The sequence below is a fragment of the Prorops nasuta genome, unplaced genomic scaffold, assembly GCF_024137725.1.
Source record: "Prorops nasuta isolate Cenicafe-Biocafe unplaced genomic scaffold, Cenicafe_Pnas_1.2 PNAS00001, whole genome shotgun sequence".
NCBI classification, from domain to species: domain Eukaryota; kingdom Metazoa; phylum Arthropoda; class Insecta; order Hymenoptera; family Bethylidae; genus Prorops; species Prorops nasuta.
In genome coordinates, this window is record NW_027116798.1 from 3396238 (window position 1) to 3468326 (window position 72089).

Genomic DNA, 72089 nt, shown 5'->3' on the forward strand with positions numbered 1-72089 from the left:
AAGTACTCCCAAACACCAAGTGAGTTACCCTTGCCCCTTTATATGCACTCTCTGACCCTAAGTGTGTTACCCTAGCCCCTATATAAGTACTCCCTGACCCCAAATGAGTTATTCTAGCCTCTTTATATGTACTCTCTGACCGCAAGTGAGTTACCCTAGTCCCATAGATGAACTCCCTGACCCCAAGTGAGTTACCATATCACTTTTATAAGTACTCCCTGACACCAAGTGAGTTACCCTAGTTCCATATAAGTACTCCCAAACCCCAAGTGAGTTACCCTTGCCCCTTTATATGTACTCTCTGACCCTAAGTGAGTTACCCTAGCCCCTTTATAAGTACTCCCTGACCCCAAATGTGTTACCTAATTCCCATAAATGTACTCCCTGACCCCAAGTGAGTCATCCTAGCCCCTTTATATGTACTCTCTTTCCGCAAGTGAGTGTTTCTAACCCCTTTATAAGTACTCCCTGACCCCAAGTGTGTTACCCTAGTCTCAAATAAGTACTCCCTGAACCCAATTGAGTTACCCTAGTCCCATAGAGGTACTCCCTGACCCCAAATTAGTCACCATAGCCCCATTATATGTACTCTCTGACCGCAAGTGTGTTATCCTAGCCCCTTATAAGTACTCCCTGACCCCAAGTCAGTTACCCTAGCCATTTAATAAGTACACCCTGGCCCCAAGTGAGTTACCCTGGTCCCACATTGGTACTCACAGACACCAAGTGAGTTACCCTAGCCCCTATATAAGTACTCCCTGACCCCAAGTGAGTTATTCTAGCCCCTTTATATGTACTATCTGACCGCAAGTGAGTTACCCTAGTCCCATAGATGAACACCCTGACCCCAAGTGAGTTATCCTATCCCCTTTATATGTACTGTCTGACCGCAAGTGAGTTACCCTGGTCCCATATTAGTACTCACAGACACCAAGTGAGTTACGCTAGCCCCTTTATAAGTACTCCCCGACCCCAAGTGAGTTATCCTAGCCCCTTTATATGTACTCTCTGACCGCACGTGAGTTACCCTGGTCCCATATTAGTACTCACAGATACCAAGTGAGTTACCATAGTCCCTTTATAAGTACTCCCTGACCCCAAGTGAGTTATCCTAGCCCTTTATATGTACTCTATGACAGCAAGTGAGATACCATAGTCCCATATAAGTACTCCCTGACTCTAGAGTGAGTTACCCTAGTTCCATATAAGTACTCCCAAACCCCAAGTGAGTTACCCTTGCCCCTTTATATGCACTCTCTGACCCTAAGTGTGTTACCCTAGCCCCTATATAAGTACTCCCTGACCCCAAATGAGTTATTCTAGCCTCTTTATATGTACTCTCTGACCGCAAGTGAGTTACCCTAGTCCCATAGATGAACTCCCTGACCCCAAGTGAGTTACCATATCACTTTTATAAGTACTCCCTGACACCAAGTGAGTTACCATAGACCCTTTATAAGTACTCCCTGACCCCAAGTGAGTTATCCTAGCCCCTTTTAAAGTACTCCCTGACCCCAAGTGAGTTACCCTAGCCCCTTTATAAGTACTCCCCGACCCCAAGTGAGTTATCATAGCCCCTTTATATGTACACTCTGACCGCAAGTGAGTTATTCTAACCCCTTTATAAGTACTCCCTGAACCCAAGTGAGTTTCCCTGGTCCCAAATACGTACTCCCAGAACCCAAGTGAGTTACCCTAGCACCATATCAGTACTCCTTGACACAAAGTGTGTTACCCTAGCATCATATCAGTACTCCTTGACTCAAAGTGTGTTACCCTAGTCCCATATAAGTACTCCCTGACCCCAAGTGAGTATCCTAGCCCTTTATATGTACTCTCTGACAGCAAGTGAGATACCCTAGTCCCATATAAGTACTCTCTGACTCTAGAGTGAGTTACCCTATTTCGATATAAGTACTCCCAAACCCCAAGTGAGTTACCATAGTCCCTTTATAAGTACTCCCTGACCCCATGTGAGTTATCCTAGCCCTTTATATGTACTCTCTGACAGCAAGTGAGATACCATACTCCCATATAAGTACTCCCTGACTCTAGAGTGAGTTACCCTAGTTCCATATAAGTACTCCCAAACCCCAAGTGAGTTACCCTTGCCCCTTTATATGTACTCTCTGACCCTAAGTGAGTTACCCTAGCCCCTTTATAAGTACTCCCTGACCCCAAATGTGTTACCTAATTCCCATAAATGTACTCCCTGACCCCAAGTGAGTCATCCTAGCCCCTTTATATGTACTCTCTTTCCGCAAGTGAGTGTTTCTAACCCCTTTATAAGTACTCCCTGACCCCAAGTGTGTTACCCTAGTCTCAAATAAGTACTCCCTGAACCCAATTGAGTTACCCTAGTCCCATAGAGGTACTCCCTGACCCCAAATTAGTCACCATAGCCCCATTATATGTACTCTCTGACCGCAAGTGTGTTATCCTAGACCCTTATAAGTACTCCCTCACCCCAAGTCAGTTACCCTAGCCATTTAATAAGTACACCCTGGCCCCAAGTGAGTTACCCTGGTCCCACATTGGTACTCACAGACACCAAGTGAGTTACCCTAGCCCCTATATAAGTACTCCCTGACCCCAAGTGAGTTATTCTAGCCCCTTTATATGTACTATCTGACCGCAAGTGAGTTACCCTAGTCCCATAGATGAACACCCTGACCCCAAGTGAGTTATCCTATCCCCTTTATATGTACTGTCTGACCGCAAGTGAGTTACCCTGGTCCCATATTAGTACTCACAGACACCAAGTGAGTTACGCTAGCCCCTTTATAAGTACTCCCCGACCCCAAGTGAGTTATCCTTGCCCCTTTATATGTACTCTCTGACCGCACGTGAGTTACCCTGGTCCCATATTAGTACTCACAGATACCAAGTGAGTTACCATAGTCCCTTTATAAGTACTCCCTGACCCCAAGTGAGTTATCCTAGCCCTTTATATGTACTCTATGACAGCAAGTGAGATACCATAGTCCCATATAAGTACTCCCTGACTCTAGAGTGAGTTACCCTAGTTCCATATAAGTACTCCCAAACCCCAAGTGAGTTACCCTTGCCCATTTATATGCACTCTCTGACCCTAAGTGTGTTACCCTAGCCCCTATACAAGTACTCCGTGACCCCAAATGAGTTATTCTAGCCTCTTTATATGTACTCTCTGACCGCAAGTGAGTTACCCTAGTCCCATAGATGAACACTCTGACCCCCAAGTGAGTTACCATATCACTTTTATAAGTACTCCCTGACACCAAGTGAGTTACCCTAGCCCCATTATAACTACTCCCTGACCCCAAGTGAGTTACCATAGACCCTTTATAAGTACTCCCTGACCCCAAGTGAGTTATCCTAGCCCCTTTTAAAGTACTCCCTGACCCCAAGTGAGTTATCGTAGCCCTTTTATATGTACTCTCTGACCGCAAGTAAGTTATTCTAACCCCTTTATAAGTACTCCCTGATCCCAAGTGAGTTTCCCTGGTCCCATATACGTACTCCCAGAAATCAAGTGTGTTACCCTAGTACCATATCAGTACTCCCTGACCCTAAGTGTGTTACCCTAGTCCCATATAGAATACTCCCTGACCCCAAGTGAGTTACCATAGCCCCTATATAAGTACTCCATGACCCCAAGTGAGTTATCCTAGCCCCTTTATATGTACTCTCTGACCGCAAGTGAGTTACCCTAGTCCCATAGAAGTACTCCCTGACCCCAAGTGAGTTACCATAGCCCCTTTATAAGTACTCCCTGACCCCAAGTGAGTTATCCTAGCCCCTTTATAAGTACTCCCTGACCCCAAGTGATTTATCCTAGAACCTTTATATGTACTCTCTGACCGCAAGTGAGTTACCCTAGTCCCATAGAAGTACTCCCTGACCCCAAGTGAGTTACCATATCACCTTTAATAGTACTCCCTGACCCCAAGTGAGTTATCCTAGCCCCTTTATATGTACTCTCTGACCTCAAGTGTGTTACCTTAGTCTCATAGAAGTACTCCCTGACCCCAAGTGAGTTACCATTACCCCTTTTATAAGTACTCCCCGACCCCAAGTGAGTTATCCTAGCCCCTTTATATGTACTCTCTGACCGTAAGTGAGTTATTCTAACCCCTTTATAAGTACTCCCTGACGGCAAGTGTTTTACCCTAGTCTCATATAAGTACTCCCTGAACCCAAGTGTGTTACCTTAGCCCCTTCATAAGTACTCCCCGACCCCAAGTGAGTTATCCTAGCCCCTTTAAATGTACTCTCTGACCGCAAGTTTGTTACCCTAGTCCCATATATGTACTCCCCGACCCCATGTGAGTTATCCTAGCCCCTTTATATGTACTCTCTGACCGCAAGTGAGTTATTCTAACCCCTTTATAAGTACTCCCTGAACCCAAGTGAGTCACACTTGCCCCTTTATATGTACTCTCTGACCCTAAGTGTGTTACCCTAGCCCCTATATAAGTACTCCCTGACCCCAAATGAGTTATTCTAGCCTCTTTATATGTACTAACTGACAGCAAGTGAGTTACCCTAGTCCTATATATGTACTCCCTGACCCTAAGTGAGTTACCCTAGCCCCTTTATAAGTACTCCCTGACCCCAAATGTGTTACCTAATTCCCATAAATGTACTCCCTGACCCCAAGTGATTTACCCTAGTCCCATATAAGTACTCCCTGACCCCAAGTGTGATACCTTAGTCACATAAATGTACTCCCTGACCCCAAGTGAGTTATCCCCTCCCCTATATATGTACTGTCTGACCGCAAGTGATTTACCCTAGTCCCATATAAGTACTCCCTGACCTTAAGTGAGTTACCCTAGTCCCATATAAGTACTCCCTGACCCCAAGTGACTTACCATATCACCTTTATAAGTACTCCCTGACCCCAATTGAGTTATCCTAGCCCCTTTATATGTACTCTCTGACCGCAAGTGAGTTACCATAGCCCCTTTATAAGTACTCCCTGACCCCAAATGAGTTATCCTAACCCCTTTATATGTAGTTTCTGACCGCAAGTGAGTTACCCTAGTCCCATATATGTACTTCCTGACCCCAAGTGTGTTACCTTAGTCACATAAATGTACTCCCTGACCCCAAGTGAGTTACCATAGCCCCTATATAAGTATTCCCTGACCCCAAGTGAGTTATCCTAGCCCCTCTATATGTAGTTTCTGACCGCAAGTGAGTTACCCTAGTCCCATAGAAGTACTCCCTGACCCCAAGTGATTTACCAAAGCCCCTATTTAAGTACTCCTTGAGCCCAAGTGAGTTATCCTAGCCCCTTTATATGTACTCTCTGACCGCAAGTGAGTTACCCTAGTCCCATAGATGAACTCCCTGACCCCAAGTGAGTTACCATATCACTTTTATAAGTACTCCCTGACACCAAGTGAGTTACCCTAGCCCCATTATAACTACTCCCTGACCCCAAGTGAGTTACCATAGTCCCTTTATAAGTACTCCCTGACCCCAAGTGAGTTATCCTAGCCCCTTTATATGTACTCCCTGATCCCAAGTGAGTTTCCCTGGTCCCATATACGTACTCCCAGAAATCAAGTGTGTTACCCTAGTACCATATCAGTACTCCCTGACCCTAAGTGTGTTACCCTAGTCCCATATAGAATACTCCCTGACCCCAAGTGAGTTACCATAGCCCCTATATAAGTACTCCATGACCCCAAGTGAGTTATCCTAGCCCCTTTATATGTACTCTCTGACCGCAAGTGAGTTACCCTAGTCCCATAGAAGTACTCCCTGACCCCAAGTGAGTTACCATAGCCCCTTTATAAGTACTCCCTGACCCCAAGTGAGTTATCCTAGCCCCTTTATAAGTACTCCCTGACCCCAAGTGATTTATCCTAGAACCTTTATATGTACTCTCTGACCGCAAGTGAGTTACCCTAGTCCCATAGAAGTACTCCCTGACCCCAAGTGAGTTACCATATCACCTTTAATAGTACTCCCTGACCCCAAGTGAGTTATCCTAGCCCCTTTATATGTACTCTCTGACCTCAAGTGTGTTACCTTAGTCTCATAGAAGTACTCCCTGACCCCAAGTGAGTTACCATTACCCCTTTTATAAGTACTCCCCGACCCCAAGTGAGTTATCCTAGCCCCTTTATATGTACTCTCTGACCGTAAGTGAGTTATTCTAACCCCTTTATAAGTACTCCCTGACGGCAAGTGTTTTACCCTAGTCTCATATAAGTACTCCCTGAACCCAAGTGTGTTACCTTAGCCCCTTCATAAGTACTCCCCGACCCCAAGTGAGTTATCCTAGCCCCTTTAAATGTACTCTCTGACCGCAAGTTTGTTACCCTAGTCCCATATATGTACTCCCCGACCCCATGTGAGTTATCCTAGCCCCTTTATATGTACTCTCTGACCGCAAGTGAGTTATTCTAACCCCTTTATAAGTACTCCCTGAACCCAAGTGAGTCACCCTTGCCCCTTTATATGTACTCTCTGACCCTAAGTGTGTTACTCTAGCCCCTATATAAGTACTCCCTGACCCCAAATGAGTTATTCTAGCCTCTTTATATGTACTATCTGACAGCAAGTGAGTTACCCTAGTCCTATATATGTACTCCCTGACCCTAAGTGAGTTACCCTAGCCCCTTTATAAGTACTCCATGACCCCAAATGTGTTACCTAATTCCCATAAATGTACTCCCTGACCCCAAGTGATTTACCCTAGTCCCATATAAGTACTCCCTGACCCCAAGTGTGATACCTTAGTCACATAAATGTACTCCCTGACCCCAAGTGAGTTATCCCCTCCCCTATATATGTACTGTCTGACCGCAAGTGATTTACCCTAGTCCCATATAAGTACTCCCTGACCTTAAGTGAGTTACCCTAGTCCCATATAAGTACTCCCTGACCCCAAGTGACTTACCATATCACCTTTATAAGTACTCCCTGACCCCAATTGAGTTATCCTAGCCCCTTTATATGTACTCTCTGACCGCAAGTGAGTTACCATAGCCCCTTTATAAGTACTCCCTGACCCCAAATGAGTTATCCTAACCCCTTTATATGTAGTTTCTGACCGCAAGTGAGTTACCCTAGTCCCATATATGTACTTCCTGACCCCAAGTGTGTTACCTTAGTCACATAAATGTACTCCCTGACCCCAAGTGAGTTACCATAGCCCCTATATAAGTATTCCCTGACCCCAAGTGAGTTATCCTAGCCCCTTTATATGTAGTTTCTGACCGCAAGTGAGTTACCCTAGTCCCATAGAAGTACTCCCTGACCCCAAGTGATTTACCAAAGCCCCTATTTAAGTACTCCTTGAGCCCAAGTGAGTTATCCTAGCCCCTTTATATGTACTCTCTGACCGCAAGTGAGTTACCCTAGTCCCATAGATGAACTCCCTGACCCCAAGTGAGTTACCATATCACTTTTATAAGTACTCCCTGACACCAAGTGAGTTACCCTAGCCCCATTATAACTACTCCCTGACCCCAAGTGAGTTACCATAGTCCCTTTATAAGTACTCCCTGACCCCAAGTGAGTTATCCTAGCCCCTTTATATGTACTCTCTTTCCGCAAGTGAGTGTTTCTAACCCCTTTATAAGTACTCCCTGACCCCAAGTGTGTTACCCTAGTCTCATATAAGTACTCCCTGACCACAAGTGGGTTATCCTAGCCCTTTATATGTACCCTCTGACAGCAAGTGAGATACCCTAGTCCCATATAAGTACTCTCTGACTCTAGAGTGAGTTACCCTAGTTCCATATAAGTACTCCCAAACCCCAAGTGAGTTACCATAGTCCCTTTATAAGTACTCCCTGACCCCAAGTGAGTTATCCTAGCCCTTTATATGTACTCTCTGACAGCAAGTGAGATACCCTAGTCCCATATAAGTACTCCCTGACTCTAGAGTGAGTTACCCTAGTTCCATATAAGTACTCCCAAACCCCAAGTGAGTTACCCTTGCCCCTTTATATGTTCTCTCTGACCCTAAGTGTGTTACCCTAGCCCCTATATAAGTACTCCCTGACCCCAAATGAGTTATTCTAGCCTCTTTATATGTACTCTCTGACCGCAAGTGAGTTACCCTAGTCCCATAGATGAACTCCCTGACCCCAAGTGAGTTACCATATCACTTTTATAAGTACTCCCTGACACCAAGTGAGTTACCCTAGCCCCATTATAACTACTCCCTGACCCCAAGTGAGTTACCATAGTCCCTTTATAAGTACTCCCTGACCCCAAGTGAGTTATCCTAGCCCCTTTATATGTACTCTCTGACAGCAAGTGAGATACCTTAGTCCCATATAAGTACTCTCTGACTCTAGAGTGAGTTACCCTATTTCGATATAAGTACTCCCAAACCCCAAGTGAGTTACCATAGTCCCTTTATAAGTACTCCCTGACCCCAAGTGAGTTATCCTAGCCCTTTATATGTACTCTCTGACAGCAAGTGAGATACCATACTCCCATATAAGTACTCCCTGACTCTAGAGTGAGTTACCCTAGTTCCATATAAGTACTCCCAAACCCCAAGTGAGTTACCCTTGCCCCTTTATATGTACTCTCTGACCCTAAGTGAGTTACCCTAGCCCCTTTATAAGTACTCCCTGACCCGAAATGTGTTACCTAATTCCCATAAATGTACTCCCTGACCCCAAGTGAGTTATCCTAGCCCCTTTATAAGTACTCCATTACCCAAAGTGTGTTACCCTAGTCTCAAATAAGTACTCCCTGAACCCATTTGAGTTACCCTAGTTCCATATAAGTACTCCCAAACCCCAAGTGAGTTACCCTTGCCCCTTTATATGTTCTCTCTGACCCTAAGTGTGTTACCCTAGCCCCTATATAAGTACTCCCTGACCCCAAATGAGTTATTCTAGCCCCATTATATGTACTCTCTGACCGCAAGTGTGTTATCCTAGCCCCTTATAAGTACTCCCTGACCCCAAGTCAGTTACCCTAGCCATTTAATAAGTACACCCTGGCCCCAAGTGAGTTACCCTGGTCCCACATTGGTACTCACAGACACCAAGTGAGTTACCCTAGCCCCTTTATAAGTACTCCCTGACCCTAAGTGAGTTATCCTAGCCCCTTTATATGTACTTTCTAACCGGAAGTGAGTTACCATAGCCCCTTTATAAGTACTCCCTGACCCCAGGTGAGTTATCCTAGCCCCTTTATATGTACTCTCTGACCGCAAGTGAGTTACCCTAGTCCCAAATATGTACTCCCTGACCCTAAGTGAGTTATCCTAGCCCGTTTATAAGAACTCCCCGACCCCAAGTGAGTTATCCTAGCCCCTTTATATGTACTCTCTGACGGTAAGTGAGTTATTCTAACCCCTTTATAAGTACTCCCTGACGGCAAGTGTGTTACCCTAGACTCATATAAGTACTCCCTGAACCCAAGTGTGTTACCTTAGCCCCTTCATAAGTACTCCCCGACCCCAAGTGAGTTATTCTAACCCCTTTATAAGTACTCCCTGACGGCAAGTGTGTTACCCTAGTCTCATATAAGTACTCCCTGACCCCAAGTGAGTTACCATAGCCCCTATATAAGTACTCCATGACCCCAAGTGAGTTATCCTAGCCCCTTTATATGTACTCTCTGACCGCAAGTGAGTTACGCTAGTCCCATAGAATTACTCCCTGACCCCAAGTGAGTTACCATATCACCTTTATAAGTACTCCCTGACCCCAAGTGAGTTATCCTAGCCCCTTTATAAGTACTCCCCGACCCCAAGTGAGTTACCATATCACTTTTATAAGTACTCCCTGACACCAAGTGAGTTACCCTAGCCCCATTATAACTACTCCCTGACGCCAAGTGAGTTACCATAGTCCCTTTATAAGTACTCCCTGACCCCAAGTGAGTTATCCTAGCCCCTTTATAAGTACTCCCTGACCCCAAGTGAGTTATCGTAGCCCCTTTATATGTACTCTCTGACCGCAAGTGAGTTACGCTAGTCCCATAGAATTACTCCCTGACCCCAAGTGAGTTACCATATCACCTTTATAAGTACTCCCTGACCCCAAGTGAGTTATCCTAGCCCCTTTATAAGTACTCCCCGACCCCAAGTGAGTTATCCTAGCCCCTTTATATGTACTCTCTGACCGCAAGTGAGTTACCCTAGTCCAAAATATGTACTCCCTGACCCTAAGTGAGTTATCCTAGCCCGTTTATAAGTACTCCCCGACCCCAAGTGAGTTATTCTAACTCCTTTATAAGTACTCCCTGACGGCAAGTATGTTACCCTAGTCTCATATAAGTACTCCCTGACCCCAAGTGAGTTACCATAGCCCCTATATAAGTACTCCATGACCCCAAGTGAGTTATCCTAGCCCCTTTATATGTACTCTCTGACCGCAAGTGAGTTACCCTAGTCCCATAGAAGTACTCCCTGACCCCAAGTGAGTTACCATAGCCCCTATATAAGTACTCCATGACGCCAAGTGAGTTATCCTAGCCCCTTTATATGTACTTTCTGACCGCAAGTGAGTTACCATAGCCCCTTTATACGTACTCCCTGACCCCAAGTGAGTTATCCTAGCCCCTTTATAAGTACTCCCTGACCCAAGTGAGTTACCATATCACCTTTAATAGTACTCCCTGACCCCATGTGAGTTATCCTAGCCCGTTTATATGTACTCCCTGACCCCAAGTGAGTTACCATTACCCCTTTATACGTACTCCCTGACCCCAAGTGAGTTATCCTAGCCCCTTTATAAGTACTCCCCGACCCCAAGTGAGTTATCCTAGCCCCTTTATATGTACTCTCTGACCGCAAGTGAGTTACCCTAGTCCTATAGAAGTACTCCCTGACCCCAAGTGAGTTACCATTACCCCTTTATAAGTACTCCCTGACCCCAAGGTAGTTACCATAGCCCCTATTTAAGTACTCCTTGACCCCAAGTGAGTTATCCTAGCCCCTTTATATGTACTCTCTAACCGCAAGTTAGTTACCCTAGTCCCATAGAAGTACTCCTTGACTCCAAGTGAGTTACCATATAACCTTTATAAGTACTCCCTGACCCTAAGTGAGTTATCCTAGCCCCTTTATATGTACTCTCTGACCGCAAGTGAGTTACCCTAGTCCTATAGAAGTACTCCCTGACCCCAAGTGAGTTACCATTACCCCTTTATAAGTACTCCCTGACCCCAAGGTAGTTACCATAGCCCCTATTTAAGTACTCCTTGACCCCAAGTGAGTTATCCTAGCCCCTTTATATGTACTCTCTAACCGCAAGTTAGTTACCCTAGTCCCATAGAAGTACTCCTTGACTCCAAGTGAGTTACCATATAACCTTTATAAGTACTCCCTGACCCTAAGTGAGTTATCCTAGCCCCTTTATATGTACTTTCTGACCGCAAGTGAGTTACCATAGCCCCTTTATAAGTACTCCCTGACCCCAAGTGAGTTATCCTAACCCCTTTATATGTACTTTCTGACCGCAAGTGAGTTACCCTAGTCCCATATAAGTATTCCGTGACCCCAAGTGTGTTACCTTAGTCACATAAATGTACTCCCTGACCCCAAGTGAGTTTTCCCCTCCCCTATATATGTACTGTCTGACCGCAAGTGAGTTACCCTAGTCCCATATAAGTACTCTCTGACCCTAAGTGAGTTACCCTAGTCCCATATAAGTACTCAATGACCCAAAGTGAGTTACTATAGCCCCTATATAAGTACTGCCTGACCCCAAGTGAGTTATCCTAGCCCCTTTATATGTACTTTCTAACCGCAAGTGAGTTACCATAGCCCCTTTATAAGTACTCCCTGACCCCAAGTGAGTTATCCTAACCCCTTTATATGTACTTTCTGACCGCAAGTGAGTTACCCTAGTCCCATATAAGTATTCCCTGACCCCAAGTGTGTTACCTTAGTCACATAAATGTACTCCCTGACCCCAAGTGAGTTTTCCCCTCCCCTATATATGTACTGTCTGACCGCAAGTGAGATACCCTAGTCCCATATAAGTACTCCCTGACTCTAGAGTGAGTTACCCTAGTTCCATATAAGTACTCCCCGACCCCAGGTGAGTTATCCTAGCCCCTTTATATGTACTCTCTGACCGCAAGTGAGTTACCCTAGTCCCAAATATGTACTCCCTGACCCTAAGTGAGTTATCCTAGCCCGTTTATAAGTACTCCCCGACCCCAAGTGAGTTATCATAGCCCCTTTATATGTACTCTCTGACGGTAAGTGAGTTATTCTAACCCCTTTATAAGTACTCCCTGACGGCAAGTGTGTTAACCTAGACTCATATAAGTACTCCCTGAACCCAAGTGTGTTACCTTAGCCCCTTCATAAGTACTCCCCGACCCCAAGTGAGTTATCCTAGCCCCTTTAAATGTACTCTCTGACCGCAAGTGAGTTACCCTAGTCCCATATATGTACTCCCCGACCCCATGTGAGTTTCCCTGGTCCCAAATACGTACTCCCAGAACCCAAGTGAGTTACCCTAGCACCATATCAGTACTCCTTGACTCAAAGTGTGTTACCCTAGCACCATATCAGTACTCTCTGACCCTAAGTGAGTTACCCTAGTCCCATATAGAGTATTCCCTGACCCCAAGTGAGTTACCATAGCCCCTATATAAGTACTCCATGACCCCAAGTGAGTTATCCTAGCCACTTTATATGTACTATCTGACCGCAAGCGAGTTACCCTAGTCCCATAGAAGTACTCCCCGACCCCATGTGAGTTATCCTAGCCCCTTTATATGTACACTCTGACCGAAAGTGAGTTATTTCAACCCCTTTATAAGTACTCCCTGACCCCAAGTGAGTTATCCTAGCCCCTTTATATGTACTCTCTGTACGCAAGTGAGTTACCCTAGTACCATATAAGTACTCCCTGACCCCAAGTGAGTTACCCTAGTCCCTTATAACTACTCCCTTACACCAAGTGAGTAACCCTAGCCCCTGTATAAGTACACCCTGGCCCCAAGTGAGTTACCCTGGTCCCATATATGTACTCCCCGACCCCAAGTGAGTTATCCTAGCCCCTTTATATGTACTCTCTGACCGCAAGTAAGTTATTCTAACCCCTTTATAAGTACTCCCTGACCCCAAGTGAGTTACCATAGCCCCTTTATATGTACTCTCTGACCGCAAGTGAGTTACCCTAGTCCCATAGAAGTACTCCCTGACCCCAAGTGAGTTATCCTAGCCTTTATATAAGTACTCCCCGACCCCAAGTGAGTTATCCTAGCCCCTATATATACTCTCTGACCGTAAGTGAGTTATTCTAACCCCTTTATAAGTACTCCCTGACGGCAAGTGTTTTACCCTAGTCTCATATAAGTACTCCCTGAACCCAAGTGTGTTACATTAGCCCCTTCATAAGTACTCCCCGACCCCAAGTGAGTTATCCTAGCCCCTTTAAATGTACTCTCTGACCGCAAGGGAGTTACCCTAGTCCTTTATATGTACTCCCCGACCCCATGTGAGTTATCCTAGCCCCTTTATATGTACACTCTGACCGCAAGTGAGTTATTCTAACCCCTTTATAAGTACTCCCTGAACCCAAGTGAGTTTCCCTGGTCCCAAATACGTACTCCCAGAACCCAAGTGAGTTACCCTACCACCATATCCGTACACCTTGACACAAAGTGTGTTACCCTAGCACCATATCAGTACTCCTTGACACAAAGTGTGTTACCCTAGTCCCATATAAGTACTCCCTGACCCCAAGTGAGTTACCCTAGTCCCATAGAAGTACTCCCTGACCCCAAGTGAGTTACCATAGCCCCTTTATAAGTACTCCCTGACCCCAAGTGAGTTACCATATCACCTTTAATAGTAATCCCTGACCCCATGTGAGTTATCCTAGCCCCTTTGTATGTACTCCCTGACCCCAAGTGAGTTACCATTACCCCTTTATACGTACTCCCTGACCCCAAGTGAGTTATCCTAGCCCCTATATAAGTACTCCCTGACCCCAAATGAGTTATTCTAGCCTCTTTATATGTACTCTCTGACCGCAAGTGAGTTACCCTAGTCCCATTGATGAACTCCCTGACCCCAAGTGAGTTACCATATCACTTTTATAAGTACTCCCTGACACCAAGTGAGTTACCCTAGCCCCATTATAACTACTCCCTGACGCCAAGTGAGTTACCATAGTCCCTTTATAAGTACTCCCTGACCCCAAGTGAGTTATCCTAGCCCCTTTATAAGTACTCCCTGACCCCAAGTGAGTTATCCTAGCCCCTTTATATGTACTCTCTGACCGCAAGTGAGTTACGCTAGTCCCATAGAAGTACTCCCTGACCCCAAGTGAGTTACCATATCACCTTTATAAGTACTCCCTGACCCCAAGTGAGTTATCCTAGCCCCTCTATAAGTACTCCCCGACCCCAAGTGAGTTATCCTAGCCCCTTTATATGTACTTTCTGACCGCAAGTGAGTTACCCTAGTCCCAAATATGTACTCCCTGACCCTAAGTGAGTTATCCTAGCCCGTTTATAAGTACTCCCCGACCCCCAGTGAGTTATCCTAGCCCCTTTATATGTACTCTCTGACGGTAAGTGAGTTATTCTAACTCCTTTATAAGTACTCCCTGACGGCAAGTGTGTTACCCTAGTCTCATATAAGTACTCCCTGAATCCAAGTGTGTTACCTTAGCCCCTTCATAAGTACTCCCCGACCCCAAGTGAGTTATCCTAGCCCCTTTAAATGTACTCTCTGACCGCAAGTGAGTTACCCTAGTCCCATATATGTACTCCCCGACCCCATGTGAGTTTCCCTGGTCCCAAATACGTACTCCCAGAACCCAAGTGAGTTACCATAGCACCATATCAGTACTCCTTGACTCAAAGTGTGTTACCCTAGCACCATATCAGTACTCTCTGACCCTAAGTGAGTTACCCTAGTCCCATATAGAGTACTACCTGACCCCAAGTGAGTTACCATAGCCCCTTTATAAGTACTTCCTGACCCCAAGTGAGTTATCCTAGCCCCTTTATAAGTACTCCCTGACCCCAAGTGAGTTATCCTAGCCCCTTTATATGTACTCTCTGACCCCACGTGAGTTATCATAACCCCTATATAAGTACTCCATGACCCCAAGTGAGTTACCATAGCCCCTATATAAGTACTCCATGACCCCAAGTGAGTTATCCTAGCCCCTTTATATGTACTCTCTGACCGCAAGTGAGTTACCCTAGTCCCATAGAAGTACTCCCTAACCCCAAGTGAGTTACCATAGCCCCTTTATAAGTACTCCCTGACCCCAAGTGAGTTATCCTAGCCCCTTTATAAGTACTCCATGACCCCAAGTGAGTTATCCTAGCCCCTTTATATGCACTCTCTGACCGCAAATGAGTTACCCTAGTCCCATAGAAGTACTCCCTGACCCCAAGTGAGTTACCATAGCCCCTTTATAAGTACTCCCTGACCCAAGTGAGTTACCATATCACCTTTATTAGTACTCCCTGACCCCATGTGAGTTATCCTAGCCCCTTTATAAGTACTCCCCGACCCCAAGTGAGTTATCCTAGCCCCTTTATATGTACTCTGTGACCGCAAGTGAGTTACCCTAGTCCCATAGAAGTACTCCCTGACCCCAAGTGAGTTACCATAGCCCCTTTATAAGTACTCCCTGACCCCAAGTGAGTTATCCTAGCCCCTTTATAAGTACTCCCTGACCCCAAGTGAGTTATCCTAGCCCCTTTATATGGACTCTCTGACCGCAAGTGAGTTACCCTAGTCCCATATATGTACTCCCCGACCCCAAGTGAGTTATCCCAGCCCCTATATATACTCTCTGACCGTAAGTGAGTTATTCTAACCCCTTTATAAGTACTACCTGACGGCAAGTGTTTTACCCTAGTCTCATATAAGTACTCCCTGAACCCAAGTGTGTTACCTTAGCCCCTTCATAAGTACTCCCCGACCCCAAGTGAGTTATCCTAGCCCCTTTAAATGTACTCTCTGACCGCAAGTGAGTTACCCTAGTCCTTTATATGTACTCCCCGACCCCATGTGAGTTATCCTAGCCCCTTTATATGTACACTCTGACCGCAAGTGAGTTATTCTAACCCCTTTATAAGTACTCCCTGAACCCAAGTGAGTTTCCCTGGTCCCAAATACGTATTCCCAGAACCCAAGTGAGTATCCTAGCCCCAATATAACTACTCCCTGACCCCAAGTGAGTATCCTAGCCCCTTTATAACTACTCCCTGACCCCAAGTGAGTTACCATAGTTCCTTTATAAGTACTCCCTGACCCCAAGTGAGTTATCCTAGCCCCTTTATATGTACTCTCTTTCCGCAAGTGAGTGTTTCTAACCCCTTTATAAGTACTCCCTGACCCCAAGTGTGTTACCCTAGTCTCATATAAGTACTCCCTGACCCTAAGTGAGTTATCCTAGCCCTTTATATGTACTCTCTGACATCAAGTGAGATACCCTAGTCCCATATAAGTACTCTCTGACTCTAGAGTGAGTTACCCTAGTTCCATATAAGTACTCCCAAACCCTAAGTGAGTTACCCTTGCCCCTTTATATGTTCTCTCTGACCCTAAGTGTGTTACCCTAGCCCCTGTATAAGTACTCCCTGACCCCAAATGAGTTATTCTAGCCTCTTTATATGTACTCTCTGACCGCAAGTGAGTTACCCTAGTCCCATAGATGAACTCCCTGACCCCAAGTGAGTTACCATATCACTTTTATAAGTACTCCTTGACACCAAGTGAGTTACCATAGCCCCATTATAAATACTCCCTGACCCCAAGTGAGTTACCATAGTCCCTTTATAAGTACTCCCTGACCCCAAGTGAGTTATCCTAGCCCTTTATATGTACTCTCTGACAGCAAGTGATATACCCTAGTCCCATATAAGTACTCCCTGACTCTAGAGTGAGTTACCCTAGTTCCATATAAGTACTCCCAAACCCCAAGTGAGTTACACTTGCCCCTTTATATGTTCTCTCTGACCCTAAGTGTGTTACCCTAGCCCCTATATAAGTACTCCCTGACCCCAAATGAGTTATTCTAGCCTCTTTATATGTACTCTCTGACCGCAAGTAAGTTACCCTAGTCCCATAGATGAACTCCCTGACCCCAAGTGAGTTACCATATCACTTTTATAAGTACTCCCTGACACCAAGTGAGTTACCCTAGCCCCATTATAACTACTCCCTGACCCCAAGTGAGTTACCATAGTCCCTTTATAAGTACTCCCTGACCCCAAGTGAGTTATCCTAGCCCCTTTATATGTACTCTCTGACAGCAAGTGAGATACCCTAGTCCCATATAAGTACTCTCTGACTCTAGAGTGAGTTACCCTATTTCGATATAAGTACTCCCAAACCCCAAGTGAGTTACCATAGTCCCTTTATAAGTACTCCCTGACCCCAAGTGAGTTATCCTAGCCCTTTATATGTACTCTCTGACAGCAAGTGAGATACCATACTCCCATATAAGTACTCCCTGACTCTAGAGTGAGTTACCCTACTTCCATATAAGTACTCCCAAACCCCAAGTGAGTTACCCTTGCCCCTTTATATGTACTCTCTGACCCTAAGTGAGTTACCCTAGCCCCTTTATAAGTACTCCCTGACCCCAAATGTGTTACCTAATTCCCATAAATGTACTCCCTGACCCCAAGTGAGTTATCCTAGCCCCTTTATAAGTACTCCATTACCCAAAGTGTGTTACCCTAGTCTCAAATAAGTACTCCCTGAACCCATTTGAGTTACCCTAGTCCCATAGAGGTACTACCTGACCCCAAATTAGTCACCCTAGCCCCATTATATGTACTATCTGACCGCAAGTGAGTTACCCTAGTCCCATAGATGAACACCCTGACCCCAAGTGAGTTATCCTATCCCCTTTATATGTACTGTCTGACCGCAAGTGAGTTACCCTGGTCCCATATTAGTACTCACAGACACCAAGTGAGTTACCCTAGCCCCTTTATAAGTACTCCCCGACCCCAAGTGAGTTATCCTAGCCCCTTTATATGTACTCTCTGACCGCAAGTGAGTTACCCTAGTCCCATATTAGTACTCACAGACACCAAGTGAGTTACCCTAGCCCCTTTATAAGTACTCCCCGACCCCAAGTGAGTTATCATAGCCCCTTTATATGTACACTCTGACCGCAAGTGAGTTATTCTAACCCCTTTATAAGTACTCCCTGAACCCAAGTGAGTTTCCCTGGTCCCAAATACGTACTCCCAGAACCCAAGTGAGTTACCCTAGCACCATATCAGTACTCCATGACACAAAGTGAGTTACCATAGTCCCTTTATAAGTACTCCCTGACCCCAAGTGTGTTACCCTAGTCTCAAATAAGTACTCCCTGAACCCAATTGAGTTACCCTAGTCCCATAGAGGTACTCCCTGACCCCAAATTAGTCACCATAGCCCCATTATATGTACTCTCTGACCGCAAGTGTGTTATCCTAGCCCCTTATAAGTACTATCTGACCGCAAGTGAGTTACCCTAGTCCCATAGATGAACACCCTGACCCCAAGTCAGTTACCCTAGCCATTTAATAAGTACACCCTGGCCCCAAGTGAGTTACCCTGGTCCCACATTGGTACTCACAGACACCAAGTGAGTTACCCTAGCCCCTATATAAGTACTCCCTGACCCCAAGTGAGTTATTCTAGCCCCTTTATATGTACTATCTGACCGCAAGTGAGTTACCCTAGTCCCATAGATGAACACCCTGACCCCAAGTGAGTTATCCTATCCCCTTTATATGTACTGTCTGACCGCAAGTGAGTTACCCTGGTCCCATATTAGTACTCACAGACACCAAGTTAGTTACGCTAGCCCCTTTATAAGTACTCCCCGACCCCAAGTGAGTTATCCTAGCCCCTTTATATGTACTCTCTGACCGCACGTGAGTTACCCTGGTCCCAAATTAGTACTCACAGACACCAAGTGAGTAACCCTAGCCCCATTATAACTACTCCCTGACCCCAAGTGAGTTACCATAGTCCCTTTATAAGTACTCCCTTACCCCAAGTGAGTCATCCTAGCCCCTTTATATGTACTCTCTTTCCGCAAGTGAGTGTTTCTAACCCCTTTATAAGTACTCCCTGACCCCAAGTGTGTTACCCTAGTCTCAAATAAGTACTCCCTGAACCCAAGTGAGTTATCCTATCCCCTTTATATGTACTGTCTGACCGCAAGTGAGTTACCCTGGTCCCATATTAGTACTCACAGATACCAAGTGAGTTACCCTAGCCCCTTTATAAGTACTCCCCGACCCCAAGTGAGTTATTCTAGCCCCTTTATATGTACCCTCTGACCGCAAGTGAGTTACCCTAGTCCCAAATATGTACTCCCTGACACCAAGTGAGGTACCCTAGCCCCATTATAACTACTCCCTGACCCCAAGTGAGTTACCATAGTCCCTTTATAAGTACTCCCTGACCCCAAGTGAGTTATCCTAGCCCTTTATATGTACTCTATGACAGCAAGTGAGATACCATAGTCCCATATAAGTACTCCCTGACTCTAGAGTGAGTTACCCTAGTTCCATATAAGTACTCCCAAACCCCAAGTGAGTTACCCTTGCCCCTTTATATGCACTCTCTGACCCTAAGTGTGTTACCCTAGCCCCTATATAAGTACTCCCTGACCCCAAATGAGTTATTCTAGCCTCTTTATATGTACTCTCTGACCGCAAGTGAGTTACCCTAGTCCCATAGATGAACTCCCTGACCCCAAGTGAGTTACCATATCACTTTTATAAGTACTCCCTGACACCAAGTGAGTTACCATAGACCCTTTATAAGTACTCCCTGACCCCAAGTGAGTTATCCTAGCCCCTTTTAAAGTACTCCCTGACCCCAAGTGAGTTACCCTAGCCCCTTTATAAGTACTCCCCGACCCCAAGTGAGTTATCATAGCCCCTTTATATGTACACTCTGACCGCAAGTGAGTTATTCTAACCCCTTTATAAGTACTCCCTGAACGCAAGTGAGTTTCCCTGGTCCCAAATACGTACTCCCAGAACCCAAGTGAGTTACCCTAGCACCATATCAGTACTCCTTGACACAAAGTGTGTTACCCTAGCATCATATCAGTACTCCTTGACTCAAAGTGTGTTATCCTAGCCCGTTTATAAGTACTCCCCGACCCCCAGTGAGTTATCCTAGCCCCTTTATATGTACTCTCTGACGGTAAGTGAGTTATTCTAACTCCTTTATAAGTACTCCCTGACCCCAAGTGAGTTACCCTAGTCCCGTAGAAGTACTCCCTGACCCCAAGTGAGTTACCATAGCCCCTTTATAAGTACTCCCTGACCCCAAGTGAGTTACCATATCACCTTTAATAGTAATCCCTGACCCCATGTGAGTTATCCTAGCCCCTTTGTATGTACTCCCTGACCCCAAGTGAGTTACCATTACCCCTTTATACGTACTCCCTGACCCTAAGTGAGTTATCCTAGCCCCTATATAAGTACTCCCTGACCCCAAATGAGTTATTCTAGCCTCTTTATATGTACTCTCTGACCGCAAGTGAGTTACCCTAGTCCCATTGATGAACTCCCTGACCCCAAGTGAGTTACCATATCACTTTTATAAGTACTCCCTGACACCAAGTGAGTTACCCTAGCCCCATTATAACTACTCCCTGACGCCAAGTGAGTTACCATAGTCCCTTTATAAGTACTCCCTGACCCCAAGTGAGTTATCCTAGCCCCTTTATAAGTACTCCCTGACCCCAAGTCAGTTATCCTAGCCCCTTTATATGTACTCTCTGACCGCAAGTGAGTTACGCTAGTCCCATAGAAGTACTCCCTGACCCCAAGTGAGTTACCATATCACCTTTATAAGTACTCCCTGACCCCAAGTGAGTTATCCTAGCCCCTCTATAAGTACTCCCCGACACCAAGTGAGTTATCCTAGCCCCTTTATATGTACTTTCTGACCGCAAGTGAGTTACCCTAGTCCCAAATATGTACTCCCCGACCCCATGTGAGTTTCCCTGGTCCCAAATACGTACTCCCAGAACCCAAGTGAGTTACCATAGCACCATATCAGTACTCCTTGACTCAAAGTGTGTTACCCTAGCACCATATCAGTACTCTCTGACCCTAAGTGAGTTACCCTAGTCCCATATAGAGTACTCCCTGACCCCAAGTGAGTTACCATAGCCCCTTTATAAGTACTCCCTGACCCCAAGTGAGTTATCCTAGCCCCTTTATAAGTACTCCCTGACCCCAAGTGAGTTATCCTAGCCCCTTTATATGGACTCTCTGACCGCAAGTGAGTTACCCTAGTCCCATATATGTACTCCCCGACCCCATGTGAGTTATCCTAGCCCCTTTATATGTACACTCTGACCGAAAGTGAGTTATTCTAACCCCTTTATAAGTACTCCCTGAACCCAAGTGAGTTTCCCTGGTCCCAAATACGTACTCCCTGAACCCAAGTGATTTACCCTAGTCCCATATAAGTACTCCCTGACCCTAAGTGAGTTACCCTAGTCCCATATAAGTACTCCCTGACCCCAAGTGAGTTACCATAGCCCCTATATAAGTACTCCCTGACCCCAAGTGAGTTATCCTAGCCCCTTTATATGTACTCTCTGTACGCAAGTGAGTTACCCTAGTACCATATAAGTACTCCCTGACCCCAAGTGAGTTATCCTAGTCCCTTATAACTACTCCCTTACACCAAGTGAGTAACCCTAGCCCCTGTATAAGTACACCCTGGCCCCAAGTGAGTTACCATAGCCCCTTTATAAGTACTCCCTGACCCCAAGTGAGTTATCCTAGCCTTTATATAAGTACTCCCCGACCCCAAGTGAGTTATCCTAGCCCCTATATATACTCTCTGACCGTAAGTGAGTTATTCTAACCCCTTTATAAGTACTACCTGACGGCAAGTGTTTTACCCTAGTCTCATATAAGTACTCCCTGAACCCAAGTGTGTTACCTTAGCCCCTTCATAAGTACTCCCCGACCCCAAGTGAGTTATCCTAGCCCCTTTAAATGTACTCTCTGACCGCAAGTGAGTTACCCTAGTCCTTTATATGTACTCCCCGACCCCATGTGAGTTATCCTAGCCCCTTTATATGTACACTCTGACCGCAAGTGAGTTATTCTAACCCCTTTATAAGTACTCCCTGAACCCAAGTGAGTTTCCCTGGTCCCAAATACGTATTCCCAGAACCCAAGTGTGTTACCCTACCACCATATCCGTACACCTTGACACAAAGTATGTTACCCTAGCACCATATCAGTACTCCTTGACTCAAAGTGTGTTACCCTAGTCCCATATAAGTACTCCCTGACCCCAAGTGAGTATCCTAGCCCCAATATAACTACTCCCTGACCCCAAGTGAGTATCTTAGCCCCATTATAACTACTCCCTGACCCCAAGTGAGTTACCATAGTTCCTTTATAAGTACTCCCTGACCCCAAGTGAGTTATCCTAGCCCCTTTATATGTACTCTCTTTCCGCAAGTGAGTGTTTCTAACCCCTTTATAAGTACTCCCTGACCCCAAGTGTGTTACCCTAGTCTCAAATAAGTACTCCCTGAACCCAAGTGAGTTATCCTATCCCCTTTATATGTACTGTCTGACCGCAAGTGAGTTACCCTGGTCCCATATTAGTACTCACAGATACCAAGTGAGTTACCCTAGCCCCTTTATAAGTACTCCCCGACCCCAAGTGAGTTATTCTAGCCCCTTTATATGTACCCCCTGACCGCAAGTGAGTTACCCTAGTCCCAAATATGTACTCCCTGACACCAAGTGAGGTACCCTAGCCCCATTATAACTACTCCCTGACCCCAAGTGAGTTACCATAGTCCCTTTATAAGTACTCCCTGACCCCAAGTGAGTTATCCTAGCCCTTTATATGTACTCTATGACAGCAAGTGAGATACCATAGTCCCATATAAGTACTCCCTGACTCTAGAGTGAGTTACCCTAGTTCCATATAAGTACTCCCAAACCCCAAGTGAGTTACCCTTGCCCCTTTATATGCACTCTCTGACCCTAAGTGTGTTACCCTAGCCCCTATATAAGTACTCCCTGACCCCAAATGAGTTATTCTAGCCTCTTTATATGTACTCTCTGACCGCAAGTGAGTTACCCTAGTCCCATAGATGAACTCCCTGACCCCAAGTGAGTTACCATATCACTTTTATAAGTACTCCCTGACACCAAGTGAGTTACCATAGCCCCTTTATAAGTACTCCCCGACCCCAAGTGAGTTATCATAGCCCCTTTATATGTACACTCTGACCGCAAGTGAGTTATTCTAACCCCTTTATAAGTACTCCCTGAACCCAAGTGAGTTTCCCTGGTCCCAAATACGTACTCCCAGAACCCAAGTGAGTTACCCTAGCACCATATCAGTACTCCTTGACACAAAGTGTGTTACCCTAGCATCATATCAGTACTCCTTGACTCAAAGTGTGTTATCCTAGCCCGTTTATAAGTACTCCCCGACCCCCAGTGAGTTATCCTAGCCCCTTTATATGTACTCTCTGACGGTAAGTGAGTTATTCTAACTCCTTTATAAGTACTCCCTGACCCCAAGTGAGTTACCCTAGTCCCGTAGAAGTACTCCCTGACCCCAAGTGAGTTACCATAGCCCCTTTATAAGTACTCCCTGACCCCAAGTGAGTTACCATATCACCTTTAATAGTAATCCCTGACCCCAAGTGAGTTACCGTTACCCCTTTATACGTACTCCCTGACCCTAAGTGAGTTATCCTAGCCCCTATATAAGTACTCCCTGACCCCAAATGAGTTATTCTAGCCTCTTTATATGTACTCTCTGACCGCAAGTGAGTTACCCTAGTCCCATTGATGAACTCCCTGACCCCAAGTGAGTTACCATATCACTTTTATAAGTACTCCCTGACACCAAGTGAGTTACCCTAGCCCCATTATAACTACTCCCTGACGCCAAGTGAGTTACCATAGTCCCTTTATAAGTACTCCCTGACCCCAAGTGAGTTATCCTAGCCCCTTTATAAGTACTCCCTGACCCCAAGTGAGTTATCCTAGCCCCTTTATATGTACTTTCTGACCGCAAGTGAGTTACGCTAGTCCCATAGAAGTACTCCCTGACCCCAAGTGAGTTACCATATCACCTTTATAAGTACTCCCTGACCCCATGTGAGTTATCCTAGCCCCTCTATAAGTACTCCCCGACACCAAGTGAGTTATCCTAGCCCCTTTATATGTACTTTCTGACCGCAAGTGAGTTACCCTAGTCCCAAATATGTACTCCCTGACCCTAAGTGAGTTATCCTAGCCCGTTTATAAGTACTCCCCGACCCCCATTGAGTTATCCTAGCCCCTTTATATGTACTCTCTGACGGTAAGTGAGTTATTCTAACTCCTTTATAAGTACTCCCTGACGGCAAGTGTGTTACCCTAGTCTCATATAAGTACTCCCTGAATCCAAGTGTGTTACCTTAGCCCCTTCATAAGTACTCCCCGACCCCAAGTGAGTTATCCTAGCCCCTTTAAATGTACTCTCTGACCGCAAGTGAGTTACCCTAGTCCCATATATGTACTCCCCGACCCCATGTGAGTTTCCCTGGTCCCAAATACGTACTCCCAGAACCCAAGTGAGTTACCATAGCACCATATCAGTACTCCTTGACTCAAAGTGTGTTACCCTAGCACCATATCAGTACTCTCTGACCCTAAGTGAGTTACCCTAGTCCCATATAGAGTACTCCCTGACCCCAAGTGAGTTACCATAGCCCCTTTATAAGTACTTCCTGACCCCAAGTGAGTTATCCTAGCCCCTTTATAAGTACTCCCTGACCCCAAGTGAGTTATCCTAGCCCCTTTATATGTACTCTCTGACCCCAAGTGAGTTACCATAACCCCTATATAAGTACTCCATGACCCCAAGTGAGTTACCATAGCCCCTATATAAGTACTCCATGACCCCAAGTGAGTTATCCTAGCCCCTTTATATGTACTCTCTGACCGCAAGTGAGTTACCCTAGTCCCATAGAAGTACTCCCTAACCCCAAGTGAGTTACCATAGCCCCTTTATAAGTACTCCCTGACCCCAAGTGAGTTATTCTAGCCCCTTTATATGTACCCCCTGACCGCAAGTGAGTTACCCTAGTCCCAAATATGTACTCCCTGACACCAAGTGAGGTACCCTAGCCCCATTATAACTACTCCCTGACCCCAAGTGAGTTACCATAGTCCCTTTATAAGTACTCCCTGACCCCAAGTGAGTTATCCTAGCCCTTTATATGTACTCTATGACAGCAAGTGAGATACCATAGTCCCATATAAGTACTCCCTGACTCTAGAGTGAGTTACCCTAGTTCCATATAAGTACTCCCAAACCCCAAGTGAGTTACCCTTGCCCCTTTATATGCACTCTCTGACCCTAAGTGTGTTACCCTAGCCCCTATATAAGTACTCCCTGACCCCAAATGAGTTATTCTAGCCTCTTTATATGTACTCTCTGACCGCAAGTGAGTTACCCTAGTCCCATAGATGAACTCCCTGACCCCAAGTGAGTTACCATATCACTTTTATAAGTACTCCCTGACACCAAGTGAGTTACCATAGCCCCTTTATAAGTACTCCCCGACCCCAAGTGAGTTATCATAGCCCCTTTATATGTACACTCTGACCGCAAGTGAGTTATTCTAACCCCTTTATAAGTACTCCCTGAACCCAAGTGAGTTTCCCTGGTCCCAAATACGTATTCCCAGAACCCAAGTGAGTTACCCTACCACCATATCCGTACACCTTGACACAAAGTATGTTACCCTAGCACCATATCAGTACTCCTTGACTCAAAGTGTGTTACCCTAGTCCCATATAAGTACTCCCTGACCCCAAGTGAGTATCCTAGCCCCAATATAACTACTCCCTGACCCCAAGTGAGTATCTTAGCCCCATTATAACTACTCCCTGACCCCAAGTGAGTTACCATAGTTCCTTTATAAGTACTCCCTGACCCCAAGTGAGTTATCCTAGCCCCTTTATATGTACTCTCTTTCCGCAAGTGAGTGTTTCTAACCCCTTTATAAGTACTCCCTGACCCCAAGTGTGTTACCCTAGTCTCAAATAAGTACTCCCTGAACCCAAGTGAGTTATCCTATCCCCTTTATATGTACTGTCTGACCGCAAGTGAGTTACCCTGGTCCCATATTAGTACTCACAGATACCAAGTGAGTTACCCTAGCCCCTTTATAAGTACTCCCCGACCCCAAGTGAGTTATTCTAGCCCCTTTATATGTACCCCCTGACCGCAAGTGAGTTACCCTAGTCCCAAATATGTACTCCCTGACACCAAGTGAGGTACCCTAGCCCCATTATAACTACTCCCTGACCCCAAGTGAGTTACCATAGTCCCTTTATAAGTACTCCCTGACCCCAAGTGAGTTATCCTAGCCCTTTATATGTACTCTATGACAGCAAGTGAGATACCATAGTCCCATATAAGTACTCCCTGACTCTAGAGTGAGTTACCCTAGTTCCATATAAGTACTCCCAAACCCCAAGTGAGTTACCCTTGCCCCTTTATATGCACTCTCTGACCCTAAGTGTGTTACCCTAGCCCCTATATAAGTACTCCCTGACCCCAAATGAGTTATTCTAGCCTCTTTATATGTACTCTCTGACCGCAAGTGAGTTACCCTAGTCCCATAGATGAACTCCCTGACCCCAAGTGAGTTACCATATCACTTTTATAAGTACTCCCTGACACCAAGTGAGTTACCATAGCCCCTTTATAAGTACTCCCCGACCCCAAGTGAGTTATCATAGCCCCTTTATATGTACACTCTGACCGCAAGTGAGTTATTCTAACCCCTTTATAAGTACTCCCTGAACCCAAGTGAGTTTCCCTGGTCCCAAATACGTACTCCCAGAACCCAAGTGAGTTACCCTAGCACCATATCAGTACTCCTTGACACAAAGTGTGTTACCCTAGCATCATATCAGTACTCCTTGACTCAAAGTGTGTTATCCTAGCCCGTTTATAAGTACTCCCCGACCCCCAGTGAGTTATCCTAGCCCCTTTATATGTACTCTCTGACGGTAAGTGAGTTATTCTAACTCCTTTATAAGTACTCCCTGACCCCAAGTGAGTTACCCTAGTCCCGTAGAAGTACTCCCTGACCCCAAGTGAGTTACCATAGCCCCTTTATAAGTACTCCCTGACCCCAAGTGAGTTACCATATCACCTTTAATAGTAATCCCTGACCCCAAGTGAGTTACCGTTACCCCTTTATACGTACTCCCTGACCCTAAGTGAGTTATCCTAGCCCCTATATAAGTACTCCCTGACCCCAAATGAGTTATTCTAGCCTCTTTATATGTACTCTCTGACCGCAAGTGAGTTACCCTAGTCCCATTGATGAACTCCCTGACCCCAAGTGAGTTACCATATCACTTTTATAAGTACTCCCTGACACCAAGTGAGTTACCCTAGCCCCATTATAACTACTCCCTGACGCCAAGTGAGTTACCATAGTCCCTTTATAAGTACTCCCTGACCCCAAGTGAGTTATCCTAGCCCCTTTATAAGTACTCCCTGACCCCAAGTGAGTTATCCTAGCCCCTTTATATGTACTTTCTGACCGCAAGTGAGTTACGCTAGTCCCATAGAAGTACTCCCTGACCCCAAGTGAGTTACCATATCACCTTTATAAGTACTCCCTGACCCCATGTGAGTTATCCTAGCCCCTCTATAAGTACTCCCCGACACCAAGTGAGTTATCCTAGCCCCTTTATATGTACTTTCTGACCGCAAGTGAGTTACCCTAGTCCCAAATATGTACTCCCTGACCCTAAGTGAGTTATCCTAGCCCGTTTATAAGTACTCCCCGACCCCCATTGAGTTATCCTAGCCCCTTTATATGTACTCTCTGACGGTAAGTGAGTTATTCTAACTCCTTTATAAGTACTCCCTGACGGCAAGTGTGTTACCCTAGTCTCATATAAGTACTCCCTGAATCCAAGTGTGTTACCTTAGCCCCTTCATAAGTACTCCCCGACCCCAAGTGAGTTATCCTAGCCCCTTTAAATGTACTCTCTGACCGCAAGTGAGTTACCCTAGTCCCATATATGTACTCCCCGACCCCATGTGAGTTTCCCTGGTCCCAAATACGTACTCCCAGAACCCAAGTGAGTTACCATAGCACCATATCAGTACTCCTTGACTCAAAGTGTGTTACCCTAGCACCATATCAGTACTCTCTGACCCTAAGTGAGTTACCCTAGTCCCATATAGAGTACTCCCTGACCCCAAGTGAGTTACCATAGCCCCTTTATAAGTACTTCCTGACCCCAAGTGAGTTATCCTAGCCCCTTTATAAGTACTCCCTGACCCCAAGTGAGTTATCCTAGCCCCTTTATATGTACTCTCTGACCCCAAGTGAGTTACCATAACCCCTATATAAGTACTCCATGACCCCAAGTGAGTTACCATAGCCCCTATATAAGTACTCCATGACCCCAAGTGAGTTATCCTAGCCCCTTTATATGTACTCTCTGACCGCAAGTGAGTTACCCTAGTCCCATAGAAGTACTCCCTAACCCCAAGTGAGTTACCATAGCCCCTTTATAAGTACTCCCTGACCCCAAGTGAGTTATCCTAGCCCCTTTATAAGTACTCCATGACCCCAAGTGAGTTATCCTAGCCCCTTTATATGCACTCTCTGACCGCAAGTGAGTTACCCTAGTCCCATAGAAGTACTCCCTGACCCCAAGTGAGTTACCATAGCCCCTTTATAAGTACTCCCTGACCCAAGTGAGTTACCATATCACCTTTAATAGTACTCCCTGACCCCATGTGAGTTATCCTAGCCCCTTTATATGTACTCCCTGACCCCAAGTGAGTTACCATTACCCCTTTATACGTACTCCCTGACCCCAAGTGAGTTATCCTAGCCCCTTTATAAGTACTCCCCGACCCCAAGTGAGTTATCCTAGCCCCTTTATATGTACTCTCTGACCGCAAGTGAGTTACCCTAGTCCCATAGAAGTACTCCCTGACCCCAAGTGAGTTACCATAGCCCCTTTATAAGTACTCCCTGACCCCAAGTGAGTTATCCTAGCCCCTTTATAAGTACTCCCTGACCCCAAGTGAGTTATCCTAGCCCCTTTATATGGACTCTCTGACCGCAAGTGAGTTACCCTAGTCCCATATATGTACTCCCCGACCCCATGTGAGTTATCCTAGCCCCTTTATATGTACACTCTGACCGAAAGTGAGTTATTCTAACCCCTTTATAAGTACTCCCTGAACCCAAGTGAGTTTCCCTGGTCCCAAATACGTACTCCCTGAACCCAAGTGATTTACCCTAGTCCCATATAAGTACTCCCTGACCCTAAGTGAGTTACCCTAGTCCCATATAAGTACTCCCTGACCCCAAGTGAGTTACCATAGCCCCTATATAAGTACTCCCTGACCCCAAGTGAGTTATCCTAGCCCCTTTATATGTACTCTCTGTACGCAAGTGAGTTACCCTAGTACCATATAAGTACTCCCTGACCCCAAGTGAGTTATCCTAGTCCCTTATAACTACTCCCTTACACCAAGTGAGTAACCCTAGCCCCTGTATAAGTACACCCTGGCCCCAAGTGAGTTACCATAGCCCCTTTATAAGTACTCCCTGACCCCAAGTGAGTTATCCTAGCCTTTATATAAGTACTCCCCGACCCCAAGTGAGTTATCCTAGCCCCTATATATACTCTCTGACCGTAAGTGAGTTATTCTAACCCCTTTATAAGTACTACCTGACGGCAAGTGTTTTACCCTAGTCTCATATAAGTACTCCCTGAACCCAAGTGTGTTACCTTAGCCCCTTCATAAGTACTCCCCGACCCCAAGTGAGTTATCCTAGCCCCTTTAAATGTACTCTCTGACCGCAAGTGAGTTACCCTAGTCCTTTATATGTACTCCCCGACCCCATGTGAGTTATCCTAGCCCCTTTATATGTACACTCTGACCGCAAGTGAGTTATTCTAACCCCTTTATAAGTACTCCCTGAACCCAAGTGAGTTTCCCTGGTCCCAAATACGTATTCCCAGAACCCAAGTGAGTTACCCTACCACCATATCCGTACACCTTGACACAAAGTATGTTACCCTAGCACCATATCAGTACTCCTTGACTCAAAGTGTGTTACCCTAGTCCCATATAAGTACTCCCTGACCCCAAGTGAGTATCCTAGCCCCAATATAACTACTCCCTGACCCCAAGTGAGTATCCTAGCCCCATTATAACTACTCCCTGACCCCAAGTGAGTTACCATAGTTCCTTTATAAGTACTCCCTGACCCCAAGTGAGTTATCCTAGCCCCTTTATATGTACTCTCTTTCCGCAAGTGAGTGTTTCTAACCCCTTTATAAGTACTCCCTGACCCCAAGTGTGTTACCCTAGTCTCATATAAGTACTCCCTGACCCTAAGTGAGTTATCCTAGCCCTTTATATGTACTCTCTGACAGCAAGTGAGATACCCTAGTCCCATATAAGTACTCTCTGACTCTAGAGTGAGTTACCCTAGTTCCATATAAGTACTCCCAAACCCTAAGTGAGTTACCCTTGCCCCTTTATATGTTCTCTCTGACCCTAAGTGTGTTACCCTAGCCCCTGTATAAGTACTCCCTGACCCCAAATGAGTTATTCTAGCCTCTTTATATGTACTCTCTGACCGCAAGTGAGTTACCCTAGTCCCATAGATGAACTCCCTGACCCCAAGTGAGTTACCATATCACTTTTATAAGTACTCCTTGACACCAAGTGAGTTACCATAGCCCCATTATAAATACTCCCTGACCCCAAGTGAGTTACCATAGTCCCTTTATAAGTACTCCCTGACCCCAAGTGAGTTATCCTAGCCCTTTATATGTACTCTCTGACAGCAAGTGAGATACCCTAGTCCCATATAAGTACTCCCTGACTCTAGAGTGACTTACCCTAGTTCCATATAAGTACACCCAAACCCCAAGTGAGTTACCCTTGCCCCTTTATATGTTCTCTCTGACCCTAAGTGTGTTACCCTAGCCCCTATATAAGTACTCCCTGACCCCAAATGAGTTATTCTAGCCTCTTTATATGTACTCTCTGACCGCAAGTGAGTTACCCTAGTCCCATAGATGAACTCCCTGACCCCAAGTGAGTTACCATATCACTTTTATAAGTACTCCCTGACACCAAGTGAGTTACCCTAGCCCCATTATAACTACTCCCTGACCCCAAGTGAGTTACCATAGTCCCTTTATAAGTACTCCCTGACCCCAAGTGAGTTATCCTAGCCCCTTTATATGTACTCTCTGACAGCAAGTGAGATACCCTAGTCCCATATAAGTACTCTCTGACTCTAGAGTGAGTTACCCTATTTCGATATAAGTACTCCCAAACCCCAAGTGAGTTACCATAGTCCCTTTATAAGTACTCCCTGACCCCAAGTGAGTTATCCTAGCCCTTTATATGTACTCTCTGACAGCAAGTGAGATACCATATTCCCATATAAGTACTCCCTGACTCTAGAGTTAGTTACCCTAGTTCCATATAAGTACTCCCAAACCCCAAGTGAGTTACCCTTGCCCCTTTATATGTACTCTCTGACCCTAAGTGAGTTACCCTAGCCCCTTTATAAGTACTCCCTGACCCCAAATGTGTTACCTAATTCCCATAAATGTACTCCCTGACCCCAAGTGAGTTATCCTAGCCCCTTTATAAGTACTCCATTACCCAAAGTGTGTTACCCTAGTCTCAAATAAGTACTCCCTGAACCCATTTGAGTTACCCTAGTCCCATAGAGGTACTACCTGACCCCAAATTAGTCACCCTAGCCCCATTATATGTACTCTCTGACCGCAAGTGTGTTATCCTAGCCCCTTATAAGTACTCCCTGAACCCAAGTCAGTTACCCTAGCCATTTAATAAGTACACCCTGGCCCCAAGTGAGTTACCCTGGTCCCACATTGGTACTCACAGACACCAAGTGAGTTACCCTAGCCCCTATATAAGTACTCCCTGACCCCAAGTGAGTTATCCTAGCCCTTTATATGTACTCTATGACAGCAAGTGAGATACCATAGTCCCATATAAGTACTCCCTGACTCTAGAGTGAGTTACCCTAGTTCCATATAAGTACTCCCAAACCCCAAGTGAGTTACCCTTGCCCCTTTATATGCACTCTCTGACCCTAAGTGTGTTACCCTAGCCCCTATATAAGTACTCCCTGACCCCAAATGAGTTATTCTAGCCTCTTTATATGTACTCTCTGACCGCAAGTGAGTTACCCTAGTCCCATAGATGAACTCCCTGACCCCAAGTGAGTTACCATATCACTTTTATAAGTACTCCCTGACACCAAGTGAGTTACCATAGACCCTTTATAAGTACTCCCTGACCCCAAGTGAGTTATCCTAGCCCCTTTTAAAGTACTCCCTGACCCCAAGTGAGTTACCCTAGCCCCTTTATAAGTACTCCCCGACCCCAAGTGAGTTATCATAGCCCCTTTATATGTACACTCTGACCGCAAGTGAGTTATTCTAACCCCTTTATAAGTACTCCCTGAACCCAAGTGAGTTTCCCTGGTCCCAAATACGTACTCCCAGAACCCAAGTGAGTTACCCTAGCACCATATCAGTACTCCTTGACACAAAGTGTGTTACCCTAGCATCATATCAGTACTCCTTGACTCAAAGTGTGTTACCCTAGTCCCATATAAGTACTCCCTGACCCCAAGTGAGTATCCTAGCCCTTTATATGTACTCTCTGACAGCAAGTGAGATACCCTAGTCCCATATAAGTACTCTCTGACTCTAGAGTGAGTTACCCTATTTCGATATAAGTACTCCCAAACCCCAAGTGAGTTACCATAGTCCCTTTATAAGTACTCCCTGACCCCAAGTGAGTTATCCTAGCCCTTTATATGTACTCTCTGACAGCAAGTGAGATACCATACTCCCATATAAGTACTCCCTGACTATAGAGTGAGTTACCCTAGTTCCATATAAGTACTCCCAAACCCCAAGTGAGTTACCCTTGCCCCTTTATATGTACTCTCTGACCCTAAGTGAGTTACCCTAGCCCCTTTATAAGTACTCCCTGACCCCAAATGTGTTACCTAATTCCCATAAATGTACTCCCTGACCCCAAGTGAGTCATCCTAGCCCCTTTATATGTACTCTCTTTCCGCAAGTGAGTGTTTCTAACCCCTTTATAAGTACTCCCTGACCCCAAGTGTGTTACCCTAGTCTCAAATAAGTACTCCCTGAACCCAATTGAGTTACCCTAGTCCCATAGAGGTACTCCCTGACCCCAAATTAGTCACCATAGCCCCATTATATGTACTCTCTGACCGCAAGTGTGTTATCCTAGCCCCTTATAAGTACTCCCTGACCCCAAGTCAGTTACCCTAGCCATTTAATAAGTACACCCTGGCCCCAAGTGAGTTACCCTGGTCCCACATTGGTACTCACAGACACCAAGTGAGTTACCCTAGCCCCTATATAAGTACTCCCTGACCCCAAGTGAGTTATTCTAGCCCCTTTATATGTACTATCTGACCGCAAGTGAGTTACCCTAGTCCCATAGATGAACACCCTGACCCCAAGTGAGTTATCCTATCCCCTTTATATGTACTGTCTGACCGCAAGTGAGTTACCCTGGTCCCATATTAGTACTCACAGACACCAAGTGAGTTACGCTAGCCCCTTTATAAGTACTCCCCGACCCCAAGTGAGTTATCCTAGCCCCTTTATATGTACTCTCTGACCGCACGTGAGTTACCCTGGTCCCATATTAGTACTCACAGATACCAAGTGAGTTACCATAGTCCCTTTATAAGTACTCCCTGACCCCAAATGAGTTATCCTAGCCCTTTATATGTACTCTATGACAGCAAGTGAGATACCATAGTCCCATATAAGTACTCCCTGACTCTAGAGTGAGTTACCCTAGTTCCAATATAAGTACTCCCAAACCCCAAGTGAGTTACCCTTGCCCCTTTATATGCACTCTCTGACCCTAAGTGTGTTACCCTAGCCCCTATACAAGTACTCCGTGACCCCAAATGAGTTATTCTAGCCTCTTTATATGTACTCTCTGACCGCAAGTGAGTTACCCTAGTCCCATAGATGAACACTCTGACCCCCAAGTGAGTTACCATATCACTTTTATAAGTACTCCCTGACACCAAGTGAGTTACCCTAGCCCCATTATAACTACTCCCTGACCCCAAGTGAGTTACCATAGACCCTTTATAAGTACTCCCTGACCCCAAGTGAGTTATCCTAGCCCCTTTTAAAGTACTCCCTGACCCCAAGTGAGTTATCGTAGCCCTTTTATATGTACTCTCTGACCGCAAGTAAGTTATTCTAACCCCTTTATAAGTACTCCCTGATCCCAAGTGAGTTTCCCTGGTCCCATATACGTACTCCCAGAAATCAAGTGTGTTACCCTAGTACCATATCAGTACTCCCTGACCCTAAGTGTGTTACCCTAGTCCCATATAGAATACTCCCTGACCCCAAGTGAGTTACCATAGCCCCTATATAAGTACTCCATGACCCCAAGTGAGTTATCCTAGCCCCTTTATATGTACTCTCTGACCGCAAGTGAGTTACCCTAGTCCCATAGAAGTACTCCCTGACCCCAAGTGATTTACCATAGCCCCTTTATAAGTACTCCCTGACCCCAAGTGAGTTATCCTAGCCCCTTTATAAGTACTCCCTGACCCCAAGTGATTTATCCTAGAACCTTTATATGTACTCTCTGACCGCAAGTGAGTTACCCTAGTCCCATAGAAGTACTCCCTGACCCCAAGTGAGTTACCATATCACCTTTAATAGTACTCCCTGACCCCAAGTGAGTTATCCTAGCCCCTTTATATGTACTCTCTGACCTCAAGTGTGTTACCTTAGTCTCATAGAAGTACTCCCTGACCCCAAGTGAGTTACCATTACCCCTTTTATAAGTACTCCCCGACCCCAAGTGAGTTATCCTAGCCCCTTTATATGTACTCTCTGACCGTAAGTGAGTTATTCTAACCCCTTTATAAGTACTCCCTGACGGCAAGTGTTTTACCCTAGTCTCATATAAGTACTCCCTGAACCCAAGTGTGTTACCTTAGCCCCTTCATAAGTACTCCCCGACCCCAAGTGAGTTATCCTAGCCCCTTTAAATGTACTCTCTGACCGCAAGTTTGTTACCCTAGTCCCATATATGTACTCCCCGACCCCATGTGAGTTATCCTAGCCCCTTTATATGTACTCTCTGACCGCAAGTGAGTTATTCTAACCCCTTTATAAGTACTCCCTGAACCCAAGTGAGTCACCCTTGCCCCTTTATATGTACTCTCTGACCCTAAGTGTGTTACCCTAGCCCCTATATAAGTACTCCCTGACCCCAAATGAGTTATTCTAGCCTCTTTATATGTACTATCTGACAGCAAGTGAGTTACCCTAGTCCTATATATGTACTCCCTGACCCTAAGTGAGTTACCCTAGCCCCTTTATAAGTACTCCCTGACCCCAAATGTGTTACCTAATTCCCATAAATGTACTCCCTGACCCCAAGTGATTTACCCTAGTCCCATATAAGTACTCCCTGACCCCAAGTGTGATACCTTAGTCACATAAATGTACTCCCTGACCCCAAGTGAGTTATCCCCTCCCCTATATATGTACTGTCTGACAGCAAGTGATTTACCCTAGTCCCATATAAGTACTCCCTGACCTTAAGTGAGTTACCCTAGTCCCATATAAGTACTCCCTGACCCCAAGTGACTTACCATATCACCTTTATAAGTACTCCCTGACCCCAATTGAGTTATCCTAGCCCCTTTATATGTACTCTCTGACCGCAAGTGAGTTACCATAGCCCCTTTATAAGTACTCCCTGACCCCAAATGAGTTATCCTAACCCCTTTATATGTAGTTTCTGACCGCAAGTGAGTTACCCTAGTCCCATATATGTACTTCCTGACCCCAAGTGTGTTACCTTAGTCACATAAATGTACTCCCTGACCCCAAGTGAGTTACCATAGCCCCTATATAAGTATTCCCTGACCCCAAGTGAGTTATCCTAGCCCCTTTATATGTAGTTTCTGACCGCAAGTGAGTTACCCTAGTCCCATAGAAGTACTCCCTGACCCCAAGTGATTTACCAAAGCCCCTATTTAAGTACTCCTTGAGCCCAAGTGAGTTATCCTAGCCCCTTTATATGTACTCTCTGACCGCAAGTGAGTTACCCTAGTCCCATAGATGAACTCCCTGACCCCAAGTGAGTTACCATATCACTTTTATAAGTACTCCCTGACACCAAGTGAGTTACCCTAGCCCCATTATAACTACTCCCTGACCCCAAGTGAGTTACCATAGTCCCTTTATAAGTACTCCCTGACCCCAAGTGAGTTATCCTAGCCCCTTTATATGTACTCTCTTTCCGCAAGTGAGTGTTTCTAACCCCTTTATAAGTACTCCCTGACCCCAAGTGTGTTACCCTAGTCTCATATAAGTACTCCCTGACCACAAGTGGGTTATCCTAGCCCTTTATATGTACCCTCTGACAGCAAGTGAGATACCCTAGTCCCATATAAGTACTCTCTGACTCTAGAGTGAGTTACCCTAGTTCCATATAAGTACTCCCAAACCCCAAGTGAGTTACCATAGTCCCTTTATAAGTACTCCCTGACCCCAAGTGAGTTATCCTAGCCCTTTATATGTACTCTCTGACAGCAAGTGAGATACCATAGTCCCATATAGGTACTCCCTGACTCTAGAGTGAGTTACCCTAGTTCCATATAAGTACTCCCAAAACCCAAGTGAGTTACCCTTGCCCCTTTATATGTACTCTCTGACCCTAAGTGTGTTACCCTAGCCCCTATATAAGTATTCCCTGACCCCAAATGAGTTATTCTAACCCCTTTATATGTATTATCTGACATCAAGTGAGTTACCCTTGTCCTATATATGTACTCCCTGACCCTAATTGAGTTACCCTAGCCCCTTTATAAGTACTCCCTGACCCCAAATGTGTTACCTCATTCCCATAAATGTACTCCCTGACCCCAAGTGAGTTATCCTAGCCCCTTTATAAGTACTCCCTGACCCCAAGTGTGTTACCCTAGTCTCAAATAAGTACTCCCTGAACCTATTTGAGTTACCCTAGTCCCATAGAGGTACTACCTGACACCAAATTAGTCACCCTAGCCCCATTATATGTACTCTCTTTCCGCAAGTGAGTGTTTCTAACCCCTTTATAAGTACTCCCTGACCCCAAGTGTGTTACCCTAGTCTCATATAAGTACTCCCTGACCACAAGTGGGTTATCCTAGCCCTTTATATGTACTCTCTGACAGCAAGTGAGATACCCTAGTCCCATATAAGTACTCCCTGACTCTAGAGTGAGTTACCCTAGTCCCATAGAAGTACTCCCTGACCCCAAGTGATTTACCAAAGCCCCTATTTAAGTACTCCTTGACCCCAAGTGAGTTATCCTAGCCCCTTTATATGTACTCTCTGACCGCAAGTGAGTTACCCTAGTCCCATAGATGAACTCCCTGACCCCAAGTGAGTTATCATATCACTTTTATAAGTACTCCCTGACACCAAGTGAGTTACCCTAGCCCCATTATAACTACTCCCTGACCCCAAGTCAGTTACCCTAGCCACTTAATAAGTACACCCTGGCCCCAAGTGAGTTATCCTAGACCCTTTATATGTACTCTCTGACCGCAAGTGAGTTACCCTAGTCCCACAGAAGTACTCCCTGACCCCAAGTGAGTTACCATATCACCTTTAATAGTACTCCCTGACCCAAAGTGAGTTATCCTAGCCCCTTTATATGTACTCTCTGACCTCAAGTGAGTTACCCTAGTTCCATAGAAGTACTCCCTGACCCCAAGTGAGTTACCATTACCCCTTTTATATGTACTCCCTGACCCCAAGTGAGTTATCCTAGCCCTTTTATAAGTACTCCCCGACCCCAAGTGAATTATCCTAGCCCCTTTATATGTACTCTCTGACCGTAAGTGAGTTATTCTAACCCCTTTATAAGTACTCCCTGACGGCAAGTGTTTTACCCTAGTCTCATATAAGTACTCCCTGAACCCAAGTGTGTTACCTTAGCCCCTTCATAAGTACTCCCCGACCCTAAGTGAGTTATCCTAGCCCCTTTAAATGTACTCTCTGACCGCAAGTTTGTTACCCTAGTCCCATATATGTACTCCCCGACCCCATGTGAGTTATCCTAGCCCCTTTATATGTACACTCTGACCGCAAGTAAGTTATTCTAACCCCTTTATAAGTACTCCCTGAACCCAAGTGAGTTTCCCTGGTCCCAAATACGTACTCCCAGAACCCAAGTGAGTTACCCTAGCACCATATCAGTACTCCTTGACACAAAGTGTGTTACCCTAGCACCATATCAGTACTCCTTGACTCAAAGTGTGTTACCCTAGTCCCATATAAGTACTCCCTGACCCCAAGTGAGTATCCTAGCCCTTTATATGTACTCTCTCACAGCAAGTGAGATACCCTAGTCCCATATAAGTACTCTCTGACTCTAGAGTGAGTTACCCTAGTTCCATATAAGTACTCCCAAACTACAAGTGAGAGTAGAGTAGCTAAGGGGATTCTATGACCGGTTGACGAGGGGGTCGGGGTCCCTCGGGGGCAAGAGAAGTAGGGGAATTGCCCCCTCTCCTCGAGCGGTTGTGCGCATGCGCATCCTCCTCCCCCGACGTTAAACTCGTAGGGTACACACGTGGCCTCCCCCCCCCTCTTACGTTAAGCAGTGGACGCAGAGAAAGAGAGAAAGAGAGAGAGAGAGAGAGAGAGATTCCATCGATGATTGTCGGTATCGCTAACTACCGATAGTTGTCGCGTGTATCCCCCCTCTGACTCCTTTGGTGGGGGGGTACAAATGTGGCCTCCCCCTTTTACCTTAAATTCCTTAAAGAGCGGTGCCCAAGCGAATGTTGACGCTCCTGGGATGAGAGTTGGGGGGTGCCCAACCGAGTCTTCACGCTCCTGGGTGCCCGCGCGACCGACTTCTTTTAAGGCGAATAGTGTAGACGCTTTGGAGAAAGAGAGAGAGAGAGAATACTCGTAGAGAGCGATCCAGTGATCGCTCCCCCATATTTTTTTTTTTTTTTTTTTTTTTTTTTCGTAAGTTAGAAAAAAGGGAATCTTTTTTTTTTTTTTTTAATTATAATTTATTGAAGTATTAAAAAGGTTTTATTTACAATGCTTTTTTTAGAAATTTTTTTTACATTCAATTGCATGATGTATATATTTATGACAAATGCTACACCACTCTGGTAGTGAACAATTGATGCGTAGGTGACCATATTTTGTACAATTTGTACACCAGTAAAGTGGTGTGAGATCTATCTGAGGCTCCATTTGCGTAGCCTCAGTTCTTGTAGCAATGGACTCCGTTTGTGTGGCCATATTTTTCACCTGGGACATATTTGAAAAACATTTTGTTATTTTTTTTTTTTTTTGATATTGTAATAACTATTTTACACAGCAATTATACTTACAAAAATCACAAACTCTTCTTCTTCTTCTTCTTCTTCCTCTTCTTCCACCATCTCCTCTTCTTCCACCATCTCCTCTTCTTCCTCCCTCTCCTCTAAAGCAATGGCTGGTAAAAAATAAAAGAAAAAATTTTTTTTTCGTAATTCTTCGTTTTGAATAATAATAATAAAAAAAAAAAAAAAAATTGGTCAAATAGTGGGATTGTTAACAGTTTTCAAATATATGTGTCGTAAAATTCTTTTATGATTCTATTTATTGAAATAAACAATCTGTATGGATGGGTAGGGTTTTTTTTCTTTAAAAGAAATTAAAATAAGTACTTACAGTTCATGTGCATATTATGATGAAGCATTGCTTCATATTCTTCAAAATAACGATTATGAGAATCGTTAATTCTTTTGATGTAATCAGACATCGATTCTGCTTGATTTTTATCCTCCTCCTCCTCTACTAGATTTATTGTCACTAAACAACGTTCACTTTCCATTTCTTTAATTTTCTACTTTACTATCCGCACTGATGAACGTTCGAGGACTGAATGCAGCCTCTGAAGAAATCCCGTCGAGAGAGAGAGAGAGTCTTTATCGTTTATGTTTTCAATATGAAGTTACATTTGATAACAATTAGAAGTGCATTCTTTCTTAATCAAGAAGGATACCCTCTGAATAATCCCCGTATAGAGATATCCATAGATATTTTTTCCTATTGTTTTCAATATGAAGTTACATTTGATAACAATTAGAAGTCCATTCTTTCTTTCTTTCTTAATCAAGAAGGATACACTATACCCTCTGAATAATTCCAATATAGTGATATCTATAGATATTTTTTCCAAACATTGAAATTAAATACGCTTAACATACGATAATATCGTTTGCAAAGAAGTCAAGTGAACAGCAGAAGACGAAAAAGCTTCAGTCTATAAAACGTACTCTGCAAAGCAGTCACAGTAAAAGCGCTTCAGTCTGTAAAAACGTATTCTGCAAAGCAGTTTTTGTGTCAGGTGTATTGAGAGAAAAGGGTTTAAAACGCATTAAAAAGAAACTTGTTCTTGTTTGTTAGTTTGTTACATAAAAAAGGTAAGGATATATTTTCTTTTTTTAACTCTAATGAGACTAATCATTTTTTTTTTTTTTTTTTTTTCATAAAGATAAAAATGCATTATTTAATTGATTTTTTAACTCTAATGAGACTAATTATTTTTTTCTTTTTTTCATAGAGATAATAATGAATTTCAATAAAATTAATGAATTGGGAAGCGTAATTCCAAAGAATTTCGTTAAATTAAATAGCTTGACGGAAAATAAAGAGTATGATATTTTAGAAGTGGACAAAATTATGACAAAATATGGAATAAAAATAATTGTTAAGCTGTCAGTTGGAGATTGGATGTTCTTGCCTGGCAGAATGGCAAAATTGGCGGAGGATACGGAGCAGTTGCAGCAGCTGCAAAAGGCTGCAACAGCCAAAAATTTAATAATGCTATACAAAGGAGGAAAATATCACAATGTGGAATTTAAATCTAAAGTTTGATTGGTATTTTGTATTCAAAAATAATGAATAAATTTGATACTTATTTATTTAATAAAACAATTGTTTCCTTATTTTTAACTTACATTTCTAACAATATTCGTAAGAGGATTATATTGTACAATTTTATCGTGTATGATTAAACAATAGGCTGTAGTATTATCCGGAATGATTTCCATACACTCGATCTCGAGTTTAACGTCGACCGTGCCGGTTTTTATGGACTCGTTCTGATGCGAGCAGTCGATGACGAAGAGCGGCCCGTACGTCAAAAAGTCCGTGTAGTCGAGCATGGGTCTCCCGAGTTTCTCACCAGCGTAATAGGAGGTGAAAAACTTTACATACATGTCGTAGAGGACGGAGTAGCGGGATTTCGTGAAATCAGTGTCGAGACGATCGTACGGATAGGATTCGGAATTCAGATAGAGTTTGACATCGAGGACTTTGCAATGATTAAATCTCAGCACATCCTCGTGCTGATTACTCTTCTTGTTCGTTCTGAACGCCAGAATGACGTATCGCGGCTTCTCCAATTGCGTGGACGCTTTCACGGACCACGTGTGTCGCTGCGACTTGGGCAGAAGGGGATACTCGTAAAGTTCCCAGACGCGAAAAGCGAGTGACAGACTCTTGTCCTGCTCGACGATACCGAGAAATTGGAGTTTCGTAATTTCGTTCAGGGTCACATGGGGTATTCTCCATTGCACTCGTAGCAGCTTGATCGACGAATCGGTGATTTTCACCGCCGAGTAAATGGCGTTTGTATCGTCGCGCGCGCGAATGAGAACGAGCTCGTGACGCGCGTTAACGACGACTCGCCGATAATACTCGCAGAATCCCAGCAGCATTTTCAGGGGCACGCAAAAGCTGAAATTCTTAACAGCCGCCTCCTTTTTGAGTCGGCCTTTGGCCGTTGCGACGAACCATCCGGAATGACGTAGACTGGCGCTCTCCTCGGTGCTCAGGGAAACGAGATTCTTCAGAGTGCTGGTAATACCGACGTTTCTGCATCGGTCGATCTCGATACCGTTCAATTCATAACGAATCTCGTCGAAGAGAAAAGCCGCGGAATTGCAATCGAGCGTAACTGTATCATCGTTGGTGGTGCTCGCGTCACGCGTACCCTCCACCAGCTGGCCCTCGACGTAGAGATAACTCTCGCACGGCAGGAGTATCAAATCTTGCTGCTGTATGGGAATGCGAATCTCGTCGCTGTTCGACAACGAGGCGTTCGCATACGGATTGTAGGCATGCATCTCCATTTTCGTGATGCGATTGTCGTAGGTCAGCGGTGCGGTGACGTTCAAGGGATCTGCCATTGTTCCACTATGTACTACCTTCGCCCAATCTCTTCACGGTGAATCCCAATGATTGTAAAAATTCGATATTTCTTCTCGTTAGCAGGAAGCTCCTCTTGTCGCGATTTTCACTCCGAGCCGGTGTATTCGACTCCACGTAGGACGAACGACTAGCGAACGTTTCATCCAGTTTCACCTCTTTATAATCCTCGCTACTACTTTTGTAAATTAACATTTCTTAATGTGTAATCTTATGGTAATTTCTTCACGTCCAAAGTCTACGAGACTATCGTCCTGATCGAGGATACGTAACGTGAGACGGTCGATTACTCTGACGATGACCGGTAGATAAATGACGGTTTTCGGTGCCTCCGAGATTTTATAGCCCGGTGGTACGCTGGGAAAGAACTCGTGAATAATGTGTCGTGGTCTACCGTTGGTGTACGCACCACCCGCAATGTTGCACTCGATGCGTAGAATATTTGTTTTCACAATGTCCACGGTATCGTCGGATTCAGCCTGGACGTTCGGCTCGATCACGCGATTCGACGAGAAGCCCAGTAGTGAGCCAATGTTATTCGGTTTTCCAAAGTCAATCGAATATTTACAGAATATTTCACTCTTCAGTGTATTGTAATTCGCTCGTAGAAGAATAACGCTGTCAATGTCTTCTTGAATTTCGTGTCTCGCAGAAATTTGAGACTGCAAATACTCATTTATCGCACTCAATTCGTAACAGCCTCTGGGTATCGTCAGCACCTTATCGTTATCGTAGTAAAACTTATTATTCGTCTCGTCCACATTGGCTATCGAGTTGAACGTTTGCATGTCCACGAGACCGATCTCGTAGCGATCGTCTTGCAGATTGATGGGGGGGAAGAAATCTGAATTTAATACTGATTTACGATCCGATAATGTCACGGTGAAAGACATTTTTGTTTCAAAGTATCTGTTCTCGCAGGAATTTCACGCACAACTGACCGCAATTGCTTTTATCGTACGATTGATATCGATCATGATTGTAGTAGATTGTAACGTTAGGACCAAAGTAACGCACACATTCTTTCGGCGGTTTCAAATTTCCGAAGGAATCAAAGTATAGGACGATGTCGTTACGCTTGACGTAGGCTACCCAGTGGGTACCAGGACCGCATTGATCGTCGAGATTCACGATCGCGCACTCGTTGCACCGCGGTCCGTCTAGCGGCAGGGATGTGCGCATAAAGACTCCACGGAAGTATGGTATGCGTCGGCAGATGAGTGCCAATTGTACGTTACTAGTAGGACCTGAATCCGGGAGAGCATCGCGACGACGACGAAATTTTCCCTCATTCATTTTCTTCCTCGACCGTTTTTTTGTTGTTTTTTTTTGTTTTTTTTTTCCACGGATACCCTCTCCGACGACTCGCTTGTACGGTTTCAGATAAAGACCTCGGCCTCTCTCGCGCGACGCTTCCATCGCGCGATTGTGACGTTGCATTTCCCGCAATCGTTCTCTCTCAGCTTTTGCACGGTTTACAGCACTCGCTATACCCGATGCTCCACCTGCCAATGCTCCGACTGCACCTAGTAGTGGAAGTATAGGTATTATACCACCCCGTTTCCTCGGCATTCGAATTCTTCTCTTCCTCGTAATACCAATTTTTTTCTTGTTGTTGTTCTTTTTTTTAGCCGCTACTGCTTTCTTCATCGCAACAATATTATTATGTAATCCCAAGCCAAGTTTACGCTTAGCATTCATCGATGCCCATACGGCTGCGGCGACCGCGCGTTCACCCAAGGTCGCGTCTCTTGCGTTAATACGTTCACGCGCTCTCCTCGCTAGCACTTTATCGGCCTGATGACGCTCCGGTAGATCCTCGTTGTGCCAATATGCTAAGTCGTGATCGAGGCAGGCCTCGTCCAGCGGATTTATACCACGATCGCCGCGCTCCAATCTTTCGCGAAGTCGAGTGCCGGGTCCGCAATAATTGTAACCGGGCACGTGCAGCTCAAATGGCAATTTTTTCAAGACTTTATTGAAGAACGATCCAGACATTTAGAGCAACTGCTTCTCTTGCTGACAAACGTAACAGTCTTTTATCCGTCTCGGTGGTCCGTCGTGGTGAGTGGTATCAGGTAGATTGTAGTGTTGCAAACAATATTGATATTGCTGCACATCCGAGTCCGCGCGAATGTGCCGAGGTAATCTTTCCCACACACTCGCGATACTGTCTGGAAAGTACTCGAGCAATACGATCTTCGGTATGTGTTCGAGCTGATGATTCGTCAAGTTATGCAAGTAGAGTAGCTAAGGGGATTCTATGACCGGGTGACGAGGGGGTCGGGGTCCCGCGGGGGCAAGGGAAGTAGGGGAATTGCCCCCTCTCCTCGAGCGGTTGTGCGCATGCGCATCCTCCTCCCCCGACGTTAAACTCGTAGGGTACACACGTGGGCCCACTCTTACGTTAAGCAGTGGACGCAGAGAAAGAGAGAAAGAGAGAGAGAGAGAGAGAGAGAGAGATTCCATCGATGATTGTCGGTATCGCTAACTACCGATAGTTGTCGCGTGTATCCCCCCTCTGACTCCTTTGGTGGGGGGGGGGGGGGTACAAATGTGGCCTCCCCCTTTTACCTTAAATTCCTTAAAGAGCGGTGCCCAAGCGAATCTTGACGCTCCTGGGATGAGAGTTGGGGGGGTGCCCAACCGAGTCTTTACGCTCCTGGGTGCCCGCGCGACCGACTTCTTTTAAGGCGAATAGTGTAGACGCTTTGGAGAAAGAGAGAGAGAGAGAGAGAGAGAATACTCGTAGAGAGCGATCCAGTGATCGCTCCCCCATATTTTTTTTTTTTTTTTTTTTTTTTTTTCGTAAGTTAGAAAAAAGGGAATCTTTTTTTTTTTTTTTAATTATAATTTATTGAAGTATTAAAAAGGTTTTATTTACAATGCTTTTTTTTTAGAAATTTTTTTTACATTCAATTGCATGATGTATATATTTATGACAAATGCTACACCACTCTGGTAGTGAACAATTGATGCGTAGGTGACCATATTTTGTACAATTTGTACACCAGTAATGTGGTGTGAGATCTATCTGAGGCTCCATTTGCGTAGCCTCAGTTCTTGTAGCAATGGACTCCGTTTGTGTGGCCATATTTTTCACCTGGGACATATTTGAGAAACATTTTGTTATTTTTTTTTTTTTTTTTTTTTTTTTTTTTTTGATATTGTAATAACTATTTTAACAAAGCAAATATACTTACAAAAATCACAAAAAGATTTTTAGGCTTTCGCTGCTTCTCCTTCGTTTTCCTCCTCCTCCTCCTCCTCCTCCTCCTCCTCCTCATGCTCTTCTTCTTCTTCTTCTTCCTCTTATTCCACCTGCTCTTGCTCCGCTTGCTGTAGCCCTTCTTGTATTCGATTTCTAAGCTCCACTAGTTTTTCAACTAGTACTATCAAATCAGGATCGTCACCCAACAAATCTTCGTCCTCTTGCACTTCTTCCTCCATTTTACCCATTATTTCCACAAGTTCTTTAACCAAGGCGCTAAATTCAGGATTATCCTCCGGATTCCTCAACAAATCTTCGTCCTCTTCCTCTATTTGTTCCTCTATTTCACTTATTATCCCCACAAGGTCTTCAATCAAGGCATCAAAATCAGGATTATTCTCAAAAATGTCTCGTTTTTTAGGTGTATCACAGAACATTGTCACTGTCGTTGCTAGCGTTAAAATGATCTCAAGATTTTTCGTCACTAGTCGCTCAGATGCAAAACGATCTTCCAATGAAATATGAACTTACTGATTAGACACGTATTTTGTAGTTAATCTGATACCTTTCTTTCTTCTTTATCAATACATACATATTAGTCTACTCTTTATCAAAACGTATTAGCCTCGGTAGAGGGTAAAGTGCCATAATATTTTCCTATAGCAAATTTAAGGAACTTTGGGTGAGTAGTTTATATTATGCAGCACATGCCCTCTACCGTCTCATCAACTATAAAATAATATGATATAGTAATGTTCATCCTTCCTTAAACATTTATGTACTGTATGAGGTTAATTTGGAGATTATGAAATCATATATTTTTTCTTTCAGTTACAAAATGTTGACTGTATAATAGTTTTGAAATGCAAACTATTCTTATTTTTTATTGAAATTAAATAAAACTTATTCAGAAAACATACAAACACATTTTGATTATGCATGTCTACACAATTTAGTGGATACATTGACGTGTTTAATATTATCCTTTACTAAGGAGCGAACTCATAAATAGGTAAAACTTGTATGCATGTTTAAACAAATATTTGTATTCCTTTTTTAGTGTTTCTTCGTCTTCAATAAAATAATTTTTTTTCATAAATTACGTAATGCTTTACTATTATTTTTTATGATACCATATAATCGTTTACAAATTCCCCTTTTCATATTACACAATTTTAATGTTTTCTACACTAAAGCTGAAGATATTTTTGATGAAGAATAATAGTTATAGCCTTTCTAAGCACTCGCCTTTGAGAACCTTATAATTTCAGCATCACTTATCTACACCCAGATTTTAACAGTCTAATCTCACTAGTGTTATAGCTGTTACTTATTGTATTTTAAAGTTGCTTTTTATATTCCTCTTTTTTATAATATGAAAAGTAATTAATACACTTTATTTTAATAAATATTTACACAGACGTGCCAAATCTCATTTTCCTCATTTTTAAAAATGGTCGGAGACGATTCTTGTGGATCTTATTGTGTTATAAACGAACCTGATTTTGAAATTACTCCAGTACATCAGATTTTTTTTTAATTTTTAGCTTAAATAGTACAAAATGGCTTTTTTCGCCATTTTCATTATTTTACTTCAGAGAACGAATTTTGTTTAAATTCCACAATTAAACCATATAGTATTATTCGTTAGCTTTAAAATCCATTTTCAAAACTTATTATACTAGCAGGATGCGATGCAATAGTGGTAATTTACAAAAAGAAAATTTGTTCTCTAAAATAAAAATCATAAACTGAGGAAAACAGCCGTTTTTCAGCCATTTAACTGATATTTCAAAACACCTGATGTGATAGAGAAATTTCAAAGCCACATTCATATTCAGTAAAAAAAATGGAAGAATTGCCCCCCCCCCCCCTCCTTCCCGTCCATTCTTGAAACTGAGAAAATTGAATTTTCCAGGTCTGTGTTATTGTTGAAGATATAAAGTCGTAGCAAAACTATACATATTACAATAATAGCATAGATACCACACATGCTACCATAGGAGTTGTTGAATTGTTCTCATCTTTTCACACCGTTCAGAAAATACTTGTAAAATTTCCTTTATGGCTGCTGGTAAAAATTCCTCCATTTCCTTATCTCATTCTTGTATGACAATTCCAAATATTTTCTTCTTTTATATATAAGTTGAACTTCCTGTAATCATTAAACACGGTATGAGGATCTTAATTGCAGCTTCGAAACTCGACATATAATAATAATATGAAAAATACATTAGAATATTACAAATAATATCAAATCAACAGACCTATTAAAGACACTATCTCAACTAGACCTAAGACTGTATGATGAAATTTTTCTAATTAAATAGTCAAGAGTACTTTCGATATGTAAAGTATTAGTGTTAATCAAGCATATAAACACAATATATAACATGCTATTGTTAAACAATATGTCAAAAATTACTAAGTTGATCTTTCACTCTTTGTCGAAGGGTATGGAAATTATTCTGTGGGAGATTTCCATTCTATGTAAACTTTAGATCAATAAAAAATTGAAGATGGCTTACAATAAATAAATGATTAAATCTGTAAAATAAACAAAATACATCCACAAAGCATACAAAAGATTTATTCTTGAATATGCACTTATTATATACAAAAGATATACTTATCTAAAAGTATTTTTGTTATATTCTTTGTGCATATGCCATATGGCATCAATATGTATAGTGAATGACAGGCCATTTCTCTTTGGTTTTCTTACAGAGATGGTTATTATACTTTTAATTCTTTTATGCCTCAAACTTTCTATATTACTTATTATAATCTTTTAATTTCAGCTGTAAGTATCAATGCACACACATTTACATGAAAACATTTTTGGATTACTTGTGTTCGTAAGTTTCTTCTACTCGCACGCATGCGCACAAAATACATTATAATATAGTCTACTCATCGAAAGCTCCATCCCTAGAAAGTAACTATAAAATTTTATGGCACTTTACCCTCTACCATTAGCCTCCTATCCGAGAAGCGGAACGCAGTCAAAGAGAAGGAGAAGGAGAAATAGAATTTTGAGGTTGTGAAATGAACGATATTTTTTTTTTGTTTTTTTTAATTAAAATTTATAAATATATTTTTAATAACACACATAAAAAAAAAAGTTATAATTGAATTTAATAATAAAATATTATAAAAATGAAGTGGTAGTGAGAGTAGCAGTAGGAGCGATATCATCTACGAGAAAAAATATTTATTATACTACTTATCCAAGCACTTGATAAAATTTTTTTTTTTTTTTTTTTCATTGATTCTTACCGATTGTTGATGGTTTCCAGTAGCTGGAGAACGTCATTATCCTCATCGAACCGTATTATATTTTCTGGAGAAATTTCTTGCTCCATATCAATACCCTCCCACTCCATTTCACTACTAAAATCTGATAGATGAACCTCATCATCATCATCATCATCATCATCATCATCGTCATTATCCCCATCAGACTGGATATTTGATGTGGATTGTTGCCGCTGAAGCTTCTTCCTCAACATTCTCACAATCGCGGTCAACGCGTTGTTATTCACGTCTTCTATTTCACCCCAATCTCCTTCCAAATCTACTTCTTCTTCTTCTTCCTCCACTAATTCATCCATATTTAGAATGTTTTCAATATTTTGTTCAGTAGATAATCTGTACAATTTAATTACACCCATTTTTTTTTTGTAGAAACTATCACGTCAAGCAAACTCGGTAGACTGAGAATGGTAGAGATGTAAGCTCAATACGAAATGTATAATTATTATTATTATTTTCTCTATCAATACGTATTAGATTTCTCCACTTCACAATAACTATTAACAGGTTATTATCCTCCTCTTCTACTACCTCGTCCATACTTTGGATGATATCGTTTTATCATTTTTCACGTGAATTCAAGGTTGAGGAGCAGGGGTTTGCTAGTTGAACAATCGTTGTAGTTTTTAATATATATTTTTAATAATAATATTATATACACACAATAACAATAATAGTAATGATAATATTGGTCTTAAACTGGAGCAGCAGCAGCAGCAGCAGCAGAATCTGCGATTAAAAAATTGAAAATGATTTATTATTATTATTAGTCTTAAATTTTAATTTCATGAAGTACTTAATGTTAGAAGAGTTAAAACTTTTCTTACCGATTGGTGGCTAAAGACGTGGTATAGGTTGATTATTGACATTATCAGAATCACCAGCACCAGCAGCAGCAGCAGCAGCAGCAGCATTAGGCTGAAGCGGTGCAGGTCTTCGAAGTGGTTGATGCTGCTGCTGCAGAAGCCTCCATGTATTTCGTCCTACTACTAACCGCGGTGTTGGCTTTACTATAGCTACAGGCTTTCCTGTTTGTTGATAATCCAACAATGTCATTTTTTTGTCTGGTAAACTGATTTTTTTTTGGTTCGAATTCATTTTGTCTACTGTCAGAAACACTACTGAAGTCGACATTGCTCTCCAGTACGAATAATCCTTATCTATCTCTACTCTAGATTGAGTTACATCTCTTAATCAAAACGTATTAGATTTCTTTCCGTTTACCCCTCATGAAATAGGAAGGGGAATATTTACAATAATATTTCTACAATAATTTTTAAACTATTCTATAAAAATTTAATAATAAAAGAAAAAGAAATGTGGTGATTCATCTTCCTTCTTAGTCTGCTTTGACGCATTATCTTTTTCCTCCTCCTCCTCTCCCTCCTCTATTTTTTTCTCTTCTTCTTCTTCCTTCTTCATCTCCTTTGGCTCAATATCTTCCCCGGTCTGTTTCTCTTCGTCTTTCTTCACTTTAATTTAAAAATACAAATAGGTAATAATTATGAGAAGGTAAAAAAATAAAGTAAATACTTACATTCTTCCTCCTCTATTTTCTCCTCCTCCTCCTCCTCCTCCTCCTTCTCCTCTATTTTTTTCTCCTCTTTATCTTCTTCCTTCTTCGTCTCCTTTGACTCAATATCTTTTTCCTCAGTCTCTTCGTCTTTCTTCACTTTATTTTTTTTTGAAGAAAAAAATTTTACAAACAAATAATAATTATGGAAATGTAAAAATATTATAAAATAAATACTTACAGTTTTTATGCAAATAATGATGCAGTTTTCGTTCATACTCTTCGAAGTAACGATTGAAGAAATCGTTAATTCGATTCACGTATTCCTCTGTCAATTCTCTGGGAGGAGTGGGTGAAAGAGGAACAATATCCTCTTGAATCATGATTAATTTACACTTTTCGCAGCTCATTTTTTCTTACTGTCACCGACGATGTTGTAACATTGAATGAGGCTGCGAGGACTTGTTTTCCCCTCTTTATTTCTCTATGATTTTTAAAGAATCACATTTTTGCTTTTATCCATTTGGCAAAAACTGATACCTCCTCGTACGGACAGTGGATACGTTCATTGTTTAAGTTCTTCTCTCGAACGTGTAAATTGCACGGTGTTTTTTCAAAATCATATAATTCAATTAAATCCTTAAACTTAGGGCAACCATACACTTCTAAATTAATATTATCCACATTCATCCTATTCAATAGATTTTTTTCAATGTTCCCTCCCTTGTAGGCTACTACGGGATTCTCGCACGTTAGGCAACCTCTAATAAAATCTTCCACATCCTCCTGCTCGTATTTCTCGAATCCCGTATCACTGTATTTTATACCATGCACCATATTTAGCAAAAACCACACAGTTTTTTTGTCTTTCTCACTAAGGTTTTTCATACTGTCACGCAAACGAAAAGATGCGTAAGAAATTTGGTTACTTTTTAAATCAATTATAGCTATATCTTTATATTTAAGTTCTTTTTTATAAACTAAGAAACCTTCTATATCCATTATGTGAGTTATTCTATGCATTGTTGCGCTATTCTCGACGAAGATAAAAACTGAAATGAAGCATCTCCGAAGAAATATCTCCGTAGAGAGAGAAAGATTTTTTAAAAATATAAAGTTACATTCGATAAGGAGTCCATTCTTTCTTAATCTCTGGAAGATATTTTTTTTCCGAAGAAACTAACAATGGGAAAAAATTCTTAGAAAATATCCCCTCCTAAAAAAAAAACATTAAATTTTAATATTTTCTTAAATGCGACAAAAAAAAAGATCGTTCAGTATTGCATCGAGCGACTGACGACGACGATAATGACACCGACATTCGTTGATTTTCAAGGTTTTGTATTGACCGACAAGAGTTTTATAGTTAAAGAATTTGCGGTGTTGCGTGATAATGAAGTGTATCACAATGTATTTTCACCACCATTTCAAGAAGCTTGGTTGAGCGATCTCGAGAGAGAACAGAATGAGTAAGTATTTTTTTTTTTTAAAATGTAATGTTTTGTATATAATTTTATTTTTTTTTTTAAAGTTGGCTTTATTTTAATCGACATGGATTCAATTGGACCGACGGTCATTCACCTTATTACAAGCATAAAGATGTAATAAGAAAGTATGTAACGTCGTACGATGAAGATTGGATTTTCGTGAAAGGACGGGAGAAATATGATTGGTTGAGAAAAATTTGCAACTTAGAAAATATATACAATGCGAAGGAGTGTGAGTGGGGTAAATTTAGTCTTGGATGGAGTAAAAATTTCGAACCACCGTTACCCAAGTGTATGAATCATTATGGTATATGTTCACTGCAAAATGTTTACTTTATGAAATCTGTATATGATCAATATATAAAGGAATAAAAGACTTCTGAAAAAAAAAAAACAATGTATATCAATGTCAGTATGCATCTCGGACGAAACAATGGGATGTGTAGATACCCCTACTTCCATTCTCTATTCGATATATATAAGCGTTACTCTTCGGGAGAGACGCATTCGCAATTATTAATTTATTGTTGTTGTTGTTCACCGTATGACAGAGTCATTTCTTTAAGAAAAAACATAAAATGTCGACTGAATTGCGAAGAAAATTTTTTACAATTAATAGTGCGAATGAGTACGATGCGTGGGTACTGGAATGTCGCGAGCATATTCGACGATTGAGCAACGCGGATCGAGCTTTACCCGTTGGAACGCGTCAGAAGAATTTTGCCGAAATCGCGTGTATAAAGTGTCTGTTGCTACGAGCGCAGAGGGAATTGAATTATATTAAATCAGGGGCTGGTTGTAGCAATGACGTACAAGGACTTACCTGGGAGGAGCTTGATTCGGCGTTTCGAAGTCGAATATGCAGCGGCATGGTAGTTAATAGTAATTATATAGAGCCTAAGGATTTTTTAGTAGACGCGGAAGTATTAGTGCGTACGCGTATAGATAAGGTATTTGTTAGTGCAAATAGTGTTAAGGTTAATTGTGTATTTAACGGACAATTCATCTCTAAGGACCAGAGTGATGATAAAAACATTAGTACGACTAATGCTACATTGTATAAGACTGATAATTTTAGTGATTGGTATAGGAAAAACATTTTAGACGTTATAATGAAAAAATTAAGTGAATTTCAAGAGCGTGATAGTGGATGGGCTTTGCACAAAATTCATTATTTAATAGTTAACATTAATCGTTTTAACCCGTTGCACGCGGGTTGTAGAATTAATATACCATCCGCTATCACGAGTAGGAAAGCTCTGATAAATTTAGAAACCAGTGATAATGCATGTTTCGCGTGGTCCGTGACGGCGGCACTCTATCCGGCAAAACCTACGGCTAATCCAAAGCGCACGTCCTCTTATCCACATTTTCGGAAGGTTTTAGACGTCGGTAGCCTAACCTTTCCGACTACGCTAAAACAGATTCCGAAATTCGAGACGGATAATGACGTGTCGGTTAACATCTTTACCTTGGAGAATGAAGAGCCAAATATCGACGCAAAAATCGTACCGCTTCAGGTGAAGAAGAAGAAGAGATCGAGGCATGCTAATCTTCTTCGCGTCAACGATGAACAGGGGGCAGGACATTTCATGTGCATAAGGAATCTGTCGAGATTGGTGCGAAGTCAATTCACCAAGAGCAAAAATGCGCATTATATATGCGATCGGTATGTATTAATAATGATACAAATATAACTGCATATGTTTTATTTATTTTTTTTTTTTTTTTTTTTTTTTTTTTTTTTTTTTAGATGTCTCCACTACTTTTGCACAGTGGAGAGGCTGGAGTCGCATGAGCAGGATTGCTCGCAGCTCAACGATAATCTCCGATTGATGTTACCGAGAGAGTCCGAGGATCGCTGGGTTTCCTTCAAGAACATCAAAAATGGGGAACGAGTGCCATTCGTCGTATACGCGGATCTGGAGTGCATATTATCAAAAGTTGAACAATCGAACAGTAGTGATATTTATCAGAAGCATGAACCTATGAGTGTAGGCTATTATTTAAAAAGTGCTCGCGATGCGTCACTCTCGAAATACGATGCTCATCGGGGTGCCGACTGCATCGAATGGTTCGTACGCGAGCTCGAGGTCATTGCGCGCATCGCGAGCGAGAAACTGGGGACTGTCGTGCCCATGCATAATCTTAGTATTAGCGAACGATCGCGTCACTATAATGATCCCAATTGTCATATATGCAAAAAGCCGTTTCTTCCGAATCAACTACGAATTCGCGATCACGATCATCTGACCGGCAGATACAGAGGACCGGCTCACAATAATTGTAATTTAAATTTCAAAGATTCGCATGTCATTCCAGTCATTTTCCACAATTTTTCCGGCTATGATTCACATTTCATTTTCGAGACGATCGCTAATTTGTACGAGGGATCGGTATATCTGCTGCCTGTGCATAAGGAAAAATACATTTCATTCACCAAATATCTGCGAAATTATAATATACGGCTGAGATTTATCGATTCGTTCAAATTCATGGCCTCCAGTTTGGACAAATTGAGCTCGTACTTGGCGGAATCTCAGCTGACAAATTTGAGGTCACAATTTTCGGAATTGAGCGTCGAACAGTTGAATTTGCTTACGAGGAAAGGTATTTTTCCTTACGACTATATAGATAGCGCGGCTAGATTGGAAGAGACGGCTTTACCACCGCGACAGTCGTTTCGCAACAGACTGACCGACAGCGATATCAGCGAGGAAGCATACAATCATGCCGTAGAGGTATGGACCAAATTCCACATGCGCACACTTGGGGAGTACAGTGACCTGTACCTGAAGACCGATGTCCTATTGTTGACCGATGTTTTCGAAAGTTTTCGCGATAGTTGCATGCTAAATTATGAGTTGGATCCAGCCCATTATTATACGCTACCGGGCTTCACCTGGGACGCGATGTTGAAGCATACGGGAATCAGGCTGGAGCTTTTCACGGACGTGGATATGTTGCTGTTCGTGGAGCGCGGTATACGCGGTGGTTTGAGTCAGTGCTCCCATCGTTACGAGAGGGCCAACAATCGGTATATGCGGGACTACGATCCGGCGGAACCGTCGAAATATCTCATGTATTACGACGTAAACAATCTGTATGGGTGGGCAATGTGTCAGCCGCTGCCCACCCATGGATTCCAATGGATCGAGGACGCTGCCAATCTCGATGTCTCCGCTATACCCACGGATCATCCCGAGGGTTATATTTTGGAGGTCGATTTGGAGTATCCGCGCGAGCTTCACGACAAACACGCGGACCTACCGTTCTGCATGGTGCGCGAGAAGCCGCCGGGCGCGAGCCAGGAGAAGCTGCTGGCCACTTTAAACGATAAGACCCGTTACGTAATACATTATCGCGCTCTGCAACAATGTATGCGTAATGGACTCGTACTGAAGCGTATACATCGCGGTTTAAAGTTTCAGCAGTCCACCTGGCTACGCGATTACATCGAGCTGAACACGCGTTTGCGCACCGCGTCCCCCAACGAATTTGAGAGGAATCTCTTCAAGTTGATGAACAACGCGGTTATCGGTAAAACAATGGAGAACGTGAGGAATAGAGTTGACGTGAGGCTCGCAACCAAGTGGGAGGGAAGATACGGGGCGGAAAGCCTGATTTCCAAACCGAATTTTCACAGTCTCGCGATTTTCAACGAGAATTTGGTCGCGATTCAATTGTCGAAATTGTCCGCGAAATTTGATAAACCCATTTACGTGGGAATGAGTATTTTAGATATTTCAAAAATTTGCTTGTATGAATTCCACTATGACTATATGCTTCCTACATTCGGCGGTAAATGTAGAGCGATGTATACCGACACGGACAGTCTGATATACAGTGTCGAGTGCGACGACGTTTACTCGGTCATGAAACGCGATCTCGCGCGATTCGACACCAGCGATTATCCTGACGATAATCGGTATGACTTGCCACGCGTCAACAAAAAGATACCCGGTCTGATGAAGGACGAGAACAATGGTCGTGTCATGACCGAGTTCGTAGGACTGAGGGCAAAAATGTATACTTTCAAGGTGCAGGACTGTGCGAGAATTACCAAAAAAGCCAAAGGTGTCAAAGGTTACGTTATCGATAGAAATATAACATTTGACGACTACAAGGATTGCTTGGATAATTTCACCGTACAGTCTCGCAGTCAAAATTTGATTCGATCGAGGCTGCACCAGGTTTTCTCGATCAGTCAGAGGAAGGTCGCCCTCAGTCCGTACGACGACAAGCGTTTCGTTACACCCGGCACCGCGGCGACTCTACCCTGGGGACATTATAGTCTAAAATAATTTGTTTATTTATTTATTTATTTATTTATTTATTTATTCTATATTTTGATACATCTTAATAAAAGTTATTATAAAACATTGCTCTTATTTATCCAGGAATTGTGCGTCCTGTCGAATCCCAGCCACTTAACGAACACTTTATCGCCCTTTCTACGCAATACTCTCTCCACCAGATACACATCGGGAATGATGGTTTTCGAAAGCTCGTATTCGTAAAATCCACCCAACAGTTCCGTACCCCTGGAATACTTGAGGAGATACGTAGCGGGATTGGTCCTCTGCACTTTCGCCACCTCGAATATTTCGGTAGTCCAATTAGGCGTGTAGCCTTTGGCGAACATCTGCTTGTATTTACTGATTCGTACGAAATCACCGACTTTGAACTTGGCACGATCTGCGACCTTGATGTGGCTGTATACTGTCTTGAGTAGCTTATCTGCATGCTCGGGTTTCACATCCACGGGACGCATTCCCGTGGTACGATGCTTTCGCGCATTGTACGCGTCCACCAACTCTTGCAGCATAGCGCGCCACTTGTAATTACCGTTCAACGTAAATCGTTTCCACATTTCCGTCTTCAACGTACGATTCCAGCGCTCGACTATCGACGCTTTCATCACGCTGTAGGTCGAGTAGTGATTTATCCCGCGTTTCTTCATCAACGCCCGAAAGTCACTGTTGTAAAACTCCTTGCCGTTGTCGGTCTGTAAATTTTTCGGACATCTGCCGTTCTTCAGTAGGATTCTCGTCATTGCCGTCGTCACTTCTCCGCCGCTCTTGGTCTTCAATGCCACCGCCCAAGCGTATTTCGAGAGGGTATCGATTACAGTGAGAATGTACTGGTGACCCGCATCGACGTAATTGCGCATATCAACAAGATCGGCCTGCCAGAGATCGTCGAAGCCGCGCACGATGACTCTTCTGCGTGGAAAATTTATCCTCGCCGGTGCGTGGAGCTCCTCCACCAACTGTATCTTTTCTTTGCTCATTTTTTCAAAAATAGACAGATTCTTCGAAATTCCTAATGAAAAGTGTTGCTAAGTATTGCTCTTTCCAGATCTCTTTTACTCACTTTATCATCCAATTTTTCACAAATTGTTTGAAAAATTTGGTCCATCTTTTTCTCAAATTGTTCATTATGTTTATTCAATGCCATTGTCAGATATTGCTTGAATTCAAGCAGTAAATGCTCTAAATTTGGTTCGTGTTTCCTACTCTCACCATCCAGTCCAATTCCAAATTTATTTATCGACATTTCAAAAATCAGTCTCCTGTTCCTCGTTATTATTATTATTCCTCTTTTTGATGGCTCGTAATGTCGAGAGTATACAGTCTACGATGTATGTTAAACAAATGCAAATTTCACAGCAGCAGGAGTCAGACATTTATTTACCTCGTACTACCGAAAGACGTTGATATTACACTGAGGTAAGAGTGTAACGTGCAACTTTCTTTATACGATGAGATCCTCGTCGCGCAACTCCTCGATTATCGACTGTATCTCGTTGTGATGACTCGTATTACCGGCAGCCACCGACGCGATCAAAAGTCTCAAACGTTCGATCAATTCATTCGGATCGTTCCAATGTACGTAGTTGATTGGTCCCTCGGTGACACGCATAAGACCTTTACCCTTTTTTTTCGATGATGCTGATGACGGTTTACTTGCGCTCGACGGTTTACTTGCGCCCGACGGTTTACTTGCGCCCGACGGTTTACTTGCGCCCGATGTTGACGCGTCAGAAGTTGACGATTTTCTTGCGCGTGATGTTGATGGTAACCGATAAGGCGGTAAAATAGGTTTTCCCAATAGCAATGGTTTCATAATTTCTGTATATTTTGCACCTCTATTACCTTTGATTTGTTTTAGACTATCGTTTAACAGTTTATGCGCTTTAGTTTGATTGAGAATACTCTTGTATTGTTCCAAATCGTCGGGTTTTATAATGGCTCGATTGGGTTCTATCATGAAAATTAGTTCATAAGTACCCATTGTACCGGTGTATAACGTCTTATCGAGAATAATATCTCCCTCATGACTTATTTCAAATTTACATTTACCAAGCGTCAGTTGATCATCTTCATAACGAGGTCCAAAAGCACGATCAATCAAGTTATCCCTATCAGTCAGAAGTAATTTAATATACTTGCCAGGGATCGGATGTAATTGAATATGTTGAAAGACATGTTGAAACAAGCCTGGTTCCTGTTTTTCATCAACATTTAATTTATCTAGCAAACTTTTTTTTGAATCGGGCGACGGTTGATCGGTTATAGAAGACTCGTCGTCGTCGTCGTCGTCGGTCATGAAATCCAATGGATTCGTAATAGTTTCACTAATATTACTACTACTAAGATTCTTTGCACGTTTATGCGGTGTCGATGTGAAATAGGCTCCCCTCTTCAATTTATCGTTGTATTTGACAAACGAACTATTATTATTATTATTATTTGTGTTATCCTCCGTTTGCGAAACGAGTTTCTTCAATGGTTCGACTATCGGCTTGAATGTCTCGTTCAAACTGCTCTCCATTATCGCCTTCTCCGATTTCAAGGCACGATGCTTGTCGCGAATGACCTCGCTCGTCTTGGCGATCCTCTTCAGAAGCGATTTTTCATCCATCGCGATGCTGTATAAAACAGCTTTCCCCCGAATTGAACGGTTTTTAACCGACCTGTTGCGATGCTGTATTCTCCCCGAACCGACACGGGTTTTAACCGACCTGACACGGTGATCCGAACAGCCTGCGCTCCAGTATCAAACTGACACTCAAGGCCGTGATCGTGAAACTTTACCGGCATGATTATCGACATTCACAAGGCCGAAACCTTACCGGCAAGGTCGAAACCTTACCGGCCTGACAAGACCGTTCACTCGATCGTGGCGTACTCGTTGAAACCTTTGCGATAACGACCGTTCCTCAGAGAGCTATCCTTGTCTATTACTAAGAAACCGTAATCGCGACTCCAACAGGTCGAACACAATGTGAGAAATTTCTCATACGACATATCACTGTTGACGTGATCGTTGAAAATATGCTTCAGATTAGTTCCATCCTGCTTAAATATTATTAGCAAGTTTGCGTTATCTCGTATCAGATGCTTCGGTATTTTCGCATAAGTCTGACAGAGGTAGAAACAATCGATGTTGGAATGTCTACCCATGCAAAAGTAGTCCCTTATATTGTCCTGCTTGTCGTTGGCCACATCGTCGAATATGAAAATGGAATTCGGCTTTGCATCCGCGACGTTCACAACCTCGCAATTGTTGGAAAATTGAAAGTAACCGATTTCCTCCGTTTCCTGCAGAAGCTGCTCCAGATATCGATACTTCGGTTGCTGGAGCGATTTCGAGTAGACGTACAGGTTCTCGAATCTCACACCGTGCGGACTCTCTATGAGGCTCAGCAGCACGTTTGTCTTACCGCAATTCGACGGACCGCAAACTATGCAGCGTATCGTAGATGGTAATAGCGATCCGTGACGTTTTTTTTTTATTTGCGCGGTAGCATTGTGAGCATCCAAATTTGTCACGCGAATAGTCGGCACGTGCTTCACGAAATACATCCTCGCTATTAACCTTCGGGAACAGCCGTATCGTTCATTTATATTTCGCGAATTACGGAACTATTCGGTCAGTTGCCATTACGATGGCGTTCATGCTAGTCGTCGTCGATTCTCTGCATAACTTGACGAATCATCAGCTCGAACACATACCGAAGATCGTATTGCTCGAGTACTTTCCAGACAGTATCGCGAGTGTGTGGGAAAGATTACCTCGGCACATTCGCGCGGACTCGGATGTGCAGCAATATCAATATTGTTTGCAACACTACAATCTACCTGATACCACTCACCACGACGGACCACCGAGACGGATAAAAGACTGTTACGTTTGTCAGCAAGAGAAGCAGTTGCTCTAAATGTCTGGATCGTTCTTCAATAAAGTCTTGAAAAAATTGCCATTTGAGCTGCACGTGCCCGGTTACAATTATTGCGGACCCGGCACTCGACTTCGCGAAAGATTGGAGCGCGGCGATCGTGGTATAAATCCGCTGGACGAGGCCTGCCTCGATCACGACTTAGCATATTGGCACAACGAGGATCTACCGGAGCGTCATCAGGCCGATAAACTGCTAGCGAGGAGAGCGCGTGAACGTATTAACGCAAGAGACGCGACCTTGGGTGAACGCGCGGTCGCCGCAGCCGTATGGGCATCGATGAAAGCTAAGCGTAAACTTGGCTTGGGATTACATAATAATAATATTGTTGCGATGAAGAAAGCAGTAGCGGCTAAAAAAAAGAACAACAACAAGAAAAAAATTGGTATTACGAGGAAGAGAAGAATTCGAATGCCGAGGAAACGGGGTGGTATAATACCTATACTTCCACTACTAGGTGCAGTCGGAGCATTGGCAGGTGGAGCATCGGGTATAGCGAGTGCTGTAAACCGTGCAAAAGCTGAGAGAGAACGATTGCGGGAAATGCAACGTCACAATCGCGCGATGGAAGCGTCGCGCGAGAGAGGCCGAGGTCTTTATCTGAAACCGTACAAGCGAGTCGTCGGAGCGGGTATCCGTGGAAAAAAAAAACAACAAAAAAACGGTCGAGGAAGAAAATGAATGAGGGAAAATTTCGTCGTCGTCGTCGCGATGCTCTCCCGGATTCAGGTCCTACTAGTAACGTACAATTGGCACTCATCTGCCGACGCATACCATACTTCCGTGGAGTCTTTATGCGCACATCTCTGCCGCTAGACGGGCCGCGGTGCAACGAGTGCGCGATCGTGAATCTCGACGATCAATGCGGTCCTGGTACCCACTGGGTAGCCTACGTCAAGCGTAACGACATCGTCCTATACTTTGATTCCTTCGGAAATTTGAAACCGCCGAAAGAATGTGTGCGTTACTTTGGCCCTAACGTTACAATCTACTACAATCATGATCGATATCAATCGTACGATAAAAGCAATTGCGGTCAGTTGTGCGTGAAATTCCTGCGAGAACAGATACTTTGAAAAAAAAAAAAATGTCTTTCACCGTGACATTATCGGATCGTAAATCAGTATTAAATTCAGATTTCTTTCCCCCCATCAATCTGCAAGACGATCGGTACGAGATCGGTCTCGTGGACATGCAAACGTACAACTCGATAGCCAATGTGGACGAGACGAATAATAAGTTCTACTACGACAACGATAAGGTACTGACGATACCCAGAGGCTGTTACGAATTGAGTGCGATAAATGAGTATTTGCAGTCTCAAATTTCTGCGAGACACGAAATTCAAGACGACATTGACAGCGTTATTCTTCTACGAGCGAATAACAATACACTGAAGAGTGAAATATTCTGCAAATATTCGATTGACTTTGGAAAACCGAATAACATTGGCTCGCTACTGGGCTTCTCGTCGAATCGCGTGATCGAGCCGAACGTCCAGGCTGAATCCGACGATACCGTGGACATTGTGAAAACAAATATTCTACGCATCGAGTGCAACATTGCGGGTGGTGCGTACACCAACGGTAGACCACGACACATTATTCACGAGTTCTTTCCCAGCGTACCACCGGGCTATAAAATCTCGGAGGCACCGAAAACCGTCATTTATCTACCGGTCATCGTCAGAGTAATCGACCGTCTCACGTTACGTATCCTCGATCAGGACGATCGTCTCGTAGACTTTGGACGTGAAGAAATTACCATAAGATTACACATTAAGAAATGTTAATTTACAAAAGTAGTAGCGAGGATTATAAAGCGGTGAAACTGGATGAAACGTTCGCTAGTCGTTCGTCCTACGTGGAGTCGAATACACCGGCTCGGAGTGAAAATCGCGACAAGAGGAGCTTCCTGCTAACGAGAAGAAATATCGAATTTTTACAATCATTGGGATTCACCGTGAAGAGATTGGGCGAAGGTAGTACATAGTGGAACAATGGCAGATCCCTTGAACGTCACCGCACCGCTGACCTACGACAATCGCATCACGAAAATGGAGATGCATGCCTACAATCCGTATGCGAACGCCTCGTTGGCGAACAGCGACGAGATTCGCATTCCCATACAGCAGCAAGATTTGATACTCCTGCCGTGCGAGAGTTATCTCTACGTCGAGGGCCAGCTGGTGGAGGGTACGCGTGACGCGAGCGCCACCAACGATGATACAGTTACGCTCGACTGCAATTCCGCGGCTTTCCTCTTCGACGAGATTCGTTATGAATTGAACGGTATCGAGATCGACCGATGCAGAAACGTCGGTATTACCAGCACTCTGAAGAATCTCGTTTCCCTGAGCACCGAGGAGAGCGCCAGTCTACGTCATTCCGGATGGTTCGTCGCTACGGCCAGAGACCGGCTCAAAAAGGCGGAGGCTGTTAAGAATTTCAGCTTTTGCGTGCCCCTGAAAATGCTGTTGGGATTCTGCGAGGATTATCGGCGAGTCGTCGTTAACGCGCGTCACGAGCTCGTTCTCATTCGCGCGCGCGACGATACAAACGCCATTTACTCGGCGGTGAAAATCAGCGATTCGTCGATCAAGCTGCTACGAGTGCAATGGAGAATACCCCATGTGACCCTGAACGAAATTACGAAACTCCAATTTCTCGGTATCGTCGAGCAGGACAAGAGTCTGTCACTCGCTTTTCGCGCCTGGGAACTTTACGAGTATCCCCTTCTGCCCAAGTCGCAGCGACACACGTGGTCCGTGAAAGCGTCCACGCAATTGGAGAAGCCGCGATACGTCATTCTGGCGTTCAGAACGAACAAGAAGAGTAATCAGCACGAGGATGTGCTGAGATTTAATCATTGCAAAGTCCTCGATGTCAAACTCTATCTGAATTCCGAATCCTATCCGTACGATCGTCTCGACACTGATTTCACGAAATCCCGCTACTCCGTCCTCTACGACATGTATGTAAAGTTTTTCACCTCCTATTACGCTGGTGAGAAACTCGGGAGACCCATGCTCGACTATACGGACTTTTTGACGTACGGGCCGCTCTTCGTCATCGACTGCTCGCATCAGAACGAGTCCATAAAAACCGGCACGGTCGACGTTAAACTCGAGATCGAGTGTATGGAAATCATTCCGGATAATACTACAGCCTATTGTTTAATCATACACGATAAAATTGTACAATATAATCCTCTTACGAATATTGTTAGAAATGTAAGTTAAAAAATTATTGTTAGAAATATAAGTTTATAAAAAAAAAAAAAAAAAAAAAAAAATACTTTCTTAAAGTTCTTAATGTTTTATTCCTAAATTCTACATTATGGGAGATTAAACGTAGGGAATAAATAAATATTAATAATTATAAGCATCAATTAATTTTTTATTTTTAATACAAAATATCTATCAAACTTTACACTTAAATTCCACGTTGTGGTATTTTCCTCCTTTGTATAGCATTATTAAATTTTTGGCTGTTGCAGCCTTTTGCAGCTGCTGCAACTGCTCCGTATCCTCCGCCAATTTTGCCATTCTCCCTGGCAGGAATACCCAATCGGCTGTTGGCAGCTTTACAATAATTTTTATGCCATATTTTGTCTTAATTATTTCAACTTCAGATATTTCGTATTCGTCATTTTCCGTTAAGCTATCTAATTTAACGAATTTTTTTGGAATGACACTTCCCAATTCATTGATCTTATTGAAGTTCATTTTTATCTCTATGAAAAAATTAGTCTCATTAGAGTAAAAAAAAAATCAATTAAATAATGCATTTACTAATCGAATGAAAAAGAAAATCCTTACCTTTTTTTTTATTTATGTAAGAATCAAGTTTATTTTTAATGCGTTCAAACACACACAAACTTATTTTTTCTGAATAGTTCAAGCACGCGTGGTACGACTATGCAGCTCTCGTTTAACAGACTGACTTTTTATATGAACGATATTATCATATATTAAGCGTATGCAATGTTTGGAAGGGGTAATTTTTGTTTTTTTTTTTTCTTTCTTACTTGCGTTAAATTTCCATTGTGATTGACCTATAGGTTTATCACAGTATAACACAATAGGGAAAAATATCTATGGATATCTCTATATACGGGGAGGGTATAGTGTATCCTTTAAGAAAGAAAGAATGGACTTCTAATGTAATTTCATATTGAAAACAAACGATAAAGACTCTCTCTCTCTCTCTCTCTCTCTCTCTCTCGACGGGATTTCTTCAGAGGATTCATTCAGTCCTCGAACCTACAGCAGTACACGTTGAAAGAGCAAAATATTAAAAATGGAAAGTGAAAAGTGTTCTGTGACGATAAATCGTGCAGAAGAGGAGGAAACTGCAGCAGAATCTATGCAGGATTATATTAGGAGAATTAACGATTCTCATGAACGCTATTTTCGAGAATATGAAGCGATGCTTCAGCGAAATATGCATTGTAAGTACTTATTTTATTAATTTTTAAAAGAAGAAAACCCACCCATACATAGAATCATGAAATAATCTTACAACACACATACGAAAAAAAAAAAAAAAAATTTAATTTTTTTTCCTTTTATTTTTTAGCAGCTATTGATTTAGAGAAGGAGGAGGAGGAGGAGGAGGAGGAGGAGGAGGTGATTTTTGTAAGTATACTTGATTTGTAAAGTAGTTATTACAATATTAAAAAAAGTTTTCAAATATGTCCTAGGTGAAAAATAGTAGCACGCAGACGGAACCTATTTTCGCAAAAACAGAGGCTACACAAATGGAACCTGAAATGGATTTAACACCACATTATTGGTGTACTAATTGTGAAAAGTATGGTCACCTAAAAATTAATTGTACACTTCCAGAGTGGTGTTCCATTTGTAAACAATACATTCATCATACTATCGAATGTATGAAAAACTTTTAAAAATTGTAAATAAAACCAATAAATATATTTTTACTTAAATTTGTGTTTCTTCAATACCTTTCCATCCATCCACTTTACAAAATAATATTCTGCGTTCCTTAATACTTCAATAAATTATAATTAAAAAAAAAAAAAAAGATTCCCTTTTTTCTAACTTACGAAAAAAAAAAAAAAAAAAAAAAAATATGGGGGAGCGATCACTGGATCGCTCTCTACGAGTATTCTCTCTCTCTCTCTCTCTCTCTCTCTCTCCAAAGCGTCTACACTATTCGCCTTAAAAGAAGTCGGTCGCGCGGGCACCCAGGAGCGTAAAGACTCGGTTGGGCACCCCCCCAACTCTCATCCCAGGAGCGTCAAGATTCGCTTGGGCACCGCTCTTTATGGAATTTAAGGTAAAAGGGGGAGGCCACATTTGTACCCCCCCCACCAAAGGAGTCAGAGGGGGGATACACGCGACAACTATCGGTAGTTAGCGATACCGACAATCATCGATGGAATCTCTCTCTCTCTCTCTCTCTCTCTCTTTCTCTCTTTCTCTGCGTCCACTGCTTAACGTAAGAGTGGGCCCACGTGTGTACCCTACGAGTTTAACGTCGGGGGAGGAGGATGCGCATGCGCACAACCGCTCGAGGAGAGGGGGCAATTCCCCTACTTCCCTTGCCCCCGCGGGACCCCGACCCCCTCGTCACCCGGTCATAGAATCCCCTTAGCTACTCTACTTATGCAGAGAATCGACGACGACTAGCATGAACGCCATCGTAATGGCAACTGACCGAATAGTTCCGTAATTCGCGAAATATAAATGAACGATACGGCTGTTCCCGAAGGTTAATAGCGAGGATGCATTTCGTGAAGCACGTGCCGACTATTCGCGTGACAAATTTGGATGCTCACAATGCTACCGCGCAAATAAAAAAAAAACGTCACGGATCGCTATTACCATCTACGATACGCTGCATAGTTTGCGGTCCGTCGAATTGCGGTAAGACAAACGTGCTGCTGAGCCTCATAGAGAGTCCGCACGGTGTGAGATTCGAGAACCTGTACGTCTACTCGAAATCGCTCCAGCAACCGAAGTATCGATATCTGGAGCAGCTTCTGCAGGAAACGGAGGAAATCGGTTACTTTCAATTTTCCAACAATTGCGAGGTTGTGAACGTCGCGGATGCAAAGCCGAATTCCATTTTCATATTCGACGATGTGGCCAACGACAAGCAGGACAATATAAGGGACTACTTTTGCATGGGTAGACATTCCAACATCGATTGTTTCTACCTCTGTCAGACTTATGCGAAAATACCGAAGCATCTGATACGAGATAACGCAAACTTGCTAATAATATTTAAGCAGGATGGAACTAATCTGAAGCATATTTTCAACGATCACGTCAACAGTGATATGTCGTATGAGAAATTTCTCACATTGTGTTCGACCTGTTGGAGTCGCGATTACGGTTTCTTAGTAATAGACAAGGATAGCTCTCTGAGGAACGGTCGTTATCGCAAAGATTTCAACGAGTACGCCACGATCGAGTGAACGGTCTTGTCAGGCCGGTAAGGTTTCGACCTTGCCGGTAAGGTTTCGGCCTTGTGAATGTCGATAATCATGCCGGTAAAGTTTCACGATCACGGCCTTGAGTGTCAGTTTGATACTGGAGCGCAGGCTGTTCGGATCACCGTGTCAGGTCGGTTAAAACCCGTGTCGGTTCGGGGAGAATACAGCATCGCAACAGGTCGGTTAAAAACCGTTCAATTCGGGGGAAAGCTGTTTTATACAGCATCGCGATGGATGAAAAATCGCTTCTGAAGAGGATCGCCAAGACGAGCGAGGTCATTCGCGACAAGCATCGTGCCTTGAAATCGGAGAAGGCGATAATGGAGAGCAGTTTGAATGAGACATTCAAGCCGATAGTCGAACCATTGAAGAAACTCGTTTCGCAAACGGAGGATAACACAAATAATAATAATAGTTCGTTTGTCAAATACAACGATAAATTGAAGAGGGGAGCCTATTTCACATCGACACCGCATAAACGAGCAAAGAATCTTAGTAGTAGTAATATTAGTGAAACTATTACGAATCCATTGGATTTCATGACCGACGACGACGACGAGTCTTCTATAACCGATCAACCGTCGCCCGATTCAAAAAAAAGTTTGCTAGAAAAATTAAATGTTGATGAAAAACAGGAACCAGGCTTGTTTCAACATGTCTTTCAACATATTCAATTACATCCGATCCCTGGCAAGTATATTAAATTACTTCTGACTGATAGGGATAACTTGATTGATCGTGCTTTTGGACCTCGTTATGAAGATGATCAACTGACGCTTGGTAAATGTAAATTTGAAATAAGTCATGAGGGAGATATTATTCCCGATAAGACGTTATACACCGGTACAATGGGTACTTATGAACTAATTTTCATGAGAGAACCCAATCGAGCCATTATAAAACCCGACGATTTGGAACAATACAAGAGTATTCTCAATCAAACTAAAGCGCATAAACTGTTAAACGATAGTCTAAAACAAATCAAAGGTAATAGAGGTGCTAAATATACAGAAATTATGAAACCATTGCTATTGGGAAAACCTATTTTACCGCCTTATCGGTTACCATCAACATCACGCGCAAGAAAATCGTCAACTTCTGACGCGTCAACATCGGGCGCAAGTAAACCGTCGGGCGCAAGTAAACCGTCAGGCGCAAGTAAACCGTCGAGCGCAAGTAAACCGTCATCAGCATCATCGAAAAAAAAGGGTAAAGGTCTTATGCGTGTCACCGAGGGACCAATCAACTACGTACATTGGAACGATCCGAATGAATTGATCGAACGTTTGAGACTTTTGATCGCGTCGGTGGCTGCCGGTAATACGAGTCATCACAACGAGATACAGTCGATAATCGAGGAGTTGCGCGACGAGGATCTCATCGTATAAAGAAAGTTGCACGTTACACTCTTACCTCAGTGTAATATCAACGTCTTTCGGTAGTACGAGGTAAAAAAAAAAATAAATAAATGTCTGACTCCTGCTGCTGTGAAATTTGCATTTGTTTAACATACATCGTAGACTGTATACTCTCGACATTACGAGCCATCAAAAAGAGGAATAATAACGAGGAACAGGAGACTGATTTTTGAAATGTCGATAAATAAATTTGGAATTGGACTGGATGGTGAGAGTAGGAAACACGAACCAAATTTAGAACATTTACTGCATGAATTCAAACAATATCTGACAATGACATTGAATAAACATAATGAACAATTTGAGAAAAAGATGGACCAAATTTTTCAAACAATTTGTGAAAAATTGGATGATAAAGTGAGTAAAAGAGATCTGGAAAGAGCAATACTTAGCAACACTTTTCATTAGGAATTTCTAAGAATCTGTCTATTTTTTGAAAAAAAAAAAAACAAAAAAAAAAATGAGCAAAGAAAAGATACAGTTGGTGGAGGAGCTCCATGCACCGGCGAGGATAAATTTTCCACGCAGAAGAGTCATCGTGCGCGGCTTCGACGATCTCTGGCAGGCCGATCTTGTTGATATGCGCAATTACGTCGATGCAGGTTACCAGTACATTCTCACTGTAATCGATACCCTCTCAAAATACGCTTGGTCGGTGGCATTGAAGACCAAGAGCGGCGGAGAAGTGACGACGGCAATGACGAGAATCCTACTGAAGGACGGCAGATGTCCGAAAAATTTACAGACCGACAACGGCAAGGAGTTTTACAACAGTGACTTTCGGGCGTTGATGAAGAAACGCGGGATAAATCACTACTCGACCTACAGCGTGATGAAAGCGTCGATAGTCGAGCGCTGGAATCGTATGTTGAAGACGGAAATGTGGAAACGATTTACGTTGAACGGTAATTACAAGTGGCGCGCTATGCTGCAAGAGTTGGTGGACGCGTACAATGCGCGAAAGCATCGTACCACGGGAATGCGTCCCGTGGATGTGAAACCCGAGCATGCAGATAAGCTACTCAAGACAGTATACAGCCACATCAAGGTCGCAGGTCGTGCCAAGTTCAAAGTCGGTGATTTCGTACGAATCAGTAAATACAAGCAGATGTTCGCCAAAGGCTACACGCCTAATTGGACTACCGAAATATTCGAGGTGGCGAAAGTGCAGAGGACCAATCCCGCTACGTATCTCCTCAAGGATTCCAGGGGTACGGAACTGTTGGGTGGATTTTACGAATACGAGCTTTCGAAAACCATCAATCCCGATGTGTATCTGGTGGAGAGAGTATTGCGTAGAAAGGGCGATAAAGTGTTCGTTAAGTGGCTGGGATTCGACAGGACGCACAATTCCTGGATAAATAAGAGCAATGTTTTATAATAACTTTTATTAAGATGTATCAAAATATAGAATAAATAAATAAATAAATAAACAAATTATTTTAGACTATAATGTCCCCAGGGTAGAGTCGCCGCGGTGCCGGGTGTAACGAAACGCTTGTCGTCGTACGGACTGAGGGCGACCTTTCTCTGACTGATCGAGAAAACCTGGTGCAGCCTCGATCGAATCAAATTTTGACTGCGAGACTGTACGGTGAAATTATCCAAGCAATCCTTGTAGTCGTCAAATGTTATATTTCTATCGATAACGTAACCTTTGACACCTTTGGCTTTTTTGGTAATTCTCGCACAGTCCTGCACCTTGAAAGTATACATTTTTGCCCTCAGTCCTACGAACTCGGTCATGACACGACCATTGTTCTCGTCCTTCATCAGACCGGGTATCTTTTTGTTGACGCGTGGCAAGTCATACCGATTATCGTCAGGATAATCGCTGGTGTCGAATCGCGCGAGATCGCGTTTCATGACCGAGTAAACGTCGTCGCACTCGACACTGTATATCAGACTGTCCGTGTCGGTATACATCGCTCTACATTTACCGCCGAATGTAGGAAGCATATAGTCATAGTGGAATTCATACAAGCAAATTTTTGAAATATCTAAAATACTCATTCCCACGTAAATGGGTTTATCAAATTTCGCGGACAATTTCGACAATTGAATCGCGACCAAATTCTCGTTGAAAATCGCGAGACTGTGAAAATTCGGTTTGGAAATCAGGCTTTCCGCCCCGTATCTTCCCTCCCACTTGGTTGCGAGCCACACGTCAACTCTATTCCTCACGTTCTCCATTGTTTTACCGATAACCGCGTTGTTCATCAACTTGAAGAGATTCCTCTCAAATTCGTTGGTGGACGCGGTGCGCAAACGCGTGTTCAGCTCGATGTAATCGCGTAGCCAGGTGGACTGCTGAAACTTTAAACCGCGATATATACGCTTCAGTACGAGTCCATTACGCATACATTGTTGCAGAGCGCGATAATGTATTACGTAACGGGTCTTATCGTTTAAAGTGGCCAGCAGCTTCTCCTGGCTCGCGCCCGGCGGCTTCTCGCGCACCATGCAGAACGGTAGGTCCGCGTGTTTGTCGTGAAGCTCGCGCGGATACTCCAAATCGACCTCCAAAATATAACCCTCGGGATGATCCGTGGGTATAGCGGAGACATCGAGATTGGCAGCGTCCTCGATCCATTGGAATCCATGGGTGGGCAGCGGCTGACACATTGCCCACCCATACAGATTGTTTACGTCGTAATACATGAGATATTTCGACGGTTCCGCCGGATCGTAGTCCCGCATATACCGATTGTTGGCCCTCTCGTAACGATGGGAGCACTGACTCAAACCACCGCGTATACCGCGCTCCACGAACAGCAACATATCCACGTCCGTGAAAAGCTCCAGCCTGATTCCCGTATGCTTCAACATCGCGTCCCAGGTGAAGCCCGGTAGCGTATAATAATGGGCTGGATCCAACTCATAATTTAGCATGCAACTATCGCGAAAACTTTCGAAAACATCGGTCAACAATAGGACATCGGTCTTCAGGTACAGGTCACTGTACTCCCCAAGTGTGCGCATGTGGAATTTGGTCCATACCTCTACGGCATGATTGTATGCTTCCTCGCTGATATCGCTGTCGGTCAGTCTGTTGCGAAACGACTGTCGCGGTGGTAAAGCCGTCTCTTCCAATCTAGCCGCGCTATCTATATAGTCGTAAGGAAAAATACCTTTCCTCGTAAGCAAATTCAACTGTTCGACGCTCAATTCCGAAAATTGTGACCTCAAATTTGTCAGCTGAGATTCCGCCAAGTACGAGCTCAATTTGTCCAAACTGGAGGCCATGAATTTGAACGAATCGATAAATCTCAGCCGTATATTATAATTTCGCAGATATTTGGTGAATGAAATGTATTTTTCCTTATGCACAGGCAGCAGATATACCGATCCCTCGTACAAATTAGCGATCGTCTCGAAAATGAAATGTGAATCATAGCCGGAAAAATTGTGGAAAATGACTGGAATGACATGCGAATCTTTGAAATTTAAATTACAATTATTGTGAGCCGGTCCTCTGTATCTGCCGGTCAGATGATCGTGATCGCGAATTCGTAGTTGATTCGGAAGAAACGGCTTTTTGCATATATGACAATTGGGATCATTATAGTGACGCGATCGTTCGCTAATACTAAGATTATGCATGGGCACGACAGTCCCCAGTTTCTCGCTCGCGATGCGCGCAATGACCTCGAGCTCGCGTACGAACCATTCGATGCAGTCGGCACCCCGATGAGCATCGTATTTCGAGAGTGACGCATCGCGAGCACTTTTTAAATAATAGCCTACACTCATAGGTTCATGCTTCTGATAAATATCACTACTGTTCGATTGTTCAACTTTTGATAATATGCACTCCAGATCCGCGTATACGACGAATGGCACTCGTTCCCCATTTTTGATGTTCTTGAAGGAAACCCAGCGATCCTCGGACTCTCTCGGTAACATCAATCGGAGGATTATCGTTGAGCTGCGAGCAATCCTGCTCATGCGACTCCAGCCTCTCCACTGTGCGAAAGTAGTGGAGACATCTAAAAAAAAAAAAAAAAATAAATAAATAAATAAAACATATGCAGTTATATTTGTATCATTATTAATACATACCGATCGCATATATAATGCGCATTTTTGCTCTTGGTGAATT